Here is a 55,623-nt window from a genome sequence, read left to right as displayed (position 1 = left end):
CAGTCCTTCACTGCAGCCGCACTTCTTTAAACCAGGGCTGTCAAACTCACTGAGGTCGCATTGGACCAAATAGCACAGGCGGCCAGATCAGTTTTAAGCCTAATAAAATTACAGCGCAGTGTCCACTTTGGTTTGCGTTTTCTCAGTTATTACCATTCCTATATACATATTCATATTAAGCACAACACAATTTAGTTATATAACCTAAACGTTTTCAAATGAAAAGAGAAACCCGTCCCTATAACTTACTTTATTAAATATTACGTGTCGGGTTGTTCCAGAAAATATATCCTGAGACAATAAGCTTTAATAGAGTAAGAAATCGGCATTTTCATTCTGGATTTTACTTCCAGTATTAAAAGTGCCCATTAAATGTACAGTCGCAGCCTATATGTAGCCCTGATTGAAATAACTGGCAGAACTTATTCTTAATAAAAACGAATACATTTATAAATAGACAACAACACTGTGGGATCCATAACTGACTACAAATCCAGTGTTTTTCCTGGATAACCTCCACATAAACTCAATCAATTACAAATAAGTGTCGCTAAATACACGAATAACATCTATAACGTCGTGCGACATCATCTTGTATCTGCAGTGTCTTGTGTGAGATGCTGTCAATGGACCAGGCGGGTCTAAACATGGGAAATCAAGACACAAGACACACAACGGGACAGCAGCACTTTCATTCAAATCCCTCAGCAATGTCTCATATGAGACTCACATCATTAGTCCATAGTAGCTGCTGTGGGAAACTCAGTGATTGTATTTTTACTCACAGTATTCACAGTAGAGTAGCCGGTGTGTAGTGCGCACTGTAGCCGATACAACAGCGCAGTACCTACCTCAACACCGGGACCAGGGTTTGAGTTGCGTGTCGATTTTGACGATGTGTTCAGATGTGTGCGAGTTTGCTCTGGTCGAGGCTCATCATGGACAATGCTGCTCACAGATGTGAAGGTCTTAGAGGACAACATCTGCATCTGGCTTTGGCGCGCAATGGTGGCGCAATCCTATACCAGCCTCCGTGCGCCTGGCGGACAACACAGGAACTACACGCGTGTGATTGACAGCTCTGCGTTAACCTAACGCAGCTCCAGCACACTGCCTAGTGATGAAGAGAACTGTAGTATAACTAAGCATAATTTAATTTGATCTAGTTGTTTTTACCTTTAACCGTTTTGCTCCATAGAGAAGCCGCCAGTTCAGTGAATACGCCTATTTTGTAACCAACAAATCAATAGATAATGAGGATTATTCACTATGATGACTGAGTCAATCATATATATATTTGAAACCCAGATGATGACTGTTGCCCCTAATATGGCAAGCCAAATTATCATTTAGAGATATCTCTAAATCATTTCAAGATATATTTAAATCATTTATAGATATCTGCAAATCATTTAGAGATATCTTCAAATCACTTCCTGTGGGTTAATGACAATTCGTCGTCCCCATCATTATATATTCTCCACTTGAGCATTTGTAACCATGAGTGCATTCACTTATTGTAGACTTATAGAGCACACATATGTGTATATATAGTATTATTATTATTATTATTATTATTATTATTATTATTATTATTATTATTATTATTATTATTATTTCTTAGCAGACGCCCTTTTCCAGGGCGACTTCCAAAATACAGTAGAGTAGTATATATAATAATATAATTATATATATATATATATACACATACACACACACACACACACACAAACACACACACAACAATTTTGTATTATTTATTATAATGAATGTTTTTACATGTATGATACATGTATTTGAAACAATAACCCCAATAATTACGTTTTATACACGTAATCACGACAGCTGAAGGCTACTTAGAATAGGTTTCATACAAGCGTTACGTATTAGTTGGCGCAGTGGTTAGAGAATAGCACTGCGAATTTAGTGATCTAAGTTCGGTTCCGGATTGGTATATATATATAACTTTCTTACGTGTACATTAATATTATTTAAATATATCATTTCCTAGAGTTAAACGGTAATATAGCCTACTCTATTATATTTTGGAAGTCGCCCTGGAAATGGGCGTCTGCTAAGAAATAATAATAATAATAATAATAATAATAATAATAATAATACTATATATACACATATGTGTGCTCTATAAGTCTACAATAAGTGACTGCACTTATGCTCAAGTGGAGAATATATAATGATGGGGACGACGAATTGTCATTAACCCACAGGAAGTGATTTGAAGATATCTCTAAATGGACAGGAACTCATTTAAAGATATCTCTAAATTTACGTTTAAATGAGATATCTTGAAATGATTTAAAGATATCTCTAAATGATTTGCAGATATCTTTAAATGATTTAGAGATATCTTGAAATATTTGAAGATATCTTTAAATTAATTACATATATCTCTAAATGATAATTTGGCCTGCCATACCCCTAAATGTTCCCAATTTACTAAACTACACTAGACTACCAGGCCCTAAAACTAAAATGTTCAGGAAAGCAATCAATGTTTGTTGCAACAGAGCCAATGCTATTTGTACTAATCCCAAAATACACAAACTGAATGTATCTCATGAAATACGAATCTGACAGTTTAGTTAGTACTTTTTACTGTTTTTTATATGACTAATAAATGTATTTATTTGAAATTTGATTCTTGAATGAAGACTTGAAGCATGATATATTATGTTTCTCCATTGTGTAAATGCACTCATATTCAAGACATATATTTTCTTGTGGTTTTAATCATTTTACTATAGCTAGTAATATTAAATAATTTAAGAAATGAACAAGCATCCTTATAAATTGTGTCAAATCGGGATTACATTTACCATACTGTATTTTTGCACTTTGTTTTGCACTTATGTTGTAAGTTGCCCTTGATAAGGGTGTCTGCCGAGAAATACTACTACTACTACTAATAATAATACTGCTCAACACGCCTCTCACTGCCCTTAAGACACTTTGCTGCGCCCCCCACAGTTCTGTCCTTGTGCCAGCTTCATAAAACTATACTAGACTATTCTAAACCATCAGACGAGTCTTCATCTGACAGATAGACTAGTCTACTGCAAGTTAGTTGTATATATGAAAAAAACTTTGCCTGAAAAGTTAGCCTCCTCACTCCCAGGCTACATTAGAATTGATGTCTTTCCATGGAATCTGCTGGGCTGAGATTCTTCTGCTGTGGAAATCAGCCAAGGCTGGGTAAGACGGGCCCGTCTCTGTTGTAGGTGTAATAGCTCAGATTTTTCCATTTGTTGGCATTTTCTGTTATTAAGCTAGTATTGGTGCAGCTGTGAATTATGTTGCATATATTTGTAGCAAAGGCATGTCATTAATCCATATTATAACTATACTATACAGATGGTGTGTATGTATTGATGGGATTTGGCAAAATCATAGGTCACATTAACTATACTGTATATTGCTGTACAATGTTTTTTCCAATTATTTTACTATACTGTACGATATAAATCTTTTGAGAAGTTAGTTTTGTTCTCACATGCAGACTAATAATAACATACAGGGGAGAAACTTCAAAATGTACAACACGACAGTACATATAAACCATTTATTTTAGGAAGTGCAGTAGTTCCCGTTTATCACTGGATCTCATGTGACACATTCCCCTCATGACAGACATCTATACAAGCATGAAGATTCATTCAAAGCTGCCATCAGGAACTGTTGGTGGCCAGACGAGCTTTAATGCAAGCCACTGGTCGCCGACACAGGACATACAATCAGCTTATTTAAAAAAAAATGCATTTTATTATTCAACAATAGACTTGGTACGTTACGAAAATAAATGATCTGTCAGCTCCGTTAATTGGATAAGAAAAACACTCTGCTTTGGGAACTGCATTTCACATGAATAAAGCCTCACACAAATGCACTGTTTAACAGCTGGCTGGGATGCCTAGACTCTGGCTGAACTTTCTGCCACTGTTTCAGACGAACACAAGAATGCCCTTATTGTAGGACTGGAAAGAGTTAACTTTGTTGAATGTAATCTCTGAATGGGACTCGACCCATTGATCCTCTACTGCAAAGGCAGACTTTGCATGCTTCTGCAAAAGATGTTATGCCCATTTAGCAGGCTTCCAGTCTCTTTCTTCCTGAATACATTGATGTACATAAATGCCATGTGTGTGAAGAGCCAGCAGGGGTCCTAAGTTACACTATGAATTGAGCCTTCAATGGCTTGTAGTGCTAGAGAGCAGCGCTGTTAGAACTCGTCTTTGCCATAAAAAAGCTCCCCAGCGGCCCCCCTTCCACTTTCACATGTTGAAGGATCCTTCCAAGAGCTAAAACAACCTAAAAGCTAAGAATACTTCAGTGTGGCTTTATTCCTTATGTCATTTAACTTTAATAAGTTTTGCTTTGGCCTTGACCAGATCAAAACCTTGACATACTACCTAATTACAAATTAGAATTCAATACTGCAGTAAATATTTTATTTATAATTTAGAGTATTGTAATAAGTAGAAAGTAGTTTGTGTGCCAACTGCAATTGGGTCCAACCTTCTAATTTGTAATCAAAGATTTGATTTTAGCCTGGGCCATTAACATAATATACGGGGGGGAGTTTTCCTGAATTGTGCCTGATTTGACAAGATTATTTAAAAAAATACTAATAAAATGACAGACCTACATGCTTACCTGGGGGTCTCCAGTCAGTTTGCCTGTGTGCAATTTAGCACGTGAGAGTAAAAAAAGCTAGGACCAAACCAACCCCACATTTGTCCTTGGACATCCGTTTGGAAAGCACTCATAGCATTTGGTATGTAATTAACAACAGCAGCTCTTTCAAACCTCTTGGCTTAGAGAACATCTAATTAAAACATCGGCTATTGGTGCCGTTTTCCACGTTGTCCATCGAGCAGAGCTGTATCAACCCGTGGGAAACTGACAGACCGCCATCCTTTCTGAGAGCCTCAGCCCCAGGAATCAGCAGTGAGGGCCCTCCTAGCGACAACAACAAAAACAAAACCCCTGTCTAATTTCCTCCAATACAGAAAACACACCAAAACAATGAATGAAACAATAATACAATCTACAATCAGTTTTGTATTCGTTAATGTGACATACTTTGTGCATGAGGACAATTCTGTGTACCAGGAAGCTGCCTGATTCCACTGTGACTCCAGTTTGACCAATCACAGAAAGTTCTGACATTCCCACAGACCTTCAAGAGCTCCGCCCAGGTCCAGCATCCATCCACGCTGACATGGATGTAGGGTCTTTGTTGTATCTGAGCAATGAGTGTCTACCACAGCCCAGCCCCCCCGCCTCTCTGGTCTCCTCAGGTCAGCGTGGGTCCGCAGTGCATTTTGAGAGTTCAAGTCTGGTTGTCGTTCCTCTGAGGCGGGGTTTCAGTGTTGCTCTTCACAGACACCCCCCACCCCCGTGCCCCGTCTGCTGTGAGGGACTAGGGAGACCCGTCCCCTCCACTTCCAGGACCTCTAGTCCTCATTTCGTGCCAGATCTTCACCAGCGGCTCGCGATTCTTCCAGATCAGCTCGTGTCCATAGGAGACATACCAGCTACAGGGGAAACAGAGGAGCACAACATCATGTAAACAAAAAGGTGACATCCAGTGGGATCAGCTTAACGACACACGGGAGATCAGGAGCAGGAAGTGGCACTGCTTACATGCCGAACAGGGCTCCTCCCAGATGAGCGGCATGGTCAAAGAACCTCCATCCCAGGAAGAGGCCCGCTGTATCCAGGGCCACAATAGCTTTCAGAGCCTGGAAGTGATAAGACGTTAGACAGAAAAAAGAAAAGTCCGAGGGGAGGAAGAGGAAGTGGAAACCGCGACTGACTTACGCTGCCGGCGGTGAAGGTGAACATGGGCAGGAAGATGATGGCCAATTTGGCTTCGGGCATCTTTGTGCAGACGGCAGCCAGCACTGACATGATAGCGCCCGACTGGGAGAGGCAGAGGGGAGGGGAGAACATCAAAAAAGTGAGCTTAAATGGCAGACGTATTTCATTTTGTAAGAAACGTCTCACTGCTGCATCCGAGACTACAAAAATAAACCTTGTGAATGAGCGCAGGAAAGCTCTTTTAAACTGGAAATAGAAACATGATGCCTGATGAAGCTTGAACAGCGTGATCTCAAAGCACTTACAGCTCCAAGCGAGGGGCCCAGTCTCCCCGAGGCCGTCTTGCTGATGTAGCTGACGAACGTCGAGATCACACCTGAGACACAAGAGAAAACAGTCCTTGTTGACTGACACAAAAAACTGCAGAAAAAAGATTCTGCATCGTAAAAAAACAAATTAATGAACTGCTTTACTGGGCTGAAAACAAAAGCCTTTCCCAAGAACTACCAGGCGTTTTCCTTCACAGACGGACACGGTTGTGAGAGCCACAGACAGGCAGGGCACCACTGGACCAGCCCCCCACCGAAGCCCCCTCACCTGCGGACATGTAGACAGCCATGAACTGCTCACGGCCCAACATGGAGACGATACTGGAGGAGAAGCTCCACAACACGTACATATTGGCCGCCATGTGGAAGAGGGAGTAGTGGCTGAAGGTGGAGAGGACCATGGGAAAGCACAGAACCTCTAGGGGAGAGACAGAGAGGACATCCAGCAGCCATTAGATCACAGCAACCACACTGACGTTCAACTGACGGTCAGCTTTCACTGGCCACACTTTATTGCACGTTGAAGAATTGCTTTCGAGTACAACCCTGAAGTCAGGCAGAAAGAGCATGCAACCACTATCTCATTGCCACCGCACCAGGCGCACTCATCTTGATAAGCGATTGCAGATAATCTCCAGCTCAGAACTAGCATCTGCCGATCGCCTCCTCGGCTTTGTATAATAAAGAGTCTAAAGGATCCCAGAAGTACGGTTAGGTGCTTGGAGGTGCTTCTTAAAGCTGCTTTACAAGGCAGACACTCACTGGAGGCGGGGTTGGAGGTGAAGTATTGTATCATGGTCCGCTGCATGGAAGGAACCCTCCACAGACAAAACACCAGGGCATTGGCAGCGATGATCCCTGCAGACACAGGCAGAGAGAGGTATGTGTTAAAGAGCAGGCACAACATCCGGCTTTAAAAACGTCCGATATGTTCTTTCACCAACTACGGTGCCTTGCAAAAGTATTCACCCCCTTGGCGTTTTTCCTATTTTGTTGCATTACAACCTGTAATTTAAATAGATTTTTATTTGGATTTCATGTAATGGACATACACAAAATAGATTGATGAAGTGAAATGAAAAAAATAGCTGGGCTATAGTGGCCAGAAACTAGCCATTGCTTAAAGAAAAAATAAGAAAACACGTTTGCTGTTCGCCAAAAGGCATGTGGGAGACTCTCCAAACATATGGAAGAAGGTACTCTGGTCAGATGAGACTACAATTGAGCTTTTTGGCCATCAAGGAACAAGCTATGTCTAACGCAAACCTAATACTTCTCATCACCCCGAGAACACCATGGTGGTGGCAGCATCATGCTGTGGGGATGTTTTTCATCAGCAGGGCCTGGGAAACTGGTCAGAACTGAAGGAATGATGGATGGTGCTAAATACAGGGAAATTCTTGAGGGAAACCTGTTTCAGTCTTCCAGAGATGTGAGACTGGGATGGAGGTTTACCTTCCAGCAGGACAATGACCCTAAGCATACTGCTAAAGCAACACTCGAGTGGTTTAAGGGGAAACATTTAAATGTCTTGGAATGGCCAAGTCAAAGCTCAGACCTCAATCCAATTGAGAATCTGTGGTATGAATTAAAGATTGCTGTACAGCAGCGGAACCCGTCCAACTTGAAGGAACTGGAGCAGTTTTGCCTTGAAGAATGGGCAAAAATCCCAGTGGCTAGATGTGGCAAGCTTATAGAGACATACCCCAAGAGACTTGCAGCAAGGTGTCTCTACAAAGTATTGACTTTGGGGGGATGAATAGTTATGCACGCTCAAGTTTTCTGTTTTTTTGTCTTATTTCGTGTTTGTTTCCCAATAAAACATATTTTGCATCTTCAAAGTGGTAGGCATGTTGTGTAAATCAATGATACAAACCCCCAAAAAATCTATTTTAATTCCAGGTTGTAAGGCAACAAAATAGGAAAAATGCCAAGGGGGGTAAATACGTTCGCAAGGCACTGTATACAAATGTCCATAATGCAGGTGACAAACTACCCATGTAAACGACTCTTACAGTGGAAGTTATCAATGAAGACCTACCTGTGACTGTCCTCTGTCCCTCGCTCAGGCCGTTCCACCACTGGTTCACCTGAAACAGAACAACGAAGGCCTGTTTTCGGAAGTTTGAGAGACGACCCCACCCTCGGTAGGAGGAGTCCTCAGTCTGTAAAACAGAGTTGAGGCCTTTTCTGGCACTTTTGCCTTGCTGCCACACTGTAGAAATAGACAGGGAAACCCCAGGCCACAGACACAGGGCAGGGGCACTGACCTCCACTCAAAAACAAGATGAACAAAACCAAAAACACAGCATGCAGATGTTGTAAAAATGGATGGCTGGATAATAAAGGGGAGGGTTTTGAGGAGTGCACTGTGTAACTGACGCAGTTTCCGTTACTTATATCAGACACGTTTTTTTAATTGTGTCGAGAATAAATCTTCATAATCTATTACAGGTCAACACAGGGAGAGGATGCTAGTATGAAAAGGGTTTAAGATTAACTTCTGCCTTACATTACTGAAGGCAAATCGAAGCAAAAGCTCTAACACCGATGTGATCATTTCCCCGTCTGCAACTCATCTGATGTTTACACTACCTGTTTCCGGAAATCCCCTTCTTTCTGTGGCCGCAGCTTCTCCAGCCAGTCTGCCCGCACCTCGTCAAAGTAGCTCTGCACTCGAGACTTCAGGGACTCGTACTGCCAGATGGCCGCTGTGCCGAAGGAGCAGCCTGTAAACTAACAGGGACTTAGTGGCCGTGGTCAGCATCTTGTTTCTACATATATGTTGATCCAATCAAATTCCACACATATATTTTTGTGCAATCTTTGTTAGAAGCAACGTTCATTGTTACTAAGAATGGCAACCAGGAGACTCTGGGAGTGCAGTATAGGTTGGCCAGTTAAAGCTCCTCTAGCGGCCTTTATCTAACCCAGGCAGCACTTGGCCATTTCCTGGGAGTCCCATCAATAATTTGCTGGTGGTATAGCTGAAGGATCTACAAACCCAGAGCAAACATTAACCAGACATACCAGTGTTTCCAACTATGAATGTTTATAGCAAAGGCCTCTAAAGACACATTAAACAAGATGGTAAACACAATCCACACAGTGACATTTTACGTGTCTCAAGTTTGAGCCCACATTTGTCAATCCTGGTTGACCGATAAAGTAAATAATTCAAGGTTTGAGTTACTAAAGAAAAGACACAGGGGGTTTCCAGGACTAGGGCCCTGAAACCTCAGGATAGGCTATTAATCCAGGCTGCTTCTGTCTCATTAAACGTGGAAAGAAGATCCAGCTGAAGGATGCCTACCCCCACAGTGAACACAAAGGGCTTGAGAAGCCTAGCGAAGGACCTGGTGGGCACATTCGGAGCTGGGAATTCTGCCGGGGGCGTCAAGGTTTTCTTCTGCACTGAAGCGTCACTGGAAACCAGCTGATTCCGCCCGCCGTCTTCTGCCTCAACCTTCTTCACCTCGTTCTTTTTGGGGGCCTTTTTGAAGCCGCATCTCTGCTGTGTGTAGAGCGTAAACCTACAGTGCAGAGAGAACAGCTTGTTAATCGACCAGTCCACCAAAGCACCAACTGAACCAATCTAATGGGAACAGAGTGAAGGTTAGCACTGTGCTCTCATAGGTCTGGTACAGTTAAAGCCAAATACAACTGTATTTGGACCACATAGCCTGGGTATAATGAAATAAATCATGTGAAATGTCATACGGGTGAGGATTCATTCTAACGATAAATTCAAAATACAACACTTCCACAACAACTTACACTGGCCGTCATCCATTATTATATTACACATGTCTGCCTGTGTTCATGTGGGTTTTCTCTCATCCCAAAGACATGCTGCTTAGGTTGATTGTAAACACTAATTTGATTTGCCTGTGTGTGTGTGTTATGCCCTATGATGGACTGGTGTGCCAATCCAAGATGTACCCTGCCCTAACACCCTTGATAATAGATAGTTAGGTGGAATTTATATTTTTCAGTCTGGCCATTTATCTTGCTTACACCCATGAAACAGTTATATCTAAGTGAATGAATGACAAACACAAGCAAGCACGCATTATTGTGTATAGCATGTCTATTCCTGTAAGACGGGTATGTGACTCTTTAAATGAAGGTCACGGTTTTGCAAGGGCTGCAGCATTCACATGACGGATGAACACTTAGTTCAATTATCATTTTTCAGCGCCTGTCAATTATACAGACATTAGCTAATAATGCACCGACATCGAGCAGCTGCACTAACGAGTCAGGTATCTTCTTACTGACCACATTGTAATTAATATGCAACGATAGTGATGAAAGACGCGCACTTTACACACACAGCTGGGGTTTCTCTACAGCTCAACATGCAAGTAAATGTAAGTGTCACCCGAACTGAGTATGCATAATGATAAGGTCAGTTTGTGTCACTTTCATAACTTGACTTCCTTTTCACAGGACCATACGTGCGCTACAATCCCAAGCTGCTGCTATCTCACTGTTATTATTAGATAACCGTGGGGGGTGAGAAAGACACAGACCTGTTCCCTCTACAAGGTGAGCTGATAATATCCACCTTGCTCCAGCTCAGAAAACAACCCCTCCACGCCATATTTGCAGCAGCCAGACCTCCAGACCCTCTGGCATCCACTTCCGGGTCAACAAGTGGGTCACAGCCAAGAGGCGCGGCTGCTGTCGCTCAAACGGCGAGATACCTGCGTGGAGACATCTAGCGGCAGAGAGGGGGATTGCCGAGTTAGTTTTAACCGATCAGCCATAACATCATGACCACTGACAGGTGAAGTGAATAACACTGATAATCTCGTTATCATGGCACCTGTCAGTGGGTGGGATATATTAGGCAGCAAGTGAACATTTTGTCCTCAACGTTGATGTGTTAGAAGCAGGAAAAATGGGCAAGCGTAAGGATCTGAGCGACTTTGACAAGGGCCAAATTGTGATGGCTAGACGACTGGGTCAGAGCATCAGCAAAACTGCAGCTCTTGTGGGGTGTTCCCGGTCTGCAGTGGTCAGTACCTATCAAAAGTGGTCCAAGGAAGGAAAAGCTGTGAACCGGCGACAGGGTCATGGACGGCCAAGGCTCACTGATGCACGTGGGGAGCGAAGGCTGGCCCGTGTGGTCCGATCCAACATACGAGCTACTGTAGCTCAAATTACTGAAAATGATAATGCTGGTTCTGATAGAAAGGTGTCAGAACACACAGTGCATCGCAGTTTGTTGCATATGGGGCTGCGTAGCCGCAGACCAGTCAGGGTGCCCATGCTGACCCCTGTCCACTGCCGAAAGCGCCTACAATGGGCACGTGAGCATCAGAACTGGACCACGGAGCAATGGAAGAAGGTGGCCTGGTCTGATGAATCACGAGTTCAAGGTGTTGACTTGGCCTCCAAATTCCCCAGATCTCAATCCAATCGAGCATCTGTGGGATGTGCTGGACAAACAAGTCCGATCCATGGAGGCCCAACCTCGCAACTTACAGGACTTAAAGGATCTGCTGCTAACGTCTTGGTGCCAGATACCACAGCACACCTTCAGAGGTCTAGTGGAGTCCATGCCTCGATGGCTGTTTTGGCGTCAAAAGGGGGACCTACACAATATTAGGCAGGTGGTCATAATGTTATGGCTGATCTGTCTGTATGTATGTATGTATGTATGTATGCCTGCCTAAAGAAGTTTCAATGAATGCATACTGATTTATATATATGTTGTTGGGGCTGTTAAAGTGATGTGTATTTTTATTATGATGATGATGATTATTATTATTATTAATAATAATAATAATATTTAGCTGTATTCAGGCTATTCTGCTGGTTTATATTTATGATCACCATTGGCCTATGGATCCACTGCTGGATGAAGGCCTCCCCAAGATGTTTCCACTTGCTTCCATCTACAGCTTCATGTCATGCCTGCAAAGTGTTTGATTTCATCTTCCCATCTTCTGTGGTCGTTTTCTAGGTCTTTGTTCATATCTATTGGGATCCATTCAATAGCTTCCATCACTGGCCCACTGCTATTTTAACATTTTGACTGAATACATTATTACTTTAATATATTTTGCTTTGTTTCTTTTTCCATCTCTTCATGTTATTCCAAGCATACATCAGTCCATGCTCCTTTGTGTCATCCACAGTTTCTGTATCATTTTCGCATTATGTGACCAGGTTATATATATAATTCAAGTTGGGTTATTGCTTGGAAATGCACATCTTTAATTAGGACGACATCACGCTGCTAATGTTAAAGTGAAGTCTCGGCTTGGCCTTTCTCAGTTTGCATCCTCAGGGACTCCCAATCCTCCCACCCAAACCACAGTCTTCATTACAAACAGAGCTCTGGTTTGCCCTAGATTTGGGTGTAAATGAAGTTAGTCCCAGGGCAGAAGTCCTGGGGTGGACCAATCCCACCCCAGGCACTGTAATATCATTCCAGATGCTCAGGGCCCAGGGGCAATAAATATTATAGCAACACAAGGCACAACACTGTTTATTCCCCTAAAACACAAGACAAACTCCCCTATGGCCTTCACTTGTCAATCACTATTCTGTAACATGATTTTCTTTTTTCCCCACCCCATTGTTGCTACACACACACACATCTGTATGTATCAGTCCACCTCCCTCTTGTCTCCCTGACGGAACGTGTGTTAAAATATTTCTGTTTTTTGTGCTGGTTTAAAGCTGGAGCTATTTTATAAATGAACGCAGATTAAATATATATGAGAAATGCATACAATAAAATTTGATAGCAACAGTTAAAATATGTACTTAGTGGTGCGTCTTTAATATTAAATGTTCATGTTTCAGTGCATTTGCATGGTCTCGGTTTGCTTTATTAAAGTACCCTGCTCCTTTAATCAAGCGGTCCCTTTGGAGTGGGTCTGTTTTGTGGCTGGCTGGTGAAATCGAGAAACCGGCATCGTATTGATTTCTGATCTCATCCCTTGCACATGGGAGATCTCCCCCCCCCCCCCCTCCAGATTTCCAATATAAACCTATATATACAGATCACGTTTGTAACACTTTCTCGTTAGATGTGATGGACAGAGGACAGCAGCGACCTGGCACAGGTGACGTCACGCATCACCGCGCTGGCGAAAGTCTGCCGTCTGACATCTGAGAGGAAAAAAGAGCAGAAAAGAAAAGCCTCCTAAACGCTTCCGCCTTGAGCTCCGCATCTCCGAGAAGCCGGGCGGCGTGGGGCAGCTTTCGCGTTTCCCCAGCCTTGTGTGTTTTCCTCACGAAGATGGCGGCTCCAGTTGTTGCCAGTAGGGCTGGATCCGTCCACAGCATCGGCACCAGCACCAGCACCAGCGCCACCAGCACCAACAACAACAACAAAATCGCCCCCAGCTGCCCTGAGCTGGATTTCAGGTCCGGCGCCAGGATCGAGGAGGTGAATAAACTGATCCAGGAATTCAGCAAGCACGACCAGCGCGAATATGACGACCAGAGAGCGCTGGAGATCCACACCGCCAAGGACTTCATCTTCTCGATGCTGGGTAAGGCAGATCACGGCACCCGAGCGCGGCTGTTCGTCTGTCTATTATTCTTAGTACATGCATGTCTGGTTTGCATGCATTTTCAATAACAACAAACTCATGGAGCAAATGCCAGTGAGCTTCTCCCATGCACTGTTGCACGGAATTAGCAAAGTTGCAATCTGTCATCGGCTGCCTGTATGTGAGTGACTTTGTATCGATATGTTGCTGATCTCTACCTGCATGGTGTCTTGCTACAAGGTTACTGTTCCTGGTCGTATATGCCGCTGGATACACTTGTCAGTGCTGAACGTGTGCTCTGCAGAGTTCGTGGGGAAGTCAGCCAGACAAGCTCTCAATACGATGCAGTTTATACATGCAATGCTGTATGTCATCTGTGGTTTATGAAACGTTCAGACGAACACAGGTGCGCTGCATTTCTCTGCCGTCCTCGCACCTCTTCTCGGAGACGATCTCGTTTGGCAGTCTCCCAGCTCCTGTGATTATTATTTCAAAAAGAAAATACGTGGAAAACGAAATCTAACATGCTGTATGTAGTGTGTGTGTCGCACAGGACTCATTCGTGGCTCTCCAAGGGTGCCGAGTTCAGTGCAAATGTCTCCACCATGGTGGATCATAAGTACAACGACACAAAACAGGACTGGAAATAACCATTCAGTATGTTTTATGTTCTCGTTTTAAACCACGTAACAGGATTCATTGATACAGAACTTTTGTGTGCATTGGAGGAATAGGAGCCTGTCTAGGAAAGCCCTGGGTTTTTATTTTTAAAGCACACCTATTTATTTATTTATTTATTTATTTGCCCTCGACACCAAACGATTTATAATAATCCAATTAGGCAGTCTAGGAGGTTGTCTGTGCAATCAGATGCATGTGTAGGGGAAAAAAAAAAAAAAGACATCTGGTCATTTTGAGACATGCTCATTGGTTTGATTCATATTGCAGTAATATCTCCCTCTAACATTGAATCTCCCGGCGAATTTCAAAATAAATACATATATAAAACTTGCATATATAACTTTGTGAAGCCCTTGAAAGTGCATTTTAAAGAATGGGTGTTTATACACGTGTTCTTTCCTGTATTAAAGGCTGCAGTTTACATGGCAAATGCATCATTTTAGTGCTGCAAAACGCCGTGTGGAAACTGTTTCTGTCACTTATTGTCATTGCTAATTGTGCTCAGTGCACACGGTGCAGCGGTGCATTTGCAGAAATTGCAATGTTGATATGTTGTGACCAGGGCGTGCATGTCTGCCCATCAGAAAGTCGTCATGGGTTTGCTCTCAGCAGCCCTTTTTACTACCATGAACCGTGGCAGCTGTTGCAAACCCATCATCCCTGCACAGATTACGTGCATGCTGAATTTCGATAGCGATATATGGGCCACTGCACATTCAACATGCCACTGCTTTTATGCAATACAGCAGATTATCTTTTTTTTTTTTTTTTTAGGCAAATCTCATAAACGTTGAGTACTGGCCTCAACATTATTTCAAAGCATCAGAGTCTAATGCACTTAAACCCCGTTGGCTGGTTGGCTTATATTCCCCGGGGCAATTAAAACCCATGTTATTGTGCCCATGGGCCAGGGCACTGCCTGTGACTCTCAGGTAGGCTGCACGGCGCCTGGGGATCCTGACACAAAGGTGCGAACATGCTTGATATATAATGTTGTCTGAACCACAAACTGTATTTCTCTTTCTGGACACGCTCGGTTTTGCAAACAGAGAATGGTAAACTAGCCAATTGAACACGTTTCAGCAATGGTCCTTTTTAACCCATACATGTTTTTTTTATTTTTTAGCAAACTGTGATAAAGCCCACCATTACATTTAATAATGTGAAAATCAAGGGGGGAAACAGGTTACCTTAAAATACTGGTAGTTCACCGTCACTGTCATGGGACGTTACTCTTACCATCTCACTTCAGTGATGATAAAGAGCTTAATGACCCAAGAGCTGGATCAAGGTTGTTGTTGAATGGCCCCAGTGATGCCACTTTCCCATCGCAACTCGCCATTGGCAACCTTTTGGTGAAGAAGTGATTTATAAGGCAGTCACAACCAGCCGAATTAATGATGCAGCAGAATGATGTGTTGTCACTGGACAGGCAATATTTCCAGGACGTCAATGTGTGTGAATCTGTAAAACCTTAACGGGCCTGATCCCCAGCAGTGATGGAGAATGCATCTCAGCTTATGAATTTTCTTTGCTTATTTGTGAACAATGGCAAAGAAAACGTAATGGGGGACGTTATTGCCTACAGCAATCTGAAGAAACAAACATTACTGACGTCTCCGTTTCATATCCTTTATAAATTCTGCATGTTTTACATATAAAACTACATTTTGATAAACATGCAAAAGTGGCTGTCTGATGAAGCCAGCTACATGTAGGCTAGTAGTGCCTTTTGCTGAGAGAGACCAATTTGTCTTTCAAGCACCATTTCAGCTCTCCCCTGCATTTTCAATGATCACTGCCAGAGTGCAAGTGATTGTCGAGTGCCAGGCTGATGTCACTCAGTAACGATGTTATTTAAAAAGTACAATCATTATTTTAGGTGACCAGAAAAGCATCAGATCCTGCAGGATCTATTGTATTTATACAATGGCACGGTGTAGCAGATCCCTGTTGTAAATCATTATAATCTGTGGGGACTCCTGAAAGAGCCAAATTGTAATCACAGCTTCGTACATATCTAAGCTCGTGTGATTCTAATTAAGCTTAAAATAAACTGAGAATAGTGCAGCCAATGCACATTTCGCTACCTCTGATTTGCACTTGAGCTAATTGAAGATTTACATTTATTTTTTATTAAGTTTAATACCCCACTATAAGGTTCTATATGGTTTTATTTTCATGCATATCTAAAATAGTTCTCCATTAATGATTACATCGTTTACATTGCACTTCTACATTTTATCATACATTTTAAGATCGTCTACCTGCTCGCAAGTTGTATCCTCCCAGTGGAACCACTGTTTGGGTTGTAACTTGCTAATAGAGTGTTTTTAAAAAATCTGAATGTTTCCATTTTACTTATTTAGTTAAATAAGGGTTAAATAAATACTTCTCAACCCCAGTGGAAAATTTCAATAAGGTGCTCCCAAGAGGGTTATAATTTGTTCTCTTAGTCAGTTCCACAAAGCAGCAGTAACCTGTATTGATCAAAGTCTGTAAAATCAGTGGTAACACTCAATATTCTCCATCAGAATCATTCAGATTTGAGTGAAACTCCTTCGCCCTACTAGATAACAACAAAGAAAATATTGGCACTTTTTACACTGAAGTCTTCTGAGATTTTAGTACCAGTGCAGAATTGTCTCCAAGAATGCGTTGAACATGAAAGCTTTAAAGGTGTGCAATTATCCCAGGATACTGTAGTTTGGGGAATGAGAGATAAAGTGAATGTGTTTCAGGGGACAATGAGCTGGCGTTCCAATGATTTCACGGGACCCACAGAGGTTTGAAAACCACCCTGGTATTGTCTTATAATTTCCCAGAAGGCTGCATTTTCACACAACAAGATGAAACTGATAACCATGACTTTGTTAATCCCAATTCTAGCAGGAACTATTGCATTAGGAGTACAGATTAGCACAGCCTATTGCATGCTAGTATACAGCTGAGAAGTCCTACCAGTGTAATAATGGGAGATGGCAAAAATCTGGGATTGTTTTCTGGCTAATATTGCATCTGAAAAGAAAAGGGAATCTTCAAATCAGTGAACTGGAAAACAAAACCAACTCGATAGCAACCCTGCTCTGAGTAATCCCTAGTCTGAAGTCCCTGACACTTTCTTTTGATGCATGAATAAACGGCGAGAGAGAGCTTTCCGATTTCTCATGCTTTTATTAAAACGGTACACATGCTATTAATATTGGTATACATATCCGCCAACTAAGAAAAGCGCTTGTGTTGCATTTTAAACAGATTCAGAGCTGTGTGCAACCGGTGCAGCGTAATGGAAATAGTTGTATTGATAAATCGCGAGCACTCACCCTCACCAGACTAGCACTAGCTGGCGTTTCATTTAATATTAAGAAGCTGTGAAATCCGTTTCAGTCTGGCTGCTAAAATTGGGTTATGCAGATAGAAAAAAGAAAAAATCTTTTTGAAGAACTGATCTCGTTTGACACTAAAAGGCAGGGGTACAAGCGAAAGGAATTTTGTCCGACAAGTTATATATATTTTTTTAAAGAACGTTGCTGGTGTTCACAATTTCATGGCGACACATAGAAAGTGGAAGCCTGAGTGGGTTATTCATAGCGATTACTTTAATATGACTTGCTGTGGCATATCAGAGAGGACTTTGCTTTGCAAACACAGCGAGACACAGCCCAGTCCTTCTCCTGTATAAAAAAAAAAAGTCCACTTCATTGGAAAGGGCTCAGATTCAAATAGAATGAGCTATTTTTCCTTATCCCTCCAATCAATTGATGTCTTCTTTTCTCAGACAACTTTGAAAAACGGCACAATTAACCCCGAGAATAGTGCATCCTTGTTTATTTTGATTCAATTCCCACATCGTGGTCCTCTCTTCTGAAGCTGTGCTTTTTGAACGAATATGTAAATGCATTTCTCATCACAGCAAGCCATCATTTCAATTCATTTTTACTTTTGGTTCAATTGTATTAGCCTGCAAGCTGAGGTTATTATTTTGCAGTTGTTTTCTTCTTCATCTTGTTTCTTTTTTTTTAGTTTTTTAGATCTTAATTTATTTATTTGATGCTGTTGTATGGCTCTGTGGGGACTCTTGAAGTTACTGCTGCTGAAATCTATGAGGGGAATGCAGGAAGTAGTGGTGACTCATTGTGATGACCGGAGATCTCACCTGTCCATTCTCAGCAGGAGACCTGTGTCCATTTGGGTATGCAAAGGTCTTGTCTGTGATATATTGATTTCTCTCTAAACACACTCACACACACATTGTTCTGGGAATACTGCTTTTGATGGGGGAGGTGCGATAAGTGCGGGCTACCTCTCGCCCCGTGAAAACGATACGGGCAGAGCTTTTCTGTGCAAGTGTTGTCTGCAGCCATTACAAAGCCGACCGAACAAATGATTGCTTTTCTTTAATCCTACCTTGGGTGCAAAACACCTCTGGCCTGCAATTTACTTTCTCTCAGTTCTGTCCCCACTGACGCGATGTGAGAAGAACAATGGTCTCTTACGGCACAGTTAAATATCTCTAATCTTACAAGACAAAAAGCACTTTCTTTCGGCTGAGCTGTTCATTCATATGATCACAGGGCTTGGAGCCACAGGCTGTAACCAAAGCTTGGACTCGCATTATCCTGCTTCTCATCCTTTCTTTTTTCCCTTCTCTTTCGTTTGGTAACCGGTAGAGTCTCGATGAAGTCAAGGAATCGGTCCTAAAAGTTGTGCACAAGAGGATTTTGTAATCGTAGCGAAACATTTCCCAGAAAGCACTTAATTTATGTGCCCTTGTGTTCATTGTGCAGTCTAGGAAAGCTCAGTGTTTTGGATTGATCTGTGGAATATTAATGGCAGCGAAACATAAGCCTGGGGACAGAAAGGTGGTGAATGTCTGATATGAAAGTGAAGCTTGTTAACACAGTGATTTTGCCTCTGTCTACTAAGTTAAATGGGTGCTACTTCTTTGAGTAGCATGTAAATGATTCAGCGGCTTAATGTGTTGGTAAATCAGCCCTAATTATTCTCTAGTTTACCTTCTAGGTGAAAAAGCCAGTGAAAAGCAGTGATTAGCTCATTCTTCAGCATTGTTTTGTGCTCTCTGTGTGTTGCTGTTGCCATTCACATTCACTGCTATAGAAGAGAGCAGACTGTTCTCGGCTGTAGGCAAACCTGAGAGGAATGGGTTAGAAAGGGGTATGAAACTTCATTGTAATTTTCTTGAAGAGGTCTCCAATTATAGATTTATTGGGTTTTCGGGGGAGAGCTCATTTGTAGCAGCAGGGAGGCAAGATCAAAGGAGGGTCTTTTGGAAAACAAGAACAGCAAAGGCATCCATGGGAGCTCCAAAAGGTTATTTCAGTGCAGAACAAAGTTTGAATCGGCACAGAGCATCGAGATTAGGTCCCTAGACTTTTAATTTCTTGCTGATGATGATGATTATTATAATTTATTCCTCCAGTTTACACCTTTATCTTAGGCGTCTTTACAGTTAATGATGCAATTGCTTTCTACTTGTTAAACTCATGGGAAACTGTAAAACTGTACCTTGTCCCACACTAATTACAGCGGTGTAACATCAAATGTGGGACATTGCATTAAGGCAACAAATTACACAGTGCGAGGTACAATATGAGCAACCACACCAAATGTGCTGGAAGATTGAAAACGTATACACTTCAGCTGCCTGACAGAGTTTTACACAAAGTGCTTTTGATCTTGTGTAGAGCGCAATTCCAGTGCTGCTGATAACAGGTTGAAGGTTTCAAGGCAGAGAGACAGATTTTTAGGGTCTGCAGGTTCAGTCTGAAATGGCAAGATTTGCGGATGTGCCAGACGATTATAGCCTCTAACTTTATCTTGCATAATTGACCTTAATGATTGAAATAACTTAATTACTGTGTGGGAGAATTCAAATGCCTGTTATTGCAACTCCTGTTTTCAGTTCTCCAGTTCACAGTAAAATGTGCCTTTAAACATGCATTACAGATATCCCTTTTTAGACATGTCTTCATATGATGTCATTTAGGCAACAAAACCACCAATTGCTAAAACAGGAGCCAGTTGGCTGAGATCACAAGATGTGGCCCGGGCCCAGAGCCCACTGGTTAAGCATAATAAACTGGAACTTTGCATTTCAACCGGTTGGAGTAATCTTGTGCTTTAGTGTTTGTTATGTAGATAGGTGACAGGAGTAGTAGAGCTGTTAGAAGGAGCTCCCATTGTCCCTTAGACCTCCTGCAGGTTCTGTAGTTTCCATCCAGTTTGTATGAGCCAGGGCAGTACAGGGGGTCTCCGAGGGACATAGGGACAGGCCTTCCACAAAGAAACCTCATTACCCTGCGAAGAAAGCCCGATCATTACCACTCGGATGGCACAAATGTGTGGATGCATAGGTCACAACTGTTTCCTAATGCAGGGAAATAAATCAGGCCCTTCATTGCACTGTGGTGTGATCCATTGCGAGTTGTGTGAGCTAGAGGCATGTGATGCTTTTGCTGATGAAACAGAAAAGCAAGCTTTCTAGTATAATTCCAGCTCTACATGATGGTCTGTGACTCGGAAGAAGGTATCAGACACCTGGAGCTGGCTTACTGCCACCTCCAAAATTATTGGGACCCTTGATAAAGATGAGCAAAAAAAGAATTGCGGAGGTGACTGTGAATCGGATGATGCCGCGATGCTTTTGTTGTATTTTCTGAGGAGACTGATTACTTTTCTTGTGCGCCGGTTTTGTCTTTAGATGCTCCATTTCCCCCTGCCTTTAGGTTTCCAGATCGAGAGATGAATCCTAATGAGACGGACAGGACACTTTGAATTAGATGTGGTCCCCCCCCGAGCTCAGCATGGTATCTTATTCTCCCAGTCACCGCAGGTTTTATTCCTTCCATTCTTTTCCATTTTCGCCCCGACTCGGTTCCTTCATTCTGGGAGAGGTGTCTGAGGAGGAGGTGACTGGACCACCTGTGTTCTCCTGTAGTATCTCATTAAAAGCTGATAATATGCCCCAGCAGGCTGAGGAGAAGGCTTTAGTAACCATCTGGCAGTAATCTGTCACCTGTTTAAATGCCCTCTCGCCCAGGAAAGAAGACTTGTGCCACCCAGAACGCCCTTAGTTGGCATTCTTGCCCAGCCACTTTGCTCTCAACTGTCAGCAGCTGTAGTAGGACTTAATAAACATGCCATCCTTTCCTCAGGGCTGATATGCAAAACCTGGAGCCCGTTTATATGAAAAGCGCTGTTTCGCCACAAAGCTCGGTCCACTACCAATGCCGGTGGGTTTGCACTCGACCAAGTCAAGGGGAGTGACCTCACCAAACCAGACTTGTGTACACTATAAGCTCTGTTAGACTGATGGAGATGCAGATGAGTTTAAATGCCACTTTGGTGATTAACTTCATGTGCTACTGTTTCCCTTACCTTTCTTTAAAAGTCATTTTAATTTACCGCCTACCACACCGCTCCGAACTCTTGACATGAAATTCCCTTTAATTTTCTCGAACGCACTACTGAGATAATTATAAGCCATCTAAATTCGTCTCTCTCAGACGCGGGGTCTGAATTGCGCTCCCAACTGCCTTCTTTTGACGTGAGATTTTTCTTCACAATCACTACAAACCCAATTTCTGGTAAACGGCTTTGAATACCATTTGGAATGAGAGTTTCAAAGTGTGATTCTCCAAAGGGGGGAAAAGTAACAAGTTGGGTGCAAAGTACTTTCCAAAACCTAATTCAGGTCACATAATAATCCCCTTTTTGAGAGTTTATGTGAAATGTATTATGTATCCACTTTCTGGATCTCTAATTCTATCAATGAATTGATGTGGTGACATAAATCTGGCTTCAGAAAACCCTTTTGCCACCAAATTCATCTTTAATTTGTAGTCTTATTGTCACTGTGATCTGTGTATTTGTCCATTTGGAGAATTCATACTTACTACTTTATTTTCTGAAAAGCATTGCATTATTTAAGTCATTCATCACAAAATAATCAACCTGTGTTTCATGTCATGTTTTAATTGGTTTAATTGGTAATGCATTTTTAGTTTGTAGGCTGTCACTGACATACGCGCCACGCTGGAAATGACCAAGTGATCCCCGGGGAATGACTGACCTTGTAGCTCTAAGATCCTCAACACCTAAAACAGGCACCAAGATCCTTGTGTGAAGGTCTGTGTTCGGTGGCTGCAGTGCGCTTGCAGTGTTACTATTGCTATTCAAAGCAATGATGCACAGACAATATACTTAGAAATACAATAAGCCTTGAAGAGATCAGACGTACGATTCGCCTTATAGAATTGGCAGCGGTGCTTGTGAGACGTTCATTGTTGAAGGAGCTCCCGTGGATCAGTCTAACCAGTTAGCAAGCAAGGCCAGGCTTTACTTTCCTACAGCAATAACAAGGGAATGTATGTGGCTTTGTTCGGTGTTATTAATGATGACGCAAAGAACACCTCAGCCGCTGATTCTGAAATGAATCCCGTAGCATGTCAGCCGAGGCACCGGCTCATTGCCTCTGATGAAAGTGGCTCCGATATTGCTTCAGAGCGGGACTCTAACCTGGGAGGTGGTTTAAATCCCTGTCACGGCTGGAGTTGAAAGGTTAGTCATAGCTCCTGCCTCCTGTCTTGGCAGCGAGAGCTTTTATTGCACCTTCGGTGGCACTCCTTGCGAAGCGAGTCATCGGTAATAGTCCTACCTCCCGTTATGGTCAAAGGTGTAAAGGGATGCGAGAGTTGAACGAGCTGAAGATTTATAATTGAAGTGCGATGTGTAGGACTTCAGCCTCGTGCTTATTTCTCGCAGGTGTGGGAGTTCACATGGCAAGAGCAGGAATACTCATGAATAGGGAAGTGAATGAAAACGGACGGAAAGATTGGTACATTAAAAAAGGGTTGTCTTTACCCCTTCTCCTTAACCATCTTCAGATTTATCACAGTCGCTTCACCTGGATTTTATCCCACTTGTACATAAAAAATACACGTTTGTGACTATGGGCTCCTAAGATTGGGTTGGACGGGATTCATTCTTATGACAACATGAACATAAACATTATCTACCGTTATGCTGATAAGTGATAGCAGCGAGGTTGTGTCGCATCTCGTTTACAGTGTGTTCTGCTTAATTGTCTGTTATGTTTGAAATACAACCTCTAGTATTTTACAATGTACACAGTTTTGTAGCAGGGTGCAGCTGTACATTTTGTATTGATGAGTCAGGAAGTTTCTCTTCCAATGTAATCTAGCATGTACAATAGCGAACATAAGGTTCCCCCCCCTTCATAAATGACTAATACCATTAAACTAACACTGCCCTGGATGATGAATGGGGTTCTGTTTTTTGTTCACAATGAGTTTAGACAAAACAACGTGGAAAGATATTCCAAAGACTTCATAAGAGCTAATGCGGGTTTGGTCATGGATTCATCTACATTGAGAAATGAAAGAGACCTGTTTAATCACACATACCTCTCACTTAGACAGTGGAGGATAAATCTCTCACAACATCTTTACGGTTCTTAAAATTAAATAATGCGTGCTAGATTCTCCTTATTATTGCAGAACTCGCAATTTGAGCTTTAATATAAAAGGAGAACTCATTAGGAAGTCGGGATCTTGATCTTACACACATTTCTGTCATAGTCTGCTCTCTGCCCTAGGTCCCAGGTTTTCATTTCGAAAGTGAGCTGCCAGCCCGGTTCATTCATTAACAGGCCCGCAGTGTGCAAGAGAGAGAAAACAAAAAAAGCTGGGGTCAAACGATCATCACAAATTAGGTGGTGTTGCCAGTGATAAGACAGCTCTTTTAAAAGCCCATATAAATTTCCTTTCACTCGCTTCGAAACTCGTCGCATAAAAACCTCCCTGTGTGTTGTGCCCCAAATCATGTGATTTGACCTCCCAGGCGCTCATGCTTCAGTGCACTGAATCTGATGGAATCCGTTCAAGTTCCTGCTTGTTTTCGCTACGACGGCGTGGCGAAATGGAGCATCTAGCTATTTAGTCAACATATTGTACCCAGAAGGTATGGAGAAAGGAGGAAAACAGATATCCATTGTACTGTGGCTTTTGTTTCTTGCTTGAAACACTGCGACTCAGCTGCTCTTCAGAGGAGAGCGCATTCCTTCCAAAGCACAGACGTGGGCCCACACACTTGGTTAGAATTGGGTACTTTTACGTTCAAAAGCAGCCAATGAATGTCAGTTATTTTTTATACTGAACTATATAAACCGTTTCTCCGTTGTGTGTAAATTCTGTATTTAAAATTTGCTGAAAATATAAAAGTCTGGAATTCCTAACTCTGCACAAGTGGCTTAGGGGCAACAGAGCACCGATAATACAGTTTACCACCGAAAATGCACTTTGTCAGGTCAATGCCAAGTAGTCTGACATTGTACGGTGCGGAACGAATAGTCTGATCTTTTCGGACAGGACCTATACTGCATAAGTCACCCACAGTTCTTGCGTTGCTAACTTCCAGCGCTGTAAACGGGTTTTGCGGAAAGACTTTACCTAATCCCAAGAACTGACTGATCTGCGTCTGTGTCAATACTCGGGAGCCTCGCTGGAGAAGGGGAAAGCGACTGGATTAATTCAGCATTAATATTTAATGGCCATTGTCTGCGCTCCGTGAGGCAAATTGCTACCACACCTGTCATGGCCCGTGCGGGATCAACAGCTTAAAAGGGGCTTGTTTGGATTTGGTTGAAAGCACGGTAGTAAATTTACAGTAGTAAACACCACCAGCACCCGGAATAAAAGGGCAGGGGACAGTGAGGACATCTGCTTCCCCCCGAGCAGGTCACACATCTTGGCAACAGCCTGGAGAAGATGAGAAGGGAGTGTGTTTTTTTTTTATTGTCAGGCCAGTGTGGGCCAGTTAATCAGCTATTGTGGAGAGCGCTGTGTGTGGAGGGTGCAGGGGGGTCCTGTGTGTTTCCCTGCATCGAGGGAGTTGTTCTGATTTCGGGTTAATGAGTGGTGAGGATCTGTGGAGAACCCAGAGGACAGAGTCCGTCTCTGGGGAGACAGAAAGGCAGAAGGATCTTAAACCTTTCAAGCATGGATGGTCATATTGTTTCGTTTTCGCCCAAATACAAACCAGTGCCCCAGCTGTATTGTTTTGCCGGGGCTAGAAACAGGTGTCGAAAGGAATTGTGGCCGTCAATTCTCAGTGGTTTAATTGATTCATGGTCAATATGGTCAGTGAGGAGTAAGAGCAACTATAATAGAGTCTATAATTAAGCTGATTTCTCAAAAGTAAAGTAGCAGGGATGTAATGCAGACTGAAGTCTTTAAAACTAAGATAAAAGAGCAACCTAAGAAAAGTTACTAAATTAAATCTCGCTCAGTTGATTGTTGGGGGCTAATTGGTAAAAGTGTTTTGTGTGGGGACCCCAACAGTCAGCTGGAATAATATAAGAAAGACAAAAAGAGTGTTTTAAAATCAATTCAGTCTCCATATGTAAAAAAATGATGGCTTTTCTAGTGGGGAAATAATTGTCTTCTGCTTTGTCAAAGGAGTGTAAACACGCTGCGCAGTGTGAGTGATTGGTAGTTGGAGTCTTGGTCTATTGCATCCAAGTGGCGGCATCTTTGAATGGTTTGCTTTAAGCCTCCAGGTTTATTGACATTCCTGCCCAAAGCCTTCGAGTGTTGGCACCGTCCCTCCTGATGAATGGTGACGGAAAGGGTGATCTGAAGGTTTAGCCCTCCAAGGACCTTTGTCGGATGGTTGAGTTCCCCCGATTCAGGTTGATGAATTGGCACGGACACGCCTAAGGTGGCCGTGTCGCTGTCCAAAACAAATGGCAGTACCCTTGGCTCTAGGGCTACCAGATTGTGGTCCCGGAGGGCTCCTTAATTGTTCTAATTGACTGATTTAACTGGATGAATTTCACACTTCTCTCTAGACTCCAGTATTGGTGGGTACCACTTATATATATTTTAAGTTTCAGCAGTAGAAATAAAATGTAAAGATCTTAACTAAGCCTTAATGCGAAAATAATTAAATGATTAATGCATCAATTAATGTAGTAATTAAATGAGCAATCTAATTGAGCACCTGTTGGAACAAGACCCTGTCGCCCCCAGGTCTGGAGTCAAACACTACTTTTCTGAAGGATCAAATAAGTTCAAAGGCTCTTGACTTTCATATACAGTGCATCTGGAAAGTATTCACAGCGATTCACTTTTTCCACATTTTGTTATGTTACAGCCTTATTCCAAAATGGATTAAAACTCTATAAACAATACCCCATAATGACAACGTGAAAGAAGTTTGTTTGAAATCTTTGCAAATGTATTAAAAATAAAAAACAAAAAAAAGCACATGTACATAAGTATTCACAGCCTTTGCCATGACACTCAGAATTGAGCTCAGGTGCATCCTGTTTCCACTGATCATCCTTGAGATGTTTCTACAACTTGATTGGAGTCCACCTGTGGTAAATTCAGTTGATTGGACATGATTTGGAAAGGCACACACCTGTCTATATAAGGTCCCACAGTTAACAGTGCATGTCAGAGTACATACCAAGCCATGAAGTCCAAGGAATTGTCTATAGACCGCTGAGACAGGATTGTATTGAGGCACAGATCTGGGGAAGGTTACAGAAAAATTTCTGCAGCATTGAAGGTCCCAATGAGCACAGTGGCCTCCATCATCTGTAAATGGAAGAAGTTTGGAACCACCACTTCCTAGAGCTGGCCAAACTGAGTGATCAGGGGAGAAGGGCCTTAGTCAGGGAGGTGACCAAGAACCCGATGGTCACTCTGACAGAGCTCCAGTGTGTCTCTGTGGAGAGAGGAGAACCTTCTAGAAGAACAACCATCTCTGCAGCACTCCACCAATCAGGCCTGTATGGTAGAGTGGCCAGACGGAAGCCACTCCTCAGTAAAGGGCACATGACAGCCCGTCTGGAGTTTGCCAAAAGGCACCTGAAGGACTCTCAGACAATGAGAAACAAAATTCTCTGGTCTGATGAAACAAAGATTGAACTCTTTGGCCTGAATGGCAAGCGTCCTGTCTGGAGGAAACCAGGCATCGCTCATCACCATCCCTACAGTGAAGCATGGTGGTGGCAGCATCATGCTGTGGGGATGTTTTTCAGCGACAGGAACTGGGAGACTAGTCAGGATTGAGGAAAAGATGAATGCAGCAATGTACAGAGACATCCTTGATGAAAACCTGCTCCAGACCTCTGGACCTCAGACTGGGGCGAAGGTTCATCTTCCAACAGGTCAATGACCCTAAACATACATCCAAGATAACAAAGGAGTGGCTACAGGACAACTCTGAATGTCCTTGAGTGGCCCAGCCAGAGCCCAGACTTGAACCCGACTGAACATCTCTGGAGAGATCTGAAAATGGCTGTGCACTGACACTCCCCATCCAACCTGATGGAGCTTGAGAGGTCCTGCAAAGAAGAATGGGAGAAACTGCCCAAAAATAGGTGTGCCAAGCTTGTAGCATCATACTCAAAAAGACTTGAGGCTGTAATTGGTGGCAAAGGTGCTTCAACAAAGTATTGAGCAAAGGCTGTGAATACTTCTGTGCATATGCTTTTTTTGTTTTTTATTTTTAATAAATTTGCAAAGATTTCAAACCAACTTCTTTCACGTTGTCATTATGGGGTATTGTTTGTAGAATTTTGAGGAAAATAATTAATTTAATCCATTTTGGAATAAAGCTGTAACATAACAAAATGTGGATAAAGTGAAGCGCTGTGAATACTTTCTGGATGCACTGTAGATCTAGATACAGATATAAATATCAATTTTGAAGGCTTTGGTTGTCTGTAACTTGATGATCTTGGGATCAGTTTCAAGCTTACCAATTTTTTTTGTATCCTTTTACTGGAAATGGCACTAATAACTTGCAAAGCAGACAGTGCTCACCTGTGAAAGCTTTAGCTAGAAACTCTTGACCCAGGCCAAAAAACTGTATATGCCACTTCCTGTTTCTATTTTTCATACACAATGCTATTAGCCGTTGAGTGTTTTTTTTTTTTTTTCGTTCACTTTTACATCTATTTCACTGCCTCAAATTGTGCTGTGACACACCATCCTAGTGTGATTCTCAAAGCCATTGGAGAGGGTTTATAATGCGTTGGCTGTCTATCCCGGATTAAGGCCATTAACACCCTTTTTCTCGTTTAAAAGACACCATGTATGATGTAACGCGTTACGGTTAGGCACAGACAGATGCAGTAACACTAATGAGATGAGGTCTGGGCCTTTAACTGAGCTTCCAAATCCATCTCTAATTTGATCAGTGTTTCCTGAGAGTATCTGAGGTTTTAATAGCATTAAGTTGCAATAAGATCTTGACAAAGTCCTAAGTCGGTTTCTCCTGCAAGAGAAAGATACGCTAAAACCATGGTTAAAATCAGTGGCTCGGAAATATTACAGGAGTTTTACAGTTACTCTATTCATGAAATCAGAGTGAAGTTTGAGATGGCATTCATCTACATCTAATTGTGAGAGAGCATCATTTCCATTAGACTTGCTCTTGCTGCATTTATTTCTTTCAGGTTCGGTTTTATATGACTACATTGTACAAATATTATATGATAAGAGCTCTTGAGAAGAATTGTATGCCTGTCTGAATTGTAGAGACCAGCACTTACACTCACCTAAAGGATTATTAGGAACACCTGTTCAATTTCTCATTAATGCAATTATCTAATCAACCAATCACATGGCAGTTGCTTCAATGCATTTAGGGGTGTGGTCCTGGTCAAGACAATCTCCTGAACTCCAAACTGAATGTCTGAATGGGAAAGAAAGGTGATTTAAGCAATTTTGAGCGTGGCATGGTTGTTGGTGCCAGACGGGCCGGTCTGAGTATTTCACAATCTGCTCAGTTACTGGGATTTTCACTCACAACCATTTCTAGGGTTTACAAAGAATGGTGTGAAAAGGGAAAAACATCCAGTATGCGGCAGTCCTGTGGACGAAAATGCCTTGTTGATGCTAGAGGTCAGAGGAGAATGGGCCGACTGATTCAAGCTGATAGAAGAGCAACTTTGACTGAAATAACCACTCGTTACAACCGAGGTATGCAGCAAAGCATTTGTGAAGCCGCAACACGTACAACCTTGAGGCGGATGGGCTACAACAGCAGAAGACCCCACCGGGTACCACTCATCTCCACTACAAATAGGAAAAAGAGGCTACAATTTGCACAAGCTCACCAAAATTGGACAGTTGAAGACTGGAAAAATGTTGCCTGGTTTGATGAGTCTCGATTTCTGTTGAGTCAGAATTTGGCGTAAACAGAATGAGAACATGGATCCATCATGCCTTGTTACCACTGTGCAGGCTGGTGGTGGTGGTGTAATGGTGTGGGGGATGATTTCTTGGCACACTTTAGGCCCCTTAGTGCCAATTGGGCATCGTTTAAATGCCACGGCCTACCTGAGCATTGTTTCTGACCATGTCCATCCCTTTATGACCACCATGTACCCATCCTCTGATGGCTACTTCCAGCAGGATAATGCACCATGTCACAAAGGTCGAATCATTTCAAATTGGTTTCTTGAACATGACAATGAGTTCACTGTACTAAACTGGCCCCCACAGTCACCAGATCTCAACCCTATAGAGCATCTTTGGGATGTGGTGGAACGGGAGCTTCGTGCCCTGGATGTGCATCCCACAAATCTCCATCAACTGCAAGATGCTATCCTATCAATATGGGCCAACATTTCTAAAGAATGCTTTCAGCACCTTGTTTAATCAATGCCACATAGAATTAAGGCAGTTCTGAAGGCGAAAGGGGGTCAAACACAGTATTAGTATGGTGTTCCTAATAATCCTTTAGGTGAGTGTATAGGCAGACATCCACTCAGTTTGTCACTCAAGCACACTTTTTTTTGTTCTTTTTCCAGCAACAAAATCATTAAACAGTTCTTTCCCCCCACCCATCTGTTCTACTTACTGCAGGTGTTGAAAGCCAGTTTACATAATGCAATTTTAACAAGAGAAGTCTAGATTTTCCATTCAAGTGAAGTCAGACTGTTAGTTTCCTTATTTGGTAATAGTTCTGGTTTATGGACAGTACTCATTCCTAATGCATTGTCCTTAAAAAGGTGCACCAGAGATGGTTCAGGGGCAGCCCAGCAGGTAGGTATGTTCCCCAGCGGTTTTTAATATCAGCATTAATATTATTACATTGTGATGTGCTTTGGTTTGAGTTTTAATCTGGAGGGTGTGATACCTTTTTGGTTGATGGCTTCTCCTAAAAGAGTTTTCTTCCTGATCTCTAGCTGTAAAGCAGTGAGAGGTTGTGTTTGCATGCACGGCTGTCTGTGACAAAGTCTTTGATTTATAGCGGTCTCCTCTTCCGCTCCGTTTGAGTCGCCGGGTCTCCCCGTGATTGATGGTCTTCCCACACGAACTTGGAGGCACATTTCACAGTGGAAGTGTTTTGTTTTAATCTTGATTAAGTATTGCGGCACGGATACGCTCAGGCGCTTTGATGCATATCTAGTGTGTTTGCCCACTCCTTCCTCACCAATCAAACAGATTTGAAGATGGAGCAGCAGCAATATATACATTATATAAATAATAGGCAGGTAAGTGACTTTAGGTGACATCCAATCTGTGGTTTGAGGCAATGAAGCGACGGTTATGGTTTCGCTGTCACGATGTGTAACGGGCATGTGGCCTTGATTCCTAATGACCAGGAATGGCAGGAGGGGATAGATCCATTTTCAGTTGATCTGGAGGAGGAGAGTGGTGGTGTCTCTCTGAGAGTGCAGGTGTGATAGACCTGGACAACCCAAACGTGTCTCTCTTTTAGGTTGAGTGGGTACCATGGGAAAGTGAAGGATTATGGCGGAGATGCGATGGCCTCCATAGGCCAAGAATATTGGTCCTCGAAAGTGCTTCAAAACTGGCAGCTGGTTCCACTACTGTTACTACCACTAATACGACAGCTACTAAAATAATTGTGAGATACCACAGTTTTATCCCCCCGCCTTTGTCTTAAAATTGAGTAAAATTGTTTGCTAATAGATTTTGCGTCTGTCTGGAAATGAAAAAGCTGCAAATTAGCTTGCCATCAGCCTAAAGTTATTTATTTTCATTTTCCTTAATCTTCAAAAACAAAATTAAATCAAATGCTGGACACTAAATTAGTTTTTCCCGATTTTATTGACTTTACTTAATCTCGGGCCTTTTTCCTAATGTCCCTGGTGATTGCAGTGAGCGATCAAGCCAATCTGCATGGAGCTGTAATTGGAGGAGATTTAAAATGACACCGCTTCCATGGGACCTTTAACAACCTCCTAGCAGACATAAATGATTCTGTTTCTTCCGTATTTATCTAGTTTTAGTTATTAGGCCATCCTTATGAATCACTTGTGCCTGCAGATATCCATATCCATAATATCCAATTTCCCCAGACAATACATTTTTTGTTCACCGAGATCATTTAATTTTATTTAGTTTTATTTATACCTTCACTGGCATCTCTGGTCTTTTTTTCTCCTCCTCAAGGCTTTCTTTGTGTAACTCAGACAATCTGTTAAGATAAATTAAGATTTCACAATTCCTGGATCTTACTTGTTAACCTTGTTGCCAAATCCAGCCCCAGTAAAAAAAGAAAATGAAAGGTGCTATCTCAAAGTGGAGAAGCATGTTTACAGCTTTTCATCGGCACCTTTTGAGTTTCGTTTTGAGCAACACTTGAAAAAAATAAAAATAAAATAAAAAATATATATATATAAATAATCATTCATAAGCAGGTTGGATTCAGGAAGTGTGCATTGGGTATTGAAGTATAAATGAATGTGTAGGGACTCTCATCTTTATAGAAATTTGGGCTCTAAAGCCATTATTACAATGATTTATGGCCAAAGTCATAAAGTAAACATCCTTTTAAGTTTTTTTACAACCCCTTGTTTTAAAGGATTACGACCGAATCCCCAATAGTGCAAAAACAGAAAAGGAAGCATTCATTCTTCTAACTTAAATGAATTAGTTAACTTAATACTGTGGGATTTTTATGTGACACTTCCCTCACTTTTTATGTTCTCCTCATTGGGAGAAAACAGGCTTTAACTTAGCGTGACTGGGAGTTTTATGAAGGACTGCAGTTGAAATGTATGTGTTAATGCATAACAATTGTAATTTGCTCACTTCCCAGTCAGGCAGTATCTTGAATCTTCTTTCCCAGAGGTCTTTTTTTTCCCCTTTTAAAAATGTCAGGCCCGTGAAATCATTCTTGTCCACATTTTGTTGACTTGCATGAGAGAGGTAACGGCTACATTTATCCTGTTCCGACTCAAACTTGGGCAGGGGGGATGAAAGAATATGTGACATCCAAAGTGTGGCGAGAGATGCGTCTGTGTGTGGCGATGCCTTTCTCTGGATCCGTAACGCAGATCCCTGGGAGACGTGGTCCACCGAACATTTCATTATGACGAGTTTGCTGGGGCTCGGGACCGAGAGGCTGGGAGTGTCAGAAAATGGGGAGGGAGGGATTCAATGTTTCCCAGGGTGGAAATTGACATGCTGCGCCCAAGGTCATTAAGTGTGAAGGGAAAGTGTTTGGGAAGGGTGGTTCAGCCTGTCAGCGCGAGCGGCACTTGTACTGTGGGGTTTTTAATGCATGCAAATGAAGGTGCGCTATACATGCAGCACACTGTGAAACCCTGTGAGATCCGCAGAATGCCTAGCGGTTCCGTCACTGTAGGACAGCAAGGATTTATGGAGCTATCTGTTGGGCACATCATTAGGGTCATCTCCCATCAAACCCCAACCACAACCCCAACCAAAGTCTCTGTCAATCATGGCCAACCCCACAAGCGGACGGCCACATCCTATCCCATAATATAATGAAAGAGCAAACGGAACAAGCCTGAACATTTAAAAAAATAATTCCAGAGTGAATTCTTGAAAACCTTAATAGAAACAGAGTGATGCTGGTGTTGGGAACAACTCAACTAGATTACACAGATATGCACAGCGGCAGCTAAAACTATTGTGCATTATTCACCACTCTTGGACACAATGCAGAGGAATCGTTGCCCAGTATTGCCATTAAGGGCTATCTGAAGGCCAGAGAACTTGTAACTGTATTCCTACAAAAGCCGAACAGACCATTTTTCCAGCGCCTATGTAACTCAATGCCATATGGGGAATTGAATACAGAAATTGTGAAAAAAAACAACTGTCTGCATTTGATCCACATTTAGAAAACAAGCCCCCCTCCAAAAGCCTTCTACGCTGAATGTCTGCTAGTCAATACCGCGTTGGATGACTTGGCCCTGTCTCATTATACCCTCTCGCCAGGGTGTGATCTCGGACCCCTCGGATGCTGTGGAGGAATGAAGTGTGTGGGAGGTGGACCTGTAACCGCAGTCTTAAGCTTCATGCAAATTGACTGTAATAGAGCACTGTCTCATCACAGCCCACTAGATTAATTAAGAAACCGGCCGTGTCAGCGCTCCATCCCTACGTGTTAATTATAGAGATGTAACTGTTCCAGCACACTCCCCTGCTCTAATTGGTCCCAATGAAACCCTAATGGTTTCCCACACTCCTGAGCCATAACTTGTAGCCTCCTGTAGCCCGTGTGTGAACTGACAGGTACTCTCCATTATAAGAAGAAAAGCAACCCCTACCTGTGTAATTGAGTGCAGTGCGGCGGCAGTTTAACTTCATTAAAGTCCCCCCGCTTGCGCACACCGTTGATGGATGTGCTGTATGTGCGTAAACGGAGGACGGGTGGTGGTGATGGGGGTGGGGGGGTTGTGACGACATGAGTTGATGTCGGTGCGTCCTACAAGACTCGGATTCTCTGCTTTAAGCCGGAGCTTATTGCCCTGGCTTTGGCGAGGCTTTGCAGTGCGTCTGGGGGAAATTAAATCGGGAAGCATGTTTTTATGCAGACAACTTGCTTTTGTTCTTTAAAGAGGGATAAAAATATAAATAAGGCAAATAACATATCATAATTAAATACCCAGGGATTTGGTGGTATGATGTACGAGGACAGATTACCTGTGCAGCTTTCCTTTTTTTTTGCAAGCATTTATTGCAAATGGAATTAGCTGCATAACAATGACAAATTAAATCCTGTCTCCGGGTCCCGGAATTGCATTATCTGCTTCCCGCAACTCTGCTGTGCCAACGTACCATGCTCCCCCCCTCCTGTTCGGCAGAATCCCCCGGGGGGATGCAGATGCCAGCAGCAGGATTGAAGATGCCAAGCTGTCTGTCTGACAGGAAGGGCTTTGGTGGAAGATGACAGAGCTGGATCAGGAACCTTCCACAAAAATAAAGAAAACCCGGGATGTTGTGCTAAAGCTGTTTGACTAATGATTAAAGTGTTTAGCTAGCAAATATCCCCCCTGCCTCGTCTTCCAAGCCCAAACACGTCTCAGCCGTGACATCAGAGCTCAGGGAACCACTTGTCACTTCTCCGAGTCTGCCTCCTTGCCCGGGGCCTTCTGCAGCTCCCTCCCCCTCTTGAACAGCGAGCTTCCCTCCCCAGACCGTAAACTTTGCCATCTCCCTCAGGTTCCTCTTTTATGATTATAATTACACACTCCCCCTAACGAGTTGATCTGAACACATCTCCTCAGAACTCCGACGGGGGAGAAAAACATCTCCGAAGCGCGCTGGCAGTTGTGTGGCAGGCCGGCGGATGGGTAATGGTGTGTGCGTGCGTCGGTCTCTCCTCGAATGCCTTATTGGCGCCGCCTGTGTAATTAACCAAAAACGTAAGTGAGAAATCTATCTTGAAGGGAGGCCGTGCGTCTGCCTGTAATGGCCGGTTATTTGTATGCGAACTTCAATAATATGGGGGCTCTGTCTAACCTAGCGAGGCCCTTTGTGGAGATTGGAAAATGTTGAGCTACAGGAAGTCAAGCGGAGAAACTGCTTTAGCGTGAAGCATCGCTGACGGCCTTTGATCCCCAGGGTGTGCTGGGTAGCTCCCCAATCTCGATGATGTTTGACCTAGGTTTCCTGGCTTTGAGGTTTTGTCACGTACAGTAATTATGACATTAATTCTACAGGCTTTTTCTGGCTCTGGTAATGTATGAGGTTGCTCTGTAAACGATACTGTCTCTGCCGAGATAATTGCATATTAGGCCATTTGCAAAACCCACTGCAGCTAAGCAATGCAGCGAATGGCCCATGCTTCACAGTCTTCACTGAGGGTCTGGGGGTTGGGTTAGTTGCAGGAGTTAGATCAGTGGTCTCAAATTCAGATCTCGGAGGGCTACAGTGTCTCCTAGCTGTTGTGCCCTATCAAGCTGCTATTAACTTAATTAGTCTGATTAGCTGATTGAATGTTGTGCATCTCTCTAGGCTGCAAATATATGTGCCCACCTCGATTCAAAATAATCGTACCTCCTCAATAGCAAAAGACCTCAAAGCAATATGATCTTTGTTTTATACCCGTCAAGTCATTATCCAAAAGTGTGAGATACGTAAAATGGTGTCAGACGCAACAGTCGGATTGAGCACTGGAAGGTTGCTCTGATTACAAAATAGAATAAAATGCCATTCATTACGCAGATGCTTTGTTTAATAGGCCTTCTGATGTTTCAACCAAGTCCCCTCAATACGTAAACTGGACTAGATTGGCACAGCAGGGCTCTGTAATTTATCTTCTCTTTCCGACAACTATATATTTTTGTCCTTTAGCTGTGTTACTCTAGGGAGATGAAGACGCCTGTAGTTTCACACACTGCCCTGATTTTGCAGTCCTCTGTGATTTCCGATAAGTAGCAGGAGAGTTTCAGTCTTGTGTCAGGTACCTGCAGTGTACACTGGTGTGCTTATGCATTTTTTAGCAGGAACGGTATTATCAGCAATTACACATTTAATTTGGAGGGAAATAGCTTAAAAATAGCTTGTACATTTTAATATAATATACAAAGCTTACAGCAAATAACCAGGATAAGACTGATAATAATAATTGTAATCGTAATCATTTAGCAGGCAGCTGTATCAAGGATATCTGATTGTATATTTTGGTTTGTAAAACTAGGTTATGCTCTACAAGTAAACAACATTACAAGGGTAAAATAATCACCAGTCCGTGAACTATAGTGAATAAAATGAAACATAATACCAATAAAATGAAGGTATAGGAAGAGATCAGAGGGGCTTACAGGTGTGAAGCACACAGATGTGTGTTCAGGATATTGCAAAAGGTTGAGAGACTCTGCACAGTTATTTTTCGAATGCTATAATCTACCATCATTAAGTCGTCCACATTCCTTGTCTAATGTGCTAATGTCTGTTATTAACCGTATTGACCTGCCACAATTCAGATTGGAATCCTCCTGTGGATGTTTTTAGTTTTGCTTTCCATGGTGCAGCTCTTTACAAATGCATAATTAGAAATTATGGTACAATCTACCTTTATGGTGATACCAGCTATAAATAAACACCTGGGCGGCGACCTTTGGTAGGGTGTGGCCTCTGTGACATGATGGCTTTAAGGACTGACTTAGTAGCAATCTGATACTGTCATAAATCTGTAATTAGTTTGTATATTTCCATATTTCCATTTACTAACCCTAGATTCAACCCTGAATATAAGATTGACCTGATCTCTTTAAACCAATCCTCATGGCCTCAAAGTAACGAAGACCATTCCTGCTTTTAACACGCTCCCTAGAAAAAACTACTGTCACTTCATTCCTTTGCTCTGCTGCGTTGTCACATTTAGTAAGTATGAAGCAACTCTCCCTCGGGATACATCCTGAAATTAGGAAGAAAGCAAGACTTCCCTCCTTCTTGCCTACCAGTTAAAGATCTTGAGATCAGAAATCGTGCCTCTCCTGTGGGAGCTGTTATCGAGTTAACCCAGGAAATGGTCTTTGTGTAAACACTAAGGGTGTGCGCCAGATTACACCACCGCAGACCTGCCCTCAACACATTCCTCTTTCACTGCGGAAGAAGGGTGTTCTCAACCTGGTTGCGTTTTAATACATTTTTTCATATCAAGTCGGCTGTGTATGCCCACTCCACTCCATTTCTCCGTTATTTATAATCAACAAAAGCCCTCCAGTAAGAAGGATACCTCATTCTCTCGTCCTACTTTTGAACCTTCTCCGCGCACAGTTGTTCTTAAATAGCTGAGGTTACACTGGCGTTTTGACAGCTTTTTTTGACGGCACTGCAGGCCTAAATAGGATGTGCCGTGGTCCCAAGTGCAACTTTTCAGAAGACATGCCGAGCGAGTGAATGCGACGCTCATTTTTAATGCACGTCAGACCTCTGTATCGCGGAACGGCAGCGAGCTCCTCGGCCCTGGGGACATCCCCGGAGAACGGCAGCGGCAGTGCATCACTGTCTTTGTGGCACAGAACATGCTTGTGCAGCGACCAAGCACGGGCAATACACTTGTCTTCCTTTCCCAGGGTGTACCAGCTCCAACACTTAGCCTTTTCACCTGGACAGCATTCTTCCTATAGCAATATAACCGTCCGATACACGGCTGTCCAACATGCTGCCTGAGATTTTTACCAATATTTAATTTTACCCGATTAGCTAACACTCATGAAACCATGAAAAGCAGAGACTTATCACGGCTAATTGTAGGTTCATTCAAAGCACCACCCAAAGGTATCTGGTGCATGTTTGCATTAGTCCAGTCACTGTTTATCTGCACCGGTGGTAAGACATGACTAACACCCACAGTATTTTTCCCTTTCTTTTCCCCGCCACAACACCACTGCCGGAGTAATAACTAGGACTCAGTGTTGCTCAATTCGGTGAGGTGTACAGTCTTGGCTGACTTTTGGACCGTTGAATCACAGTGGGGTTCAAAGGTCATCTAATCCTTAACCGCCCGGAAAATTCATTCTCTGCTGCTCCCTCTGTTGAGCTGTTGAGGCTATTATTGCTGGTCGTCTTCAGCGAGTGATTAGCTGTCGTTAAATCTGCCCTGCTTTTTGATTTTGTTTGCCCCTAGCGCAGGGAACGTCATGCGCAGTGAATTGCTCTGAAGTTCACACAGGGCAATAGGATGCATTGTTTCAAGGATGCTGACGGTCTCATTGCCATCGTGCTGCCTTTTGACTCCAAATCCATGTAAATAATCACGAGCCGAGGTCCCTCCCTGTCTGCTCTGGGCCTCAGGCCAGCTTCTCTCTCTCTCTCTCTCTCTCTCTCTCTCTCTGTCATAAATGGATGCCGTCTACAGGGATATTTTAATTTTGCAGACATCAACTGTTTGTACCTCCTGATGTTTTCCAACGATGAGTTTGAACCCAAGGCCAAACCTCGTCCACTTCCAGATCTAAAGCGATTCTTTGATTGGGGGCAAACGAGGTGGGCCTAGGACTGCGGTTTATCCATTGAGTGAGAGGAGTTGCTTCCCCCCTGTGTAGTGTTTTGAATGCCACGTTTGAGCACCTCCAGTGTGGCTGAGTGGAAACACACAGTCTTACAAGTACTACAACTAGTCTGCTGTTTATATATTATTTTCCCCGATTTGCGACGGCGCTGAATTTCTCTCGGCTCTTATGCTCGACAGATATTGTGATAAACATTCCAGATAATTGCATGACCGATTCAGTCCTGGACAAAACCCGCTACTGGTGACATTAGAACTGGAGGGAGGCAAGAGGCTCCTGATTCCAGTTGATCCAGTTGGTATTTGCACAGTAGTTAACACGCAATAGCAGGTTGAATGGGCAGAGGCATATTTCAAGTGAATGGATGTTTAATCTGTGGATAAAGCCTCCATTCCAGATCAAACGCAATTCTTTTTGATCCCGCTCCTTCCACTCCTTGTGGAGACGACAGACGATTGCTTTTATCCAGTGGGATTTTTTCATTTTCCACTGAGGTGCTGTTAGAATGAGTAAGAAAAATACCATGTGCGGTTTTATACAATTTTGACATTTCAAATACCTCCGACTGAGGTGTAATGAATCGGAATGCCTCGATATGCAGCGGATCAGGGACGCTCATGAAAAGGAGACATAATAACCTTTCAAACGTTTAAAACAGCAGTGTTGTTTAGTTTCCTTTGTTGAGAACATGATTCAGAGAGAGCGCTTTCTCAGAGACCCTGAGAAATGAAGGCCATTTAAGCAAACTACCACAAAATTATTAGCATCGCTTCTCCACAGCTGGGGAGAAGAGCATTCGGCACACGTCGCCTGCTTATTAAAACTATCTTTAAAAGGTAACCACTGAGTGCCAAAACTAACTACTTTAACAGAACAATATGACTTTCACAATACAACCATTGTAATGCCAAAATGCTTCGTTTTTAGTTTTTAGTTTGTTTTTTTTGTCTGCCTGACAAAAGCAGAAATTTCGGAGCAGACAATAGCAAACTGCTAGAGAAATGGCCTTGAGAATGGGGGGAAAACAACAGGACACCTGTATGGTATTTGTTCGCAGTCTAACTGACGTGAATCACAGTGCATTGTTCTGTTGATGCGCTAGTTCCTTAGACATCGAGTAATTTGCTATTCTTCTATAGCCTTGATTACTGTCATTTCTAATCTGCCCTGTCTGTCCCACAATGCCTTTGGAGAGGCGTGATTTCCATACAGCAGGTGAGCAAGAACATGCTAAAATGAGGCTGGCCTGCCCCCCAGTGGACATCTCCTTCAATGTCCTCGGCTTCTTCAATATAAATAGGTGTTAAAATGAATACTATATTAACACGTTTGATAGCCAATCACCTGTAAGTATTTATAGCCTTTAGATCAGGGGTGTCAAACTCAATTTTACCACGGGTCATATGATAATTTCAAGTTTCATTTGAGGGCCGCAGAAATATTTGCTCGTCCAACAAGTTCAGTTTTGCCTCAAATCCAGCGCTGGGAATAGTGACGTTTGTGAGAGAGTTAGAGATGGCTTGGCAAGTTGGGAAATGGAAAAGGTTTCCTTGCTGCATTTGCTTCTCCCATAAACATAATTTAAGCTGAAATGCTTTCACACTGTCATACATTTGTTATGACCTGTTTACTGCCCTGTAGCTTCACGTTTAAGGTGTTAAGATGCTCAGTATCATCACATAGAAATGCAAGATTGCACAGCCAGCTTTCATCTGAGAGCTTTGCAGAAAAAGTCTGATTTCGCCCTGATTTTGAGCCCTGACCCAGCCAGCGCACTTCTGTGTGATAAGGCAAATAGCCACATTCAACATTAAGCTCCTCAAGGGATGCCTGGAATTGGAGCTGATTTAAATCTCTAGCCCTGATCAAATGTACAGTTTTTGTTACCGTGTGCATTACATGATCCATATTCAGCACCTTCCTACACAACGCTTCCTGGTGTAGAATACAATGATAAGTTGTCAGTGTCCCAGGACAATTTTCCTCCCGTAGCTTTTTGTGCATCCTAGCAAGCAGACCTGTTTCTCACCACACAGCGCAGGTGCTCCTCTGTGGTCAGGCCCACTCATTTCTCCCACGGCAACTTCATTCGGTTCACGCATCTCTCCGCTTGCTGAAATGGGTCATTTGCTGAGGTGGTGCTGTGCATTGCTGCAACATCCAAAAGCTCTTCAGTAACATTTGGATCTGAATTTACGCCCTGGATAAAAACAGTTAACTGGGCTGAGTCTGTTATGTCAGTGCTCTCGTCAACAGCAGGCGAGTATGCAGTGAAATGACTCGCTTTCTCGGCTAGCTGGTCTTTGAGATTAGCAGCTCAATCATCTACTCTCTCTGCAGCGGTATTTTGTCAGAGACTGACTGCAAACAAATGCTTTTTGTCTGGACACACTACATCGCTGACTTTACTGTTCTTTAAAAAGCACCCTCAGAGAAACACCTTGATGTTTTGGCAATTTCTAGGGATACGATGTAACTCGCTTTACTTGCAGCATCACTCTCTGTTTTTGCCCTTTTGAACATGCTGTAGTTCAGCCACTTTGTGCAGCCTCTTCTCTCGTGTTTAGTCTCGTAGTGCCGCCGTATATTGAATTCTTTCATCAGGGATAAACTCTCCTTACAAACGAGGCATACGGGTTTTAAACTCTGCTCCACAAACAGATATTCCCACTCCCACCTTTCCTGAAACACTCTACCTTCCTTGTCCATTTTTCTTTTCTTGGATATTTTGAGTTGAGTTTATTGCAGATGACTGAAAGAACAGGAGCGCGGACAGTAACTCAGCTTATGATTGGCTGTTAAAACCCTACCTTGTGCCAATGACTTTCGCAATGGCTGAAGGGAATTGTAGTTTTCACACGCAATTTCCTCATTCACAAGCTGTCACGGGCCTAATTACTTAATGATACACCACCTTTACAGGGGCCGGATTAAACCCATTGGGTTATTTGCTTTAGATCAAATACCTTTCCTTTACACTAATGGTCAAATACACGTCTCCCTGTCAGTAATGCTCTTCCTGCTTTCCTTTGCTGCACCTTGATTTCCAATTGCAGTCCTTAAAGTTTTTTCTCTCCATTATATGCTGCTGCTACTACTACTACTACTAATAATAATAATGTGAAATAAAATGATTATATACATGGCTTTAATACCTATTACTATTATTTTTTATTCCATTCTGATGATCATAACCTTTGCTCTAGGAAACCTCGTCAGAAAATTGTTCGAGTATCCTTTTCCTTAAAAATAAGGGCTATATTGTAAGCACCCTGGATAAGCGTGTCTGAAGAAATATTTATTATTATTATTATTATTATTATTATTATTAAAAGTATTATCACATGCAGACAAAGTATCTTCAGACACTTTAAATTCAGGTTTCTTTTAGTTGTCTTTTACGCTGACTGTATTTCGCATTCCTATTGGAAAGGCTCTGACTAATCTTCCTTCCCCTCACAGGTCCTTGTACACTCACCTAAAGGATTATTAGGAACACCTGTTCAATTTCTCATTAATGCAATTATCTAACCAACCAATCACATGGCAGTTGCTTCAATGCATTTAGGGGTGTGGTCCTGGTCAAGACAATCTCCTGAACTCCAAACTGAATGTCTGAATGGGAAAGAAAGGTGATTTAAGCAATTTTGAGCGTGGCATGGTTGTTGGTGCCAGACGGGCCGGTCTGAGTATTTCACAATCTGCTCAGTTACTGGGATTTTCACGCACAACCATTTCTAGGGTTTACAAAGAATGGTGTGAAAAGGGAAAAACATCCAGTATGCGGCAGTCCTGTGGGCGAAAATGCCTTGTTGATGCTAGAGGTCAGAGGAGAATGGGCCGACTGATTCAAGCTGATAGAAGAGCAACTTTGACTGAAATAACCACTCGTTACAACCGAGGTATGCAGCAAAGCATTCGTGAAGCCACAACACGTACAACCTTGAGGCGGATGGGCTACAACAGCAGAAGACCCCACCGGGTACCACTCATCTCCACTACAAATAGGAAAAAGAGGCTACAATTTGCACAAGCTCATCAAAATTGGACAGTTGAAGACTGGAAAAATGTTGCCTGGTCTGATGAGTCTCGATTTCTGTTGAGACATTCAGATGGTAGAGTCAGAATTTGGCGTAAACAGAATGAGAACATGGATCCATCATGCCTTGTTACCACTGTGCAGGCTGCTGGTGGTGGTGTAATGGTGTGGGGGATGTTTTCTTGGCACACTTGAGGCCCCTTAGTGCCAATTGGGCATCGTTTAAATGCCACGGCCTACCTGAGCATTGTTTCTGACCATGCCCATCCCTTTATGACCACCATGTACCCATCCTCTGATGGCTACTTCCAGCAGGATAATGCACCATGTCACAAAGGTCGAATCATTTCAAATTGGTTTCTTGAACATGACAATGAGTTCACTGTACTAAACTGGCCCCCACAGTCACCAGATCTCAACCCAATAGAGCATCTTTGGGATGTGGTGGAACGGGAGCTTCGTGCCCTGGATGTGCATCCCACAAATCTCCATCAACTTCAAGATGCTATCCTATCAATATGGGCCAACATTTCTAAAGAATGCTTTCAGCACCTTGTTGAATCAATGCCACGTAGAATTAAGGCAGTTCTGAAGGCGAAAGGGGGTCAAACACAGTATTAGTATGGTGTTCCTAATAATCCTTTAGGTGAGTGTATAATAGAAAGCTAGACACTAGTGCCATCTTGTGTCCACAGTATGACACTGCACATTGCAAAAACCTTTCAAATGAAACATCTATAAAACACACATTTCCAGGATAGGGTTTCATTCTGTGAGATGTGAAAATAGGGGTGACCAGAGCCTTCACTAAAACACTCAAATGCAGAATCTGCTTCATCTGCTTCATGCGATCACCTTTACTTAACTACATGCTAAAGGCCTTCTTTCATAACTACACACAAGTTACTGTTAAAAATAATATTTTTGCAGATTGTTATTATATGATCAGGTGTTTCTCAAATGCAAGAAAAACAAACTCTGTGCCCTTGCTGGCTCACTTGTTGGATTCATGGCTTGCTTGTAAGAGTCGAAGAAGGGTGGCCCCTTTTCTGTGTGTCCCTAATGATTTCAATGCATTTTAAACATAAAAATGTCCGCTGGAGACGAGACTGATACAGCTGCCCACAGTAGACCTCAACCCTTAACCTCAACCTCCACCCTGAGGTAACTGAGGTGAGGACAACTGGTCGCACACCAATCCAAACGTCCCGTACACGAATTATGTTGTGTCACTAACCCACCCCATAATGCTAAAAAAAAAAAAAAAAATCTTGAAACTCCAAAATCTTGCGTCTGGCTTGTGTTTTCTCAATCTGCAGTGACTTGGGCTCATGTCGTGAAGTCTCAGAAATGTAGCCTGTGGTTTAAGGCGATTGCTGCAGCAGTGGGTAGTAGGACGGATCGGTTATCTAAACGTTTAAACAAAAACTCCCCTCTGCTGCCTGGCAACTCCCTACAGGTTCGCCGTTAAAGACGAAGTGACAGAAATAACTTTGCGGCCGGAAAGTTGTCTCGACGAGATCCCCAAGAGCAACGTTATGTAATTAACGAAGTGCACAACAGTGCAGCGGAAACAAAAAGGAAATTGATCTAGAAAAAAAACCTGCACGTGATCATCTTCTGAGGAAAAATTATAATCAAGCACTTTACCCCATTTACAAGTTCTAGAGGTCGACTGAGTGATTAAGATAATTGATTCCCTATTACATGATATGGCAGCAAAGCCACATAGGTCGTCACCAGTGCAGTCAAGTACAATATAGCACCCGTGGCGCGTTTCAGGTATCCATTATATTAGTGCTGCGTCAGGTTTTGCTCAAGAAACGTGTGTCTTAGAGCCGAACGATTTTGTTAGATTACATCAACAAATAACTGTTTAAACTGTGTATACATAATTCAGATCGGAGCAGGGAAGTGGTTTGTGTTTTAATCTGAAAGCTCTGCATTTCTCAAGCTAAATTATGTGTTTTGAGTAATTTGTTGTTTTCAGGTTGTTACAGTTAATGTATTTTTCAACGTTTTCAGTTAAGGGGCAAAGAAAATAAAATGTACAGGCGAGATTGTGATGGTACCAATATAGCAAAGATGCGAGTGCAGAATGAGTTTTCATATCGGAGGGTTGCGAGAGTCAACTTTTGAGCCGGTGAATAAATAACTCTGCCGGCAGTCAACTGACGTAGACAAACACAGGACAAACGAGGCCTTAATCTTACTGAGCCTTCCTGGTAAAATAAATATTAAATACAGAATAGGATGTGGAGCCTCATCAGCAATAAAATAAGCAATAACTTGCACATTTTTTTAAGATCTCCATTAGTGCAGATGGAGTGGAAGTGTCTAATTTGAAATGCTCTGTTGCCTTACTGGAGTAATTGCGCCTGACGCCAGGTATATGAGTTCAGCGGAAGAGAGACCCAAATGTGGATCTCTCGATTGTCAGATAAGTACCTGCGAGGATGAGCTCCAAGGACGTGGTCCGAAGCCAAGCTGTCTCCTGTCAGGAAAACAACCATAAATATTTGACGAAGATCATGCTTACAATGCATATAGAGTCGGAACAAGAACATAGTGAAGTAAAAGCTCTCGATTGTGAAGGCGAACGTTTGAAATGCCATTAACTTGGTTACATCGATGCCATGAACATAATGCAATGAATCAAGGCAAGGGACAGAAGTTGTGCAGTCTTTGTAGGTTTATTTTCTGACTGCGGTCTTTCTACACAACATGTAGAAATTCAAATTATATAGATGTGGATATATACACCGATCAGCCATAACATCATGACCACTGACAGGTGAAGTGAATAACACTGATAATCTCGTTATCATGGCACCTGTCAGTGGGTGGGATATATTAGGCAGCAAGTGAACATTTTGTCCTCAATGTTGATGTGTTAGAAGCAGGAAAAATGGGCAAGCGTAAGGATCTGAGCGACTTTGACAAGGGCCAAATTGTGATGGCTAGACGACTGGGTCAGAGCATCTCCAAAACTGCAGCTCTTGTGGGGTGTTCCCGGTCTGCAGTGGTCAGTACCTATCAAAAGAGGTCCAAGGAAGGAGAAGCGGCGAACCGGCGACAGGATCATAGGCAGCCAAGGTTCATTGATGCACGTGGGGAGCGAAGGCTGGCCCGTGTGGTCCGATCCAACAGACGAGCTACTGTAGCTCAAATTGCTGAAAAAGTGAATGCTGGTTCTGATAGAAAGGCGTCAGAACACACAGTGCATCGCAGTTTGTTGCGTATGGGGCTGCGTAGCCGCAGACCAGTCAGGGTGCCCATGCTGACCCCTGTCCACTGCCGAAAGTGCCTACAATGGGCACGTGAGCATCAGAACTGGACCATGGACCAATGGAAGAAGGTGGCCTGGTCTGATGAATCATGAGTTCAAGGTGTTGACTTGGCCTCCAAATTCCCCAGATCTCAATCCAATCGAGCATCTGTGGGATGTGCTGGACAAACAAGTCCGATCCATGGAGGCCCCACCTCGCAACTTACAGGACTTAAAGGATCTGCTGCTAACGTCTTGGTGCCAGATACCACAGCACACCTTCAGAGGTCTAGTGGAGTCCATGCCTCGACGGGTCAGGGCTGTTTTGGCAGCAAAAGGGGGACCTACACAATATTAGGCAGGTGGTCATAATGTTATGGCTGATCGGTGTAGATCAGCGCCTGGTAATATCCTATATATTATCATTAAACGTGAAAAGTATTCTAAAACCCTTTCGAACAGAGTTTTAATAGAATTTAAGGTCTAAAAATGAAACTATCTGTATTAATAATAATGTATTTCTGCCTTGGAGGAGTACACAACTTGCTTTTAAGCCATTAGAAGGCATTATAATTTGTATATCCACAGAAATTGTAAAATTGAGTCTTTCTTTCAGTGCATTTTTTTTTTTTTTTTTTTTAAGTCTTTCTAATCCTCCATATCCGCTTGAGCCAGTTTACTCTTAGGGGGTGGAGCAGGGGTTTGTGCCGAGTCCCAAACCCACAATAAACTGTCATTCAAAGCTGTTTTCGGTCAGACTTGAAAGCAGGAGCCATTAATAGCAGTGAAGGGCACGGAAAAGGGTAAATTAAATGCCCTCCGTCGTCCTTTGCTGCCGCAGCGGTCACACCGCCTGTCCTCGGGGCGGTGGAGTGGGGGAGAGAGAACCATGTCGCTCGCACGTGATGACACTCCAGACATCGGATACAGAGGCCAGCCTCGATCCTGGCTGGCTCTCTCTCCCTGTTCCCGAACTTGAGATGAACTTGGCGGTGGTGCGGTTGTTGTACAGCCCCCAAGATGCAAGGTCACTCGGACAGGAAGCAGCTTGTATATCATCTGCATTTCGCTCTGATTTCATTTCGGATGCGCATTCTGTTTCATGTTTGCTGCTGTGGAAACTCAGATTGCTGTTTCTGACCTTCTCACAAACTAGCAAGCAAAATCAACGGGAAGCCGGGCGGGAGGGAGGGGACGAATTTGCCGTTTTTGTGTTGCTCACAAGCTGATTGGTGGGATTGTGTACCGAGGCCTGTGAATGCTTGCCTTTCCCTCCTCAACCTAATATTGTCAGTTAGCATGTCAAGAAAGTATCTAGGGAAAGTTTTGTAATCACAAGTTGTAACTGAAAAAGACAAAAGTAGAAAATCATAGCTATAAATGTCAGGTTTCAGTAGTCAAATCCAGTTTTCAAAGGGTGTAGTACAGAATCTTGCAACTAGAAAGAGTTATGAGAGGTTTTTTGCCCCCTCATTTAATGCATTCAGTTTTTCTATTCTTTTTAAAATCAAATCATTTTTCCCCTGCAACAATCATGAAAAGTATTAGTCTTGCAAATGTGGATCTCGGGGTGAGACTTGAGTCCCTTTATACTGCTGTAAAGCAAGATTACTTACTTCATTCATATAGTCTGTATAGTTATAATGTCATATTTTCAGAGATACTAACCATTTAATAAGTACTATAAAGCAAGAGACTCTCTACCTTACACTTCAGCCCTTGTTTTACAAGCTTATCGATATAAACTGACTCACCTTTTCCATAGAACCAAATTACGTCACCTTGCACAATATCCTGTTCCGATTTTGATTGAGAACAAAACAATAGAAAGAGAGCTGTCATCCAGATAATCCTGGTTACTGTAAAAGTCATAACAGACCTTAATTATTAACTGCAGCGAGTAAAAGCAACAACATTTTCAGATTATTTCTGTGGCGATAATTGGAGTGAATGCTGAATATTTAATACAAGTTGCATTAGTCATATCCTTTCAGTCATCTTCTTCCTTGTGTCATTGTGTTTCTGAATACGTCTTTGAAAAACCTGACGTCACACTGCTGCCAGAAAGCCACATTAATTATGTAATCTTTTTTGGAGTAGAGTATTAAGCAAATATGCCTGGGAATGCATCTCTCAGCGACAGCATCATAATAAATGGGAATGAAAGGGTTTCTTTGCTTTCCAGTTGAGTGCCAGGCCTTTGCTGGCAGTTTTAAAGGAGGAGGATACTTCTCAATCTGTGACTGTCAGTCACCCATGATGCTCTTGTGTTTTTCAGGGATGGTACAGAAGTTGGATCAGAAACTTCCTGTGGCCAATGAATACCTCCTGCTGTCCGGAGGTGTGCGCGAGGGCGTGGTGGACATGGACTTGGACGAGCTCAACATCTATGCCAGAGGGACCGACTATGACATGGACTTCACCCTGCTGGTCCCGGCCCTCAAGCTGCACGACCGCAACCAGCCGGTCACCCTGGACATGCGGCACTCCGCCCTGTGCCACTCCTGGCTGAGTCTGCGGCTCTTTGACGAGGGCACCATCAACAAGTGGAAGGACTGCTGCACCATCGTGGACCACATCAACGGAGCCACCAACTACTTCTTCTCGCCCACCAGGGTGGCGGACTGGTTCTATGAGTCCATCAGCGTGGTCCTCGTGGAGATCCAGAAGAAGCCTCAGAGGGGGATGCCCAAGGTGGAGAAGGTGGAGAAGAACGGCACCATCATCTCGGTCATCCTGGGAGTGGGCAGCAGCCGGATGCTGTATGACATTGTCCCTGTGGTGTCTTTCAAGGGCTGGCCGGCGGTGGCTCAGAGCTGGCTGATGGAGAACCATTTCTGGGATGGGAAGATCACCGAAGAGGAGGTGATCAGCGGCTTCTACCTGGTCCCTGCCTGCTCCTTCAAAGGCAAGAAGGAGAACGAGTGGCGGCTGTCATTCGCCCGCAGCGAAGTTCAGCTGAAGAAGTGCATTTCCAGTAGCCTCATGCAAGCCTACCAAGCCTGCAAGGCCATCATCATCAAACTGTTGTCTCGCCCCAAAGCCATCAGCCCATACCACCTCAGGAGCATGATGCTTTGGTCATGTGACAGACTTCCAGCCAATTACCTCTCCCAGGAAGACTACTCGGCGCATTTCCTGCTCGGGCTCATAGACGACCTCCAGCACTGCCTAGTCAACAAGATGTGCCCCAACTACTTCATCCCGCAGTGCAACATGCTGGAGCACCTCTCGGACGAGACGGTGATGCTTCACGCCCGCAAACTGTCCTCCGTCCGCTCCGACCCCACGGAGCACCTGAGGACGGCCATCGAGCATGTCAAGGCGGCCAACCGCCTGACCCTAGACCTGCAGAGACGAGGCAGCTGCTCCAGCATCCCCTCGCCGCAGTCGGACAACGGGGAGAACCAACCCGACGACCGATTGGCCAAGAAACTCCAGCAGCTGGTGACGGAGAACCCCGGGAAGTCCATCTCGGTGTTCATCAACCCCGATGACGTCACACGGCCTCACTTCCGAATCGACGACAAATTCTTCTGAGCCTTCGTTTTTCCTCCCCTGTGTTTTTCCCCCCATATTTTTATTTAATTTTTGGCGTTTAGTTTTTTTTCCGGTGATATTTGTTCTAGAACATTGTGAAGTATGGTGTCCTGTGCTGTTGTCATAATTTCGTTCCTGCCCCCAGGCACAGGGTGCTGGGGTTTTGGCCGTGAGAGGCAAGAGACACTGCGCCAAGAGGGTGCTACCTTTTCTTTCTTGTATTTCTGGAATGATCCGCTGGTAGCTGGTAGTATATTCCAAGATGAGGGCTCAGTCAGAATAGACTTTTAAAGGAGAACAGAAACCTAATGTACAATAGTTTATGATGATTTTTGATTGTTTGTTTGGGATTCAGGAATGTTTTTACTAAACTTTGAAGGGATTTGAAAGTATGAATAGCACATGTAATGTATACAGAGAGGGTTTTGTGGGCTTACATGAAATCTTAGTCTTCTTTTTGCACGTCATGTCGTACGAATTGGACTCATTCTGCCACCTCAGCATAGTTCTAGCTACGCTTTACATGATAGATGCAGAGTTATTTGATGACTTGGTAAAAGTGTCAAGTTTTAGAATGTCTCACCCGATACACTTTCTTTTTTGTTTAAAAATTAAAAAATACAGTATGTATATATTTTTTTCCTTTCCGACTACCTGTATTTTCTCTGTGTAAAGTGAACAACTGCAGTACATGCCAAAAAATGGGACTGAATCTGGCTAATGGAGTGAAGCCCCTCAGAGCTCCATTGACAAGTGCAATTAGACTGTTTGGGCTTTAAAAAGAAAAAAGACACAAAAAATATGGCCTAAATATAGCTTTTGTAAAAAAATCTAATGATTGTGGTTAATGAGCTGCTTTGAGATGTAGCTTCTGTGGAGATATCTGCCGTATCATATGGGTTTAAAGTTCTCCTTTAAAAGCTGTGAAAACAAAATGTATTTCATGTTCATGATAAATATACATAATATTGCTTCTTCTGTCTGTTGACGATGACTTGTTTATGCAGAACTTTAAATACTTGACATGAACACTATAGATGTAAGTCTCATTCTATTTATTTGCTGCTATCCAGAACTAAGATGAACAAAGTTATATGATGCTTTTTGATTATGCAAATTAAGTTAATAAAAGTACATAATGTGTATGAATACAGCGTGTGTTTAGCTAAGGGTGTATATTGTGACTTTTTTTCTTTCTTTTTTTTACAATTCTTAGAGGCCTCTAACTTCTGACAGGAAATCTGTACAATGGGAGAATCTACCTCCTTACTGTAGTGAGGAAGTTCAAGACTCAACCGAATCTCAAATGGACTATATTCTCCCAGCGTCAAGGACAATAACGAAAAAGGAGTTTTATATCTCTGTAAATAGAAAAACAAAAAGAGAAAAGAATGCAAAAGGATTACACCAGTAATAAAAGGACTTCATATCAAACTGGGGTTTTAGGGATGTATTGTGTTAAGTTGTTTCTAATTAACTGCCTTTGAAGACCCATGTAAAATCATTTAAAAGAAGTGTGATACACTAATTAGACCACTAATGTGGTTTCATTCATTCATTCATTCATTCATTCATTCATTCATTCATTCTCCCATCTAATGAACCACATTATCCATTATGGGCTCAGAAGGGACAGTACCTGCAACCTGGCTTAGGAATAGTTTATACCCAAGGGACACCGGAAACCGAGAGCACAAGAGTGAGCGTCACCCAGTGGTTGTGTTCTGGAGAGGTAAGTACGTCTACCTAACAGGTTGTTGTTGGCAGAAGGAAGCCGGGATATGTACGTATTTTAATTATTTATAAAGAATCTGGATTAGGAACATCTCGGGTATACGATTTATCTGTTAGTAGGCTGGTCCCATTCATATGTACACATCTTTTTTCACCTTTCACAAAGTGATCATGTTCAACTTGGAAAATGTTACAATTAAATCATAATAAACCTATAGGGATAACGTATATATATTTCCTCCTTTTTTCCTCCAATTATTATTGTTTTCCTCACTGAGCACATTCCCTCCCACGTCATTATAATACTGACTGGTCTGCAGTATTGCAAGTATTCTAACTTCCCACGTTTCAACATGCCCTAAACCTGATTTACATATAAAGTAATTCCTCATATAAAATGCATCTCAGAAGGTCTACATCATCTCCAGAGTATTAGTCATCATCTTTCAAGACTTACTGAGAGTGAATCAGTGTTTTGGCGGATTTAATTAAAACTAGGGGTTCTGTTTAATAGATTAATCTCTGTGCTTTGTAAACTGGAGAATATGTTTTCAATGGAAAACATCTCCTTATGCTAAACGTAGCCCATAAACAATACATAGTGGTCACAAATGCACTTGTTTAAGCTCAGGGCTGCTAAGAAGAACATCGGTCACAATGCAGGAAGAAAAGTGAATCTATCGGCCCCTGACCACAGTCCTTATACTCTGTTGATCTGTTATTAGTTGATGCTTCAGGCTCTAAAACACTGTGCTACTTTGTGTGTATGTGTGTATGAGTGCAAGTCATTCTTTCTGTAGTTATTTTTAGATGCACCACATAATTCCTGTCAAAATGAAGTGCTATAGTTTACAAAGTTCTTACATGCATTTTGCCTGGAGCTCCTTTTACTTGAGCATGAGGTTTTAAAATGAAAAGCATTGCGATCCTAATGACAGGAAGCGAGGTCACATTGAGGCGTCCAGAACAGGATCCCTGACTGCCTGAATTTGCTAGGAAGAAGTTCGAAGACCAACGGTAGACTGGAGAGGATCACAGGCTCGAATGTCGTTTTTCTGTTAAGGCCTTGGTTTCGGAGATCAGCCGCAACAAAGACTTCATATCTCGGTTTATTAATGATAGCGCAATGAATCAACAAAGTTGTGTGACTCTGTGATTGGGGGGAAAAAGGTTAAATTCATATATATATATATATACTATAGAGGAAGTTAAACTCGATTCTATTAAAGCCTCATCTGAATCCAATCAGGCGTTTTTCTGTCCTCTATATCTGGCCTAAAATCTTTATTTACTTTGATAATCCATTTACTGCTGTCTGTGTTTCTATCGTCTCCACAGGCCGCAGCCAAAGACGCTGTTCTCATGTATTTTTAGTTCCTGCAGCATCAGCAACAAAATATCTCTGTAACCGGGGAAGTGCTTTCACTCTCCGAGGTTATTCTCCCGAGAAGTACTCCGTTCTGGAGCAAGAAAAACCCATTCTTAACTGGGAACACTGCATTAAGCGTAAAGTGACCTCTCTGAACCAGAAACTGAAGTATGGGAAATAGTCACCATGTTGAAAGGAGAAAAGCTGAACCTGGCCTGCATTTAACTTGAAATGGTTCTTTATTTTCCCTCCTCAGCATACTGCCCTGTGCCATATTGCTGGGCCAGAGCTGAGAACAGCTTTCAGGCATTGTCTACATCTGATTAAATCATCAGGGAAATAAGAAGGAGGGCAATAGCCAAATTATGTTGCTGGAATTTATTTTTAATTGAGAAAAAAGCACACTGTGGGACTGCACCTTCAAAATGAGATACGTAAATGGTTACTGTGGATCTGTCATTCATATTCATACCCTTTATTTGAAATTATATTATTGGCTGATTAATGTAGTTGATATATCATGGAGACATATTTACAAAGGATATATTTTCAGGGATTGATGAACACTGTTTCAATCTTGAGCAAATGGTGAAATCTCAAATCTGTGTCCAACAATCAGATAGATACATTATTACCCTCAACAATGAATGTACAATGGAATGGATCATTGTATTTTAAGAGTGCAGTGTACATCTGATATTTCTAAACAAAATCTACAACATTTACAAGGTCCCATGAGTTCCAAAACCCCAAATTATATATGCATGTATATATATATATATATATATATATATATATATATATATATAATATTTTAATTTTTTTTTGTTTTTGGTAAAAATAATCTCATGCAGAATATGATGTGATGATGTTCTCTTTGCATTTTTGTACTGGTAATCAATTGATCTACCACATTGGATGCAGATTCCCTGGAATACACGGCAATGCTGTGCTAATCCTCTCTGAGGTTCGCCTTGAACTGAACTTGCTTCTCTGTGTGTGTGCCATGCAATATTGTACAAAGGCTTGGTGGCATAAATAATTAAGTGGTGTGGAGCAGGGAAGCTGTGATGTATGTGAGGGCTGATGAACAAGCCAGGTGCTGTTTTCAGTTATTTTGCAAGGGCCAGATAGTAATGGCAGATTCATAAGCAATTATGTGTCCAAGGCAGAGGTCCAGCACTGGATAGAATTGTAAAAACATTTCTACAGATACCTCCTGGAAGACTAAGACTAACTAATATTACAGATGTAATTTGAAAAAATGGAACAGTTACATTTTTGCACACCGATATTGGGGGAAATGATGAACAGATATTGGAGGATACCCAGATCTAGGTTAAATTTGGACCATCTGTCAATCACAATTTACAAATGCATGAATTAGTGTTGACTAATGAGCCATATTTGATAGGAGTGCCTCTTATATGACACCTGATAAACTATTTTCAATACATTTGAAAAAACTGGACAACACTTTCATTTCTGAGCTGCTAATCGGAGTTGAACGCATTGGCAGATGTTCCATAATGTTCTCATTAAGAATTAAGAAGAACAATTGTGCTTTTTAACCTGTTCAGTAGATCGCAGATCTCTTGAGAGGAGAAAGTAGAAAACATCACCCACTTATTTTAAAGACCAGTGCTATAAAGATGAATTTGAAATACTGTATCCATAACTTTAATGTGATTAATATAAATAATTTGGAGTGGAAACTCTGCTTTGAAGATTAAAATATGTCCACAGATATTCTGTCTAAGGCCAGCCATTCCATGAATTTCAAGTTCTTGGCAAAATATTCGGTGGCATTTTGAGACAAATAATTCGTCATCAAGCTCTGCTGATAAGCACATGTTATGAAAACATTTTATTAACAAATTTCCTTTTTATTTAGAGCATGTGCAAATCTTGAAGATGATTGTTCATCAGGAAAGGAAAAGCTGCATATACAACAAACTTCATTAAAAGCCGGAAGACAAAGCAAACTTTGTACCTTACTTAAGTAGGCCAAGATGGCCCGCCACAAAACAGACAGCAGTGATGGATTGTAGCATCACAATCCCTTGAGTTGCACTTGCAGGCTTTTGATTGATTCTATAAGAGCTGGAGGAAGGAGGTTGCAGCAGCTGGCGGGATGCACAAATTAATGTAACCTGAGAAGCCGCCCATTCGCCAGGAGCAAATGCTGAATTGCACACCTGCAAGTCACCTGCTTCGTAAACACGATTGTTAGGCCAGGTGGTGGATGGGGGAGGATGTATTTATTTCAGAACAGGAAACCCCCTTGTGGTTTAAATCTGTTTTTGGAGGGAGGCAAGGAGTGGGGCAGGGAAGATGTTATTAAGTTAGGGAGACCATGATGGTGGGCTGCTTATTATTATTTTTTTGTGATGATTGCAGATTAATACGATTGGAATGAATGTATAAAAAACATAAGATTACACTGCAATTAATAAATGGTTACACATTTTGATAAGGCTTTAGGGACATTTCTGATGATGTCAGACCATCCAATTAAGCAATTAATTCTACAATATTTGTTTTGGATCAGAATTTGACAACAGGGCAAGGATGGCCAACACTAATCCTGGAGAGTTACAGGTTTTTGTTTTATCTAAACTGTCAGCTATTTCATTCAATGATTGGTCTGAATTAGTCATGTGACCATGTGTTCAATGTATCCAATAATGGTGATTAATAGGGACCTATAATACCTGCAGGACTGTGACTCTACAGGAACTGGTCTGGCCCCCAGGTAAGCCTTTAATGGCCGCTATACAGTTAGAAACTTGGTTTAACATCTTACTTGAAATGTGATCCTGTCTCCTGGGCAGTGCCCCCTATTGACAGCTGTGTTAGTTTGGCTATTCTGGGAAAACTGGCCCCATTTTAAACATGAAGCTTTTTGATTTGCAGTGGTTGTCTGGTTTCCCTTCATTCTGTTTGAATTTCTGATCCTTTTCTGTAGCTTTCAACCTCAAAAGCTGTACCAAATGGC

General features: G+C 42.5%; 2 protein-coding genes across 3 annotated transcripts; one reads left to right on the top strand and one right to left on the bottom strand.

Annotated features, from left to right (window-relative positions):
* Positions 1 to 3,565: 3,565 nt before the first annotated feature.
* On the bottom strand, positions 3,566 to 10,865 carry parlb (presenilin associated, rhomboid-like b). 2 transcript variants are annotated; one of them, XM_066709728.1, is made up of 10 exons: positions 10,706 to 10,865; positions 9,484 to 9,703; positions 8,766 to 8,906; positions 8,212 to 8,335; positions 6,933 to 7,028; positions 6,439 to 6,588; positions 6,147 to 6,217; positions 5,842 to 5,943; positions 5,665 to 5,762; positions 3,566 to 5,555 (listed from the first exon to the last, which is right to left on the bottom strand). In XM_066709728.1, the coding sequence occupies exons 1-10, from the start codon at positions 10,774 to 10,776 to the stop codon at positions 5,441 to 5,443; spliced, it is 1,188 nt and encodes a 395-aa protein (XP_066565825.1). In that variant the 5' UTR covers positions 10,777 to 10,865; the 3' UTR covers positions 3,566 to 5,440. The 2 variants fall into 2 exon arrangements, with proteins under 2 accessions (XP_066565825.1, XP_066565826.1); XM_066709729.1 differs by having other exon boundaries at positions 8,212 to 8,260; positions 10,706 to 10,864.
* A 2,343-nt stretch (positions 10,866 to 13,208) lies between these two features.
* On the top strand, positions 13,209 to 50,956 carry LOC136753526 (nucleotidyltransferase MB21D2). Its single transcript, XM_066709724.1, has 2 exons — positions 13,209 to 13,687; positions 48,261 to 50,956. The coding sequence occupies exons 1-2, from the start codon at positions 13,432 to 13,434 to the stop codon at positions 49,520 to 49,522; spliced, it is 1,518 nt and encodes a 505-aa protein (XP_066565821.1). The 5' UTR covers positions 13,209 to 13,431; the 3' UTR covers positions 49,523 to 50,956.
* Positions 50,957 to 55,623: the final 4,667 nt, after the last annotated feature.

Source organism: Amia ocellicauda, chromosome 7 (assembly GCF_036373705.1).
Source record: "Amia ocellicauda isolate fAmiCal2 chromosome 7, fAmiCal2.hap1, whole genome shotgun sequence".
NCBI classification, from domain to species: domain Eukaryota; kingdom Metazoa; phylum Chordata; class Actinopteri; order Amiiformes; family Amiidae; genus Amia; species Amia ocellicauda.
This window is presented reverse-complemented; position numbering and strand designations above follow the sequence as displayed.

What these genes read in the sequence shown, in the direction of transcription:
- LOC136753526 (XM_066709724.1), top strand. Translation starts at nt 13,432, where the DNA reads ATGGCGGCTCCAGTTGTTGCCAGTAGGGCTGGATCCGTCCACAGCATC. An exon ending in CTTCATCTTCTCGATGCTGG is followed by an intron (nt 13,688 to 48,260) that starts GTAAGGCAGATC and finishes TGTGTTTTTCAG; the next exon opens with GGATGGTACAGAAGTTGGAT.
- parlb (XM_066709728.1), bottom strand. Translation starts at nt 10,776, where the DNA reads ATGGCGTGGAGGGGTTGTTTTCTGAGCTGGAGCAAGGTGGATATTATC. An exon ending in GGCTGTCTACATGTCCGCAG is followed by an intron (nt 6,218 to 6,438) that starts GTGAGGGGGCTT and finishes CTTGTGTCTCAG; the next exon opens with GTGTGATCTCGACGTTCGTC. An exon ending in TGGGCCCCTCGCTTGGAGCT is followed by an intron (nt 5,944 to 6,146) that starts GTAAGTGCTTTG and finishes TGCCTCTCCCAG; the next exon opens with TCGGGCGCTATCATGTCAGT.